General features: G+C 39.3%; 1 protein-coding gene across 1 annotated transcript; it reads right to left on the minus strand.

Annotated features, from left to right (window-relative positions):
• Nucleotides 1-31343: 31343 nt before the first annotated feature.
• CALM2 (calmodulin 2) lies at nt 31344-49232 on the minus strand. The gene is made up of 6 exons (XM_070734561.1): nt 48989-49232; nt 42776-42806; nt 35861-36004; nt 35654-35760; nt 34999-35134; nt 31344-31973 (listed from the first exon to the last, which is right to left on the minus strand). The coding sequence occupies exons 1-6, from the start codon at nt 48989-48991 to the stop codon at nt 31945-31947; spliced, it is 450 nt and encodes a 149-aa protein (XP_070590662.1). The 5' UTR covers nt 48992-49232; the 3' UTR covers nt 31344-31944.
• Nucleotides 49233-60948: the final 11716 nt, after the last annotated feature.

Genomic DNA, 60948 nt, shown 5'->3' on the forward strand with positions numbered 1-60948 from the left:
CCAGGATGCAAGGGGTCAGTCAATATTTTCCCTGCCCTTTTTTTGACTCGTGCAGTATACAGGTCCTCAATGGAACGCAGGTTGGCAGCAATTGCTTTTTATCCTGCAGTTCTGATTATCCTCTGAAGTCTGTGTCGGTCCTGTTGGGTTGCAGCACCAAACCAGACAGTTATAGAGGTGCAGATGACAGACTCAATGATTCCTCTGTAAAACTGTATCAGCAGCTCCTATAACCTATCATGATCCCTGACGCATACCTTCTGGGTACTCTCTGAAAATGGCTCCCCCACCACTCCAGATCCAGATGATCTTCATCCTGCCATTGCTTAGAAGAGCCATGGAGATCTGGTACTTCTACCAGACCTTTGATGAGAGAGAAAAGAGGCCCCCTTCCCGCACCCTGTCTTTTTATATTTTATATTTCATTGATTTTATTATAATTCCTTTGAACACCCCCCCCCCTCCCAGGTCACTAAACAGTCAGGTGGTATATTTAATTATTACGGTTGGTTGCATAATCAGCTAGATGCTTATACTGGATTTGGCATTTTTGTCCACCTATCAAGTCCTTCCCAAAACCTGGGAGAGGCAGACATTGTTATTTGATGATTTTAAAGATTTTGGCACAGAATATAAGTTGTCTATAACTATTATTATTATTTATTAGATTTGTATGCCGCCCCTCTCTGTAGACTCGGGGCGGCTCACAACAGTGATAAAAACAATACATGGTAACAAATCTAATAATTAAAATCTAAAATAACAGTTTTACATTAAAAAGTCTAAAAAGAAAAAAAACTCAGTAGATAAAATACATACAATGTTGATTGCGTTCAAGTAGTGATCCAGAGGTTTTGGATTAATTACATCCAAAGCAGCAGTGGGTTGCTCCCAGTTTGGCACAGTGTGGCGATCTTGTAGCAGTGGCAGGAGGCTCCGCCCACCCATTGGGACGCTTCTGCGCATGCGCACATGTGCATGAGCAAACGGTAGCAACGGGATTTACAACCCAAAGGCACCGATTACTATTCATATTATCCTTGCGGGTTTTATTGCTACATGATTTTTACTTCTATTTGCAGGTGTTTATATTGTCTTTTTATTGTGCTGCCTCCTTTTGCAGGTGTTTATATTGTCTTTTTATTGTGCTGCCTCCTTTTGCAGGTGTTTATATTGTCTTCTATTGTGCTGCCTCCTTTTCTATTTGAATTCTAGTCTCAGAGCAATTTAGCTTCTTTATTTTCTATTACGTTGCCTATTTTGCGGTCTCGCCAGTTCCTGCTTGAAGTAAATTGCATTCATTGCAGATATTCCAACACATCATAGCTGTTACTTTCTCAAGTCATTATTTGTAGTCAGTCTGTAGGATCGTCTTACAGCAATTAACTAAGCAATCCCTTATTTCTTTATCTTCTTTACAGGGATACATTTGTTGTCTGTTGTCTGTTGCCAACCTCTCAAATCTGGCTTTGTATGCATTTGCTCTTAAGACCTGGTCTTTGCAAACATAATTAGACTTTCGGTCTCTTTCTTAACTTTCCTGCTATGAGTCACTGTCAAGTCTTGCTGTTACCTGCTTTGCCTGCTAGTTTTCATGTTTTTGCTCATGTAACACTTTGTCTTGCTGTGCACCTCTTTTCTAATTTTCATTTGGTCTTTCTGATAGGCCAGCTTTGTCCCTCCACTCCAGTATTCAGTAAGTCTTCATGGCATACTATTTTCTTCATTGCTGTTCAAATGTTCTTGCAATATACCATTTTTCCTCTTCTTCAAATGTCTGATGTAGTTGCAACATTCCACACTAACTTTCTTTTTCTTGATAAATAGAGTTTGTCAACATCACTGCATGAAGGACATGATTCATAGTCTACACAGTCATACAAACTACACAGTCATACACACTCGGTCCAGCTGATCAATATAGAGGTCATAGAAAAGGGGGGGAGGTTAACCCTCCCTACGCCTGGTGGCAGAGATGGTCTTTAGCATTTTGCAGAAGGCAAGGAGGGTAGGGGCAGTTCAAATCTCCAGGGGGAGTTGATTCCAGAATATCTCCGGGACCGCCTTCTGCTGCACAAATCCCAGCGACCAGTTAGGTCCCACAGAGTTGGCCTTCTCCGGGTCCCGTCGACTAAACAATGTTATTTGTTGGGACCCAGGGGAAGAGCCTTCTCTGTGGTGGCCCCGACCCTCTGGAACCAGCTCCCCCCAGAGATCAGAATTGCCCCCACCCTCCTCGCCTTTCATAAGCTCCTTAAAACCCACCTCTGTCATCAGGCATGGGGGAATTGAGATATTCCTTTCCCCCTAGGCCTATACAATTTATGCATGGTATGCTTGTATGTTTGGTTTTAATAAGGCTTTTTAAATTATTTTAAATATTAGATTTGTCATATGCTGTTTTATTATTTTTGTTAGCCACCCCGAGTCTACAGTGGCATAAAAATCAAATAAATAGATAGATAGATAGATAGATAGATAGATAGATAGATAGATAGATAGATAGATAAAGCCACCACAGAGAAGGTTCTACCCCTGGGTCCCGCCAGACAGCATTGTTTAGTCGACAGGACCCGGAGAAGCCCAACTCTGTGGGACCTAATCGGCCGCTGGGATTCGTGCAGCAGCAGGCGGTCTCATAGGTATTCTGGTCCGATGCCATGTAGGGCTTTATAAGTCATTACCAACACTTTGAATTGTGACCGGAAACTGATCAGCAGCCAGCGGAGTGTTGACAACGACACATGGGCATATCTGGGGAAGCCCATGATAGTTCTCGCGGCCACATTCTGCACGATCTGAAATTGGAGATGCGTGTGCTGCTCTGCGTCCTTGACGCGTATGTTCCTGTGCCCATGTGAGATTTGGCTTCTGTACATGCGCAGGAAGCCACATGAATCCTGGAGACCGTTTAGGTCCCATAGAGTTGGCCTTCTCCAGATCCCGTCAACTAGACAATGCTGGTTGGTGGGGCCTAGGGGAAGAGCCTTCTCTGGAAGGGGCCCAGTCCTCTGGAATCAACTCCCCCTGGAAATCTGTATTGCCCCCACTCTCCTTGCCTTCCGCAAGAGTCTCAAGACTCACTTATGTCGCCAGGCTTGGAGCCATTAGATTCTTGCCCCCTGGCCGATGAATGGACTGAGACAAACGGATTGAATGAGAATTGTTGTATCCTTGTAAATAGTTTGTTCCTTTTGAAAACGCTGTCTGAGCTGGAAACAGGAAGTCACTCCTGATTGGCTCAGACGCGGGCTGCTCTCTTTTGGTGGGAGCCGCAAATGTATAAAAAGAGCGGTTTCTCCCCAGGTAGAGCAGACGTGTTCCGCTGATTGTCACTTCTCCTTTTATGAGCTGAATAAAGGAACCGTCTTTACTTAGCCTGCCTCTGGACTCTTCACTGGCGACGACGGACGGAAGAACCACGCGTGCAAAATGAACAACCTTCAAATTGACCGGGCTCCTGAGTTCTTCGATCTGGAGAAATCCTCCTGGGATGCCTACATAGCCAAGTTCGAGATCTTCCTCGAAGCCGTGGGAATAAGGGACGCCGAACGAAAGCGGGCAATCTTCCTGAACTACTGCGACCCAGAAATATTCTATCTCGCCCAGACTCTCACCGATCCGCTCCCAGCCAAATCCGTCGCTTGGGACGTCCTGCAAACCAAGCTCGCGAGCCATTTCAATCCTACGAAACCAGCCGTCGTTTTCCGGCACCAGTTTTCAAGAATGGCCCAGTTCGCTACGCGTCTTCGAACGGTGCTTTCAAAATGCAAGTTTGATAGCCCGGAAGCTCGCCTCACTGATGCCTTAATTTTCGGCATGAGAAATGCCATGGTCCGGAACAAGCTCCTCACCGAAGACGAGCCATCTCTCCAGGCAGTAATCAAGCTGGCACAAACCGCAGAGGTCGCCGACGCTGCTGCCAAAGAGCTGAAGGAGCACGACAAGCGAGAAGTCATTGCCAAGATCGACTCCACGTTTTCCCGTGCTGAGGCCCCAGACGACCTCAGCCCACCAGCCCTCAATGAGGACAGCTGTTTCCTGCTGCAACAGGACCAACCGAGACAACCCAGATACCCTTCCCCTGTCGCCCCCTGCGCCGGCTGCCGAGGAAACCATCCGCGCCAACGCTGCCCCTTCCGGGACGCCATTTGCCGCCGCTGCAACCGACGCGGCCATATCGCCGAAGCCTGCAGAGCACCTTTACTTGAGGAATCTTTCTCCACTCCTCGTCCTCCTCGTTTCCAGACTCAAACACCTCAACCGGTTTTCCGGCCGCAAGAACTACTCAACCGCTAACCGCGACTACTCAAGAGGTAACAATCAATTTTCCGTGAATAGCACGGCAACAAAAAATGGGGGCAAGATTGTAATCTCACTACTCCTAAACAACAAGCCATGCTCTATGGAACTTGATACGGGGTCTAAATACACCATTATGCCGTGGGGAAAGCTTATAATGTACATGCCTAGCCTCTCAAAGTCTGACCTTTTACAAACCTCATTGGTAATTAGAGATTTTCAAGGGGGAATAATACCTGTTCTAGGCCAAGTGAATGTACCTATTATGTTTAAGACTGTTAAATGTACCCTTCCTATGATTGTTGTTACAGGGGCTAGACACTCTCTCCTGGGTTTGGCTTGGATGGAACCATTGGGAATTGAAATTTCTGGTATATGTACTGTTAACTCTGATAGCATGCCTAACTTCTTACAGGAATTCCCAGAAGTGTTTAGCCCCACCTTGGGATCGTATAAAGGGCCCCCTATCTCCTTTTCTATTGACCCCAAGGTCCCTCCTGTCCGGCTCAAACCTCGCAGGGTACCCCTCCCGCTCCTTCCCAAGCTTGACCTACAGCTAGATAAGCTCATAAGCCAGGGCATTTTAGTTCCTGTAGAGCAGGGGCCATGGGAAACACCCATAGTTACGCCTCTTAAACCGGATGGCTCTTTGAGGGTTTGCGCTGACTATAAGTCTACGCTCAACAAAGCCCTCCAACATCACCCTTACCCCATTCCAGTGGTACAACAGCTCCTTCACTCCCTGGGGGAAGGGAAAGTGTTCGCAAACATCGATTTAGCCCAAGCTTACCAGCAACTCCCCGTCGATGAACCAACAGCACTCGCACAGACAATTGTCACCCACAGGGGTGCATTTAAATGTACCAGATTACAATTTGGGGTAAGCATAGCTCCCGGGATTTTTCAAAGCATAATGGAACGTTTGTTGTCAGGAATTAAAGGGACCATTCCCTATTTTGATGACATTTTAATTTCAGGAGAAAACCAATCTCAACTCAACAGAAGAATAAGAGAAGTATTACATAGACTACAAGATAAAGGGTTAAGAATCAAACCTGACAAATGTGTGTGGGGAACCAACAGTGTAGAATTCTTAGGATATAGAATCGATGGGGAAGGCATACACTCCACTACTGAAAAATTAAAAGCCATCAGGGAAGCCCCAGAGCCACAGAATAGAACAGAATTGCAGGCATTCTTAGGCCTTCTAAACTTTTACTCTGTCTTTTTAAAACAGAAGGCAACAGCAGCAGAGCCTCTACACCGGCTACTTCAGAAAGGAACCCTTTGGACATGGGGGAGAACTGAGCACGAAGCCTTCTTACAAATAAAGCAGTTATTAACTTCCGCAAGTGTAGTAGTCCAGTATAGCACTTTACTACCCGTCAGGCTTACGTGCGATGCGTTCCCATATGGCGTGGGAGGGGTCTTGGCACATGTGTTGCCAAATAATACAGAAGCCCCAATTGCTTTCTTTTCAAGGACAATGACCAATACGGAGAGAAATTACAGCCAACTAGATAAGGAGGCTCTAGCGTTAGTGGCCAGGGTGAAGAAGTTTCATAATTATCTCTTTGGCAGGAGTTTTGAATTGGTTACCGACCACAAGCCTTTACTAGGCCTCTTAGCCCCCAACAAACCAACTCCCCCATTTATGTCTCCAAGATTAATCAGGTGGGCCTTGTTCCTCTCAGGATACCAGTACGAGCTCATTCACAAAGGGGGTAAAACCATCAACCACGCAGATGGTCTCAGTAGGTGCCCAATGGCAGAGTTAGTAGAGGACCCTGCCCCATCTGCTGATGTTTTAATGATAGAGCTCGAAGATAACCCACTAACAACAGCAAGGGAGGTGGCTGCACACACGCAGCAAGACCCAATTTTGAAAAAGGTGGTAAACCGTGTACTTAAGGGGTGGCAGAATGACTCTGTAGAATCTGATTTAAGTGATTTTAAAACCAAAAGATTGGAATTGTCATATGCTAAAGGTTGCCTGTTGTGGGGTGATCGGGTAATCATTCCTGAGAGTCTAAAGACCAAAGTACTCACAATGTTACATGTGGGCCATCCTGGTATTGTCAGGATGAAGGGCCTAGCTAGGGGGCACTTATGGTGGCCAGGTCTGGATACCGATATTGAAAAGTGGGTAGCCAAGTGTGATCCATGACAAGAGTCTCGGCCTAACCCCCCCAAAACAACTCCAGCAGAGTGGGAACAACCTGCAGGGCCTTGGTCCAGGGTCCATATTGATTTTGCAGGGCCAGTGGGGTCACAATATTTCTTAATAGTGGTAGATGCATTTTCCAAGTGGGTGGAAATCATTGCAATGAATAATATAACCATGAGTGCCACAATTAAGGTTCTGCGCCATTTGTTTGCCACCCATGGCTGTCCTGACATCTTAGTGTCAGACAATGGACCCCAATTGACAGCCAGGCAATTTGAATTATTTTTAGATAACTTGGGGGTCAGACATGCTCTCATCTCGCCTTACTTGCCCTGGGCTAATGGTTTGGCAGAACGATACGTTCGGGTGGCAAAAGAGGCATTGCGCAGGTCAGGCCCTGGAGATGTACAACAGCATCTGGACCAATTTTTGTTAACACAACATATTACACCAAATTCCCACACACACATAAGCCCTGCTGAAATACTAATGGGAAGGAAACTTAGGTCCCCACTGGATAGGTTACACCCAAGGTTTTGTACTCATAATCCTATGTATGTGAACCCTGAAAGACAATTGTATTTGGGTCAAAGTGTTTTTGCAAAGAATTTTGATGGGGGTTTGAATTGGATGAAGGGAATAATTGTACAACAAACTGCTCCTAAAACATACATTGTAAAATTGGATGATGGTTGAATGTGGAAGCGGCACATTGACCATGTATGAAAGCGCATTGAAACCTCCCCTGAACAAACCGCTAAAACAGACTCTCCCACTCTAATAGACTGTAACGCGCAACCCGCATTAATGGACATTCAAATGGACTTATCCAGTCAGGAAGGGTCCTCCAGCGACGCCGAGCCGTCTTCATCCTCAGAGGTCGGTGTTGTGCCTGCCCAATCGACTCAGCGGGCCGGAGCTCAAACTAGGCCCCAGCCGCACTGGGGAAGTACAGGCGAACCGACCTCCACCGTTGGAAGCGAGGACTCAAATGAACTGCGCAGGTCGGAGCGAGCCGTGCGAAGACTGAGCAGATTGGAGGACTTCGTCACGTGGCTTTCTTGAGTGATGTATTCTGACTAAGGAGGGAGGGGTGTTGTATCCTTGTAAATAGTTTGTTCCTTTTGAAAACGCTGTCTGAGCTGGAAACAGGAAGTCACTCCTGATTGGCTCAGACGCGGGCTGCTCTCTTTTGGCGGGAGCCGCAAATGTATAAAAAGAGCGGTTTCTCCCCAGGTAGAGCAGACGTGTTCCGCTGATTGTCACTTCTCCTTTTATGAGCTGAATAAAGGAACCGTCTTTACTTAGCCTGTCTCTGGACTCTTCAAGAATGACTGGTTTTTTAGGGGTTTTAGTTTTAGATTATATATTTAATTAATTGGACCTGAAATGTTATGTATTCTTTTATTATATGTTGTGAGCTGCCCCAAGTCCTCAGAGAAGGGCGGCATAAAAGCCCAATAAATAAATAAATCTTTCAGGAGGGCATATGCGCATATGATATTTTTTATGAAAAAGAGATTCTGTCTGGTCTTCTTGATGAGAAGACTGTGGTTGAAGGATTGACTAAATGGTGGCAAAAGAGATACAAGTAGAGGTACAAGAGATGGAAAATATAGTAGAAAATATAAGGAAAATTAAAAATTCAAGAATCAGGGAAATGAGAAGGAAAATATTACATAAGTAGTATTTTACTCCCGTTCAACTTGCACACTTTCAGCAGAATGTCAGGGGGAATTGTTGGCATGGGTGTCAAGATAAAGGAGTGTTTATGCATATGTTTTGGGAATGCCCGATAGTGCAGGAATTTTGGCAAAAAGTGAAAGAGGATATCAATGGAATGCTAAATATACAGTGGACAATCACTAAGGAAATGGCAGTACTAGTTAAAAGTAATGCAATAGGAGAATTTAGAGAAATAAAAAAAGCAGCAATAGAAAGCTCTCAGGCAGTAATAGTTTTGGGTTGGAAGGATGCGACAAAATGGACAATGCAAAATTGGTACAGGTACATGGTGGATCATATTCAAATTGAAATTATGGATAAAAGGATAAATTCGGATAATGAAACTGAGTTGGGACAGCTGATGGGACGGTGGGACAAGGTAAGACGATATATGACGAGCAGAATCCGAGACCAAGCTACAAGAAATAAATTGGAATCACTCTATAATATGTAAATAGATATATTGCTCTTGGGTCAAGTGGACTATACAAGAAACACCCCCGATTTGGTGGTGGGGAATGTGTGTGTGTCTGGATGGTGGGCACATTTCACTATGCATTGTTTTATGTTGTGTGTAATATAAATTTGTTAAAAATTAATTTTAAATTTTTAAAAAAAATAAGACTGTGGTTGAATTTCTGGCATAGCTCTCATTCTCCTTAGAGCATACAAGCCCCATAACCATATATCAAGGTAATGCCTCAGTGGACATTATTATTATTATTATTATTTGTTTATCGGATTGTCAGCCAAATTAGACAATTATGGTTAGTTAGTTATTCTAAGGTGATAGTGATAACCTCTTTTGAGATTCTCCATTCCATTTTTAACTAACTCTGGTTTTCCATTCCCTGCTCCTTATTTGTTGGCCCTTAAACCCACTCAGAAGGACTTGCCATTGTGATATAAGTAGGGGTGGGCTACTGCCTGGATGGGGGAGGAACACAGTGGGGTAGCAAAAATGGAGCTCAACCCCCGATCACTCAATTTGTACTGAAATATGTTTTTTTTTAATATTTTTATTGATTTTTATAATATAAGAAAAACACACACACAACATATAACAAGTGCTCAGTGATTCTGCCCACCACCAGACAAACATTCATACCCACCACCAATCCGGGGTGTTTCTTATATAAATCGTTTTAACCCAAGAGCGAAATATTTATTTACATTTATTTTATTTTATTTAGTTACTTATTAGATTTGTATGCCGCCCCTCTCCGAAGACTCGGGGCGGCTCACAATAGCAATAAGAACCAATATAGCAGTGGAACAAATCTAATATTAAAAACATATAAAACCCTATCATTATTTAAAAAACCAAACAGCACATTCGTACCAAACATAAAACAAAGTATATTTTTAAAAAAAGCCTGGGGGAAAAGTGTCTCAACTCCCCCATGCCTGGTGGTATAAGTGAGTTTTAAGTAGTTTATGAAAGACAGGAAGGGTGGGGGCAGTTCTAATCTCCGGGGGGAGTTGGTTCCAGAGGGCCAGGGCCGCCACAGAGAAGGCTCTTCCCCTGGGGCCCGCCAAATGACATTGTTTAGTTGACAGGACCCGGAGAAGGCCAACTCTGTGGGACCTTATCGGTCACTGGGATTCGTGCGGTAGCAGACAGTTCTGGAGGTACTCTGGTCCAATGCCATGTACGGCTTTAAAGGTCATGACCAACACTTTGAATTGTGACCGGAAACTGATCGGCAGCCAATGTAAGCCACATATTATAAAGTGATTCCAACTTGCTTCTTATAGCTTGGTCTCGGATCCTACTCGCCATATACTGTCTTACCTTGTCCCATCGCCTGCACTGAAAGATATTGAAAGAAAATGCAGGGCGTCCTTGCATAAGCCACACCCACAGTGTGGTAGTAAAAAATTTAGTAGCCCTTCACTGTTATAAGACAGGATCAGGATATTAATGGTAGGTACTGAGATATCCAAAACCATATTCCACAGTAACTGAACTTAAACATGCCTGGGATAAACATATTTATTTGTTTGTTTTGTCCAATACACAATAATACGCAATGAAGGTTATAGAGGATATATACGAATAGAATGTATCAAAGAAAGAAGAGAAAATATAGGAGTAAAATATAACTAGAGAGAATAGCAGAAAAGATAGAAGAGATAGAAGAGAAGATATAGGAGATATAGGAGAGACTATAGGACAGGGGACGGTAGATAAAATACAGGAAATAGTATAAGGGCAGACTAGATCAGTGTTTCCCAACCTTGGCAACTTGAAGATATTTGGACTTCAACTCACAGAACGCTGGCTGGGGAATTCTGGGAGTTGAAGTCCAAATATCTTCAAGTTGCCAAGGTTGGGAAACACTGGGCTAGATGGACCATGAGGTTTTTTTCTGCCGTCAACTACTTCAGTTTCAACCACAACAACACAAGAGCACACAACAGATTTAAACTTAATATTAACCGCTCCAAACTTGACTGTAAAAAATATGACTTCAGTAACCGAGTTGTCGAAGCGTGGAACTCATTACCGGACTCCATAGTGTCATCCCCAAACCCCCAACACTTTACCCTTAGATTATCTACGGTTGACCTATCCAGATTCCTAAGAGGTCAGTAAGGGGCGAGTATAAGTGCACTAGAGTGCCTTCTGTCTCCTGTCCTATTGCTCTCCTATATCTCCTATACCTTTCTTCTATTCCTATGTCTCTTCTTCTATTCTTTCATTGATATGTTTTATTCCTATATCTTCTCTTCTCTTCTTTCTTAGATATATTTTACTATGAGTATCTCCTCTATAACCTTCATCATGTATTTTACTATGTGTATATAGATATATACCCACTAAAACCCTCATTGTGTATTAGACAAAATAAATAAATAAAATAAATATTTCTGTGTTTCTGTATTATAGTTATATACCTTTTCTTTTAAAATAGAAGTTATTGTTATTCCTAACTTCATTTTACCTTATCTCTGCTGAATGGATAGTTGCTTTGCCTCGAGGTACTCTTAAAGGAATAGGTAGCCGGTTTTTTCTCTGCCAGTTCCACAAACGAAGGGGGGCAGTACAAGAAAGGATTTGGCAAAGTCATATCAGGCAGTTGCTGATAGATGGAGGCTCTCTTTCTCCCTTCACCTTTAAAATTATAGGTTGGCTTCACTGGATTCAACTGAGCGTCTTCAATAAAATCTCGTACCGGATAAGCCCCTGGGATTGGGGTCGGCTAGTAGAAAGAAACGAAGCATGTATAACATGTTTTGCATATCTGAAAATCTAAATATGGATTTCAGCAGTGTCTAGATTGTGATATACAGTTATACCTTGTCTTACAAACTTAATTGGTTCCAGGACGAGGTTCTTAAGGTGAAAGGTTTGTAAGACGAAACAATGTTTCCCATAGGAATCAATGGAAAAGCAATTAATGCGTGCAAGCCCCAAATCCACCCCTTTTGCCAGCCGAAGCGCCCGTTTTTGCGCTGCTGGGATTCCCCTGAGGCTCCCCTCCATGGGAAACCCCACCTCCGGACTTCTGTGTTTTTGCAATGCTCCAGGGGAATCCCAGCAGGGGAATCCCAGCATCGCAAAAACGAGCACTTTGCTGGCAATGGAAGTTTGGAGGTGAGGTTTCCCAGCGAAGGGAGCATCAGAGAAATTGCAGCATCGCAAAAACACTTAAGTCCTCGAAACCCCACCTCCGGACCTCTGTGTTTTTGCAATGCTTCAATTTCACTGAAGCTCCCCTCCACCCCCAGACTTCCATTGCCAGCGAAGCGCCCGTTTTTGTGCTACTGGGATTCTCCTGCAGCATCATAAAAACACAGAAGTCCAGAAGTGGGGTTTCCCATGGAGGGGAGCCTCAGGGGAATCCCAGCAGCGCAAAAACGGATGCTCCACTGGCAACGGAAGTCCAAAGGTGGGGCATCCCAGGGGCGGCGATGGGTTTGTAAGGTGAAAATAGTTTGTAAGAAGAGGCAAAAAAATCTTAAACCCTGGGTTTGTATCTCGAAAAGTTTGTATGACTGAGGTGTTTGTAAGACGAGGTATTACTGTACATCACTATTTTTTTTGCTGAAGTTGATCAGCAAATTTAAGATGTGTGAATTTTAACTTCCAAATTTCCTCAACTCATCTGAGACTGTGAAACACTGAGATAGACTGACCATTCTTTGTACCCCAGGGAAATCAATGTAACTTACAGTGTAGGTAATGGTCTTCTTGCAAAAAAATAATAGCAAATCATCTAAAGGACAGTTTAGTTGGGGATATATTTCACTTACAGGCTAATAATTCATTTGGATAGCTCACCACTTATTTCATTCAATTTCCTTTAATAATTCAAGGGCTTAACAACACAGAATCCAGTATCCAAATGCAGGGCCGCCGATAGACGGGTACTACAGGGAGCGCCGTACCGGGCCCCGGGCAAATTGGGGCCCGCAGTCAGCGGCTCCTTGCACATGCCCAGTCTGTACCCTCCCTCTTTTGCCGGCTGCCTGCCTTTACCAGCAGCAGAGAGAGGTAGACATCGGGCGCGTTACCGGGTGGTGGAGGCGGTGTGGGGCCAGACGCTGGGTGCCGGGGACGCGGGGGGAGGGCGAAGGGGTGGACGTGGCTGCTGCTTCTCAGCTGCAGAGCCGAACGGGGGCGGAGATCATCCGGCGCTGGGGCCATGCGGGACCGCTTATCAAGGTGGGCGTGGACCGGCAAGCCGCCCTACGCTCTCTCTCTCTTTCTCTCTCTGTTGCTGGTGTGGTGTATGAGAGAGAAAGAGAGAGAGCGGACCCTGGGGTGCGGGCGTGGGGGGAGGGCCTGGAGTGGGAAGTGGCGACCCGGCCAGCGCGGAGAAAGCGAAAGAGAATCTCTAGTTTTCAGGCCCAAAACATCCACGCAGGCTCAGGAACGCGGGCGAGACGCGCCTCGGTTTCCCGCATTTGCCAGAATGTAAAAAAGGAAAGAAAGAAAAAGAAAAACTTTTGGGTGAGAAAAGCAGGAAAAGCCGATTAACAAAACCGAAGTGATTTTTCGGGAGATCAAAGGATTCAGTCTCGATCTCGGGGTGTCGCAGGCGGAGGGCTGGGAGGGAAAGTGCCTTTTTGCTGCCCAAACAGAAATTCGCTTTGCTCGCCTGCACCGAGAGAGTGGGGAACTGTTCGGAAAGAGGCCCTTAAAGTGGGACAGAAGCGAGGCCCCCCTTTCTTGCCCTTCGAAGCCCTCGGCGGGACACTTCGGGCGGCCTGAGCCCCCCTGGCCGGTTTTGAAGCCCCCTCGGCCCCGCGCGGCGCCTGTCAGAGGAAGCTGCCCTGTCCCGGCCAGGATCCGGGGGCGGCGGAGGGCCCCGGGTGCGAGGTCGTCGGGGTTTGAGGGGCCCTAAAGCGCCTGGCAGATTGCCCAGCGGGTCTCGGACGCCACTCGGGAGCCACGGAGCCCCTTTTCTGCTCAGGGTCTGGGCCGCACGCTCTTCGCCCACAGCAGAAAAACAGAAAAAATAAGGGAGAGAGAAAGAGAAAGAAAGAGAAAGAGAGAAAGGAAGAGGAGAGATAGAAAGGGGGAGAGAGAAAGAGGGAGAGATAGAGAAGGAGAGAGAGAAAGAGAAAGATACAAAGAGAGTGAGTGAGAGGAGAGATAAGAGAGAGAAAGAAAGAGGGACAGAGAGAAAGAAAGAGAGGGACAGAGAGAAAGAAAGAGAGAGACAGAGAGAAAGAAAGAGAGGGACAGAGAGAAAGAAAGAGGGACAGAGATAAAGAAAGAGAGGGACAGAGAGAAAGAAAGAGAGGGACAGAGAGAAAGAAAGAGGGACAGAGAGAAAGAAAGAGAAGAACAGAGAGAAAGAAAGAGAGGGACAGAGAAAGGGAGAGAGAGAAAGAGAAAGAAAGGTAGAGAGAAAGAGGGAGAGATAAAGAGTGAGTGAGAGAAAGAGAAGAGAGAAAGAAAGAAAGAGAGGGGGGAGAGAAAGAGGGAAAGATAGAGAGGGAGAGAGAAAGGAAGAAGAGAGATAGAAAGGGAGAGAGAGAGAAAGGAGGAGACAGAGAGAGAGAGGGAGAGATAGAAAGAGAGTGAGTGAGAGAAAGAAGAGAGAAAGAGAGAGAGAGAATTAGAAAGACAGAAGGACAGAGAGAAAGGGAGAGAGAGAGAAAGAGGAAGAATAAATATTAAATATTGTATTTGTTCCCATTTTGTTTTTTACTTTAAATAAGGTATGTGCAGTGTGCATAGGGATTTGTTCACACGTTTTTTTAATAGTCCGGCCCTCCAACAGTCTGAGGGACAGTGAACTGACCCCCTGAGTAAAAAGTTTGGGGACCCCTGATCTACACTGTTCAAAAAAATAAAGGAAACACTTAAACAACACAATATAACTCCAAGTAAATCAAACTTCTGTGAAATCAAACTGTCCACTTAGGAAGCAACGCTGATTGACAACTTGGAGTTTATATTGTGTTGTTTAAGTGTTCCCTTCACCTTTTTTTTGAGCACTGTACTTTGAAATTAACTTGGATACCACGGGCTCGTTCAGACCTGCGTTCACCGATGGGCGTAAAAACTAGATCGAAAAGGATATTGAGATGTGAAGCAATATGAAATTGTATTTGGTTTTTTTTTAACAGCTCCTATTTTAATACCACTGATAACTACACCCCCCCCCCCGGATAATTAGAATAGAATAACAGTGGGAAGGCACCTTGGAGGTCTTCTAGTCCAACCCCCTGCTTAGACAGGAATCCTATACTACTTCAGACAGATGATTTTTTTTTAAAGTAGTTATTACGTAAACATTAAAAAAATAAGATAGTACATAATCTATCATTTTACAATATACTTATTTGTTTGTTTAAATTTTGTATTTGCATTTTATAAGACAAGCAACAAAACAACACAACATAACAAACACCACCCACGTCCCTTTTGAACTGTTATCCTCACAGTTCCTTCTTTATATAGTTATACGGCCTGTAACATCAGCGGTTATTATATGATTATTCTATAGTTCCAGTAAAACTAAGGTCAAGTTGTTGCTATCATAATCTTATGAATAAAGTTAATTCTGGGAACATCGGGTTTTATTTACAGCTATTTTCAGATGATTATCTAACATCTTCTTAAAAACTTTAAAAAAGTAGTTTTAAAATGGCGGGGGGGGGGGGCAGACACTTAGGCTGTATGGGGCCCCAAAATTCCTGATGGCGGCCCTGTCCAAATGTTAATGTGAAATATCCAGGCATCTTACAGTATCTGTGGCTCAATTCAAACATATGGCTTGGAAGACAAGGAAAATAATTTAATTCAGTTATTTTCGGAAAGATCAGATCAATCGTCACCAGGTCAACAAGGAATTAGAAATAACAGAACATAAGAGGCTAGTAGATCAATGTTGATTTATAATGTAAAATAAAATATTCACAGAAGTAAAATTGGAGGAACGGCAAAGGTCTATCCAGGGCAAAATAATCAAAAGCTTATAAGAAGTAGCTCAGACCTTTGAAGGGAAACCCGGGGAAGCTTACTCTAACATTAATTATTTTTTATTGTTGGGCCACAGGCTGTAGACTGAACAATCCCGAGTCAATATAGACACCTCAGTGTAAAGTGTTCTGCAAAGGATGGGATGGAGAATCCTTTTTTTCAATGATTTATAGGAGTAACTAAATTATAGGACAGTGATGGCAAATCTTTTTTTCCCCTCGGGTGCCAAAAGAGCGTGCACATGTACTATCACACATACGCAAGTGCCCACACCCATAATTCAATGACTGGGGAGAGCAAAAATAGCTTCCCCCGCCCCATGGATTCCCTCTGAAGGCCTGAAATGGCCTGTTTCCCAAATTCTGGTGGGCCCAGTAGGCTCGTATTTCGCCCTCCCCAGGCTCCAAAGTCTTCCCTGAAGCCGAGGGGAGGGTAAAAACACCCCACCACCACCTTGGCGGCTCTCTGGAAGACAAAAACACCCTCCCAGAGCCTCTGTGCAAACCAAAAATCAGCTGGCTGGCATACACATGCACATTGGAGTTTAGCTAGGGCAACAACACGCGTGCCAGCAGATACGGCTTCACATGCCATCTCTGGCACCCATGCCATAGGTTTGCCCCATCACTGTTATAGGAGGAGCCAAACTGGTGCATCTCAAGGACTAATTCGTACAACATTCTGAGCTTACAGAATGAGATACCTCCAGGAATATAACTGCAATAGCATTTATGAGTATAATAATATTTTCAATAGGCGAAGAATAATTCACAATTGGCTTGTTTTAATCTCATGCCTTTCATATATATATTAGGCTGCAATTATCAACATTCCAAACTAACTTGACCGGTTTTGGAAATTGTAGCATGTCAGGTTGGAGAAGGCTGTTCTAAAGTATCACGTGATGTCCGTAAATTCTACTTTATTCAAGAATGGGAATGCAGAACTATTAAATAAGTTCACTTGTCTTAATTGCACCGGTTCCCAAATTGGAATATAATTCAGTAATGTGCAATATTTCGGTAGCTATACAAAGTTGATAAACAAATGTTTATGCTTGTAAATTAAGAACACAAGAATAAATGGATATCATATTACATACCTTTAGTGAATCTCTCCACCATGAATCCCTTCTTTGGCGTGATATTTTCTCATGTTCTACTATCTATTGGGGGGAAATCAGGATTGTCAAAGAATGACTTTAAGTGTAAGTGAGAATCTTAATATTTTTCCAGGGAAAAAATGGTTTCATATTTAGAATAGCAATAAGTTTAGCACCTAACCAAAGAAGGGTTGATTACTGAAACAAGGTGCCAATCTGATTGGAACTTAAATAAAAGTCAAACGAGAAGTCTAGGGCTTTAGGGCTAGATGAAGAATTTGAAAAACAGCCTGAAGAAGACATTAGCAGAATGCTTCCATGCTTCCGCCAAGAAAATGTTAAGTAAAACTTCCAGGAAGTCACTAGGAGTCTCACTTGACGACATGTTTAGTTTTACCATACATTTAAAATGTTTGATCTTGCAAGATAAAATATAATAAGAGCTACAATCGCAATAAGATAGCCATAGAACATTTACTGTAGTATGTTTGCTTGCTTTGCTGGCCAAAGCGTTGCTAATCATGCTCTCCCTCTGGGTTTTTTTTTAGTGGATTATTGCATCTGATCAGCAATAGTTTTCTATGACATCACAATCCATGTGCTAAGAATTTGAGCATTCTTACTTGGAAGAAATTACAAGCATCTGGGAACAAAACGTAGCTTCCGATAAGGAACTGAGAGAAGATTTTAAGAATGGGTTTCTGCTTTCAAATTGAGAAATATGGACTTGGGTTAAGGACCTGCCTCAGCTACCCTGTTTCCCCGAAAATAAGTCACCCCCGAAAGTAAGACATAGGTTTCATAGAATTGCCTAGTATAAGGCATCCCGCGAAAGTAAGACGTAGGTGACGTTTCGTTTCGCAGCATTCCCGAACAGAACATATATAACATATATTTGAAGAAAGTATAATTGTGGTGCATGGAAATAATGGTACGGTAGTAGCAAGAAATTCTTGATAGGATTCAGAGTTTGTCTGGTTATGCTTGTTTGTGATGACAACTACTGTACAGTAATATAATAAATGTTCATTTTTTTGTTCAGCAATAAATTTGAATTCTTCATTGAAAAAAAATAAGACATCCCCTGAAAATAAGACATAGTATAATTAATATAAGACGCTGTCTTATTGTCGGAGAAACAGGGTATCTTCTCAGGAAAGCATGACTCTTGAAAGAATCGGTATTTCAAAATGAACTTTTACCGAGAGAAAATTCCTGCGTGAAATGTTAAGTTATTCTCCTGTTCAACCCCCATCCAGTGACCCAGGCCCACCAGTGGCCAACACAATGCGGCAAAGGTGTTATGAAAACTACGTCCATGCTGGAACTGGCTGGGAGGGAGTCCATCCTGGTGGCTCAACCCCTCCTCCCTAATCCCCATGCGGTAACAGCAAAAGGGAAAGCATTTCAAAGTGCTCAACCCCAAGAAGTATCCCCTTCCCCTTTGGAAAGGCAGCGTTCCAGCAGGGACCTGACAATTTGTCAACTCCCTAAAATAAATTTGTGCCAGTTTTCTTCTCCCCCCCCCCCCATAAACCTGTGAAAAGCCTGGGTGGCACAGTGGTTAGAGTGCAGCACTGCAGGCTACTTCAGCTAACTGCTAGCTGAGGGTTTATTTATTTATTTATTTTTATTTATTTTGTCCAATACACAATGAGGGTTTTAGTGGGTATATTCGGGTTTCTTCCCATGTAGGATTTGGAAATTTCTGGCGACGTTTCGATGAGGTCCCACTCATCATCTTCAGGCTGGTGTTTCTGTCCTTGTTCTAAGGCGAACACTGCGAGACCTAAGCTGCCTTCCTTCTATAAATACTGGTGGCTGGGTGTGGTTTGATGGCTCAGCAATTGCCTGCTGTGTAGAAACTTCCTGGTGAGTCAATGGGGTAACATCTGGGGTCATTGATGTAGCTGAAGTATGCTGATTAGTTAATGGTTGTTGATTAGGCGTGATATCCTGAGTAGTTGGAGCTTGCAGGCTACTTGATTGTTTTGCAATATGTGTTCTGAGTCTAGTTTCTGTTTTTATGGCTGGGTTACGTTTGAGGGCTGGTTTCCAGATGTCTGGTAGGCGGGAGGTATCATTGTTCATATTTTGGGGATGTTTTTCTATCTCGATGGTTTCCATCATTATTCTTTTGCTGTAGTGTTCTGTTTTGGAAATTAATTTAGTACTGTCAAAATCAATTTCATGTCCTGTAGTTTTGAAGTGTTGGAAAAGGGAGGAGGTTTTTTCTTTTTTCCTTAATGCATTCTTATGTTCTGCAACAGGTGCATTTACTCTCCTGTTAGTTTGTCCAATATATGTGGCTGGGCAGATTTTACACGGTATTTGATAAACTCCCTGGTTTTCTAGCTGGATATTGTCTTTCGGGTTTCTTAGGATGTTGGCTATTTTCTTATCTGTACCAAAGGCTGTCCTGATGTTGTGTTTGCAGAGAATTTTACTGATTTTATCTGTGGTGCCTTTGATGTAAGGGAGGAGGGCGATGCCATTGTCCTGTTCTGTGTCTTGGTTCTTGGGGGGTGTCTCTTTTTGGATTAAGTTGTTGATTGCCTCTCTTTGGAATCCATTGGAAATTAATACATTTGTGAGACTGTGTAATTCAGGTTCCAGGTGGTGTTTGTCGGCTAGGCGTTTGGTTCTGGAAATGAGGGTCTTGGCTACGGAATTGATCTGTGCAGGGTGGTGGTGGGATTTTGCGTTTAAGTAGCGGTTGGTGTGTGTCTTCTTTTGGTAGACGGTATGTCCTAGGGAGCCATTGGGGTTTTTGTAGATTAGGACATCCAGGAAGGGAAGTTTGTTGTTGGTTTCTATTTCCATGGTGAATTGTATTTTGGGGTGTAGGCTGTTGAGATGTGTGAGAAAGCTGTCCAGTTTTTCTTTCCCATGTGGCCAAATTACGAAGGTATCATCTACATATCTAAGCCAGAGTTTGGGTTTGTGTTCAGATTTGTCCAAGGCGTTGATTTCAAAATATTCCATGTATAAGTTTGCGATGACGGGTGACAGGGGTGATCCCATGGGGGCTCCTTCTATCTGTTTGTATCTTTGTCCATTGTGGATGAAATATGTGTTCATCAGGCAGTGGTTGGTCAGATCTAAGATGTGCTTCGGGGGGTTGTATTTGTTTTGGATGGCTGTCAGGGCTTCTTTGATAGGCACTTGGGTGAAGAGAGATATGACATCGAAGCTTACGAGAAGGTCACTGGGTTGTAGGTTTTGTTCCTTTATGATTTCTATGAAGTGGAATGAGTTTTGTACATGAGACATGATGGATTCTGCATAGGGCTGGAGTTGTTTGGCAAGAAATTTGGCAAGATTCTGTAGGGGTGAGCCTATAGAGCTGACTATAGGTCTGAGTGGTGTTCCTTCTTTGTGTATCTTGGGGAGGCCATAGAGCTTGGGGCATCTGGATGATTTTTCTCTGGGGATGATTCTTTGCTGGATTTCTTCACTGATGGGAGAAGCTTTTATTTTGGATTTGGTGTTTTTTTCCAGGTAGGTGGTAGGATCTGTGCTTAGAGATTTGTAAGCGGGGTCTTGGAGTAGGTTGGATAGCTTGTCTTGGTAGTCAGATGTGTTCATCACCACAGTGGCATTGCCTTTGGCTGCTGGGAGGATGATTATGTTATTGTCTTTCCTCAAGTTGGTGAGTGCTTTTTGTTCATCTTTATGTAAGTTGCTTCTGGGTGGAATGCTGGAGCAGAGGACATTGGTGACTTCGAGTCTGATTTTGTTGGCTTCATCTTGGTTGATTTTGGTTAGGGTGGCTTCAACTCCACATATGATGTTTTCAGTGGGGATGCATTTGGGGGCGACTGCAAAGTTGAATCCTTTGGAGAAGACGTTGGTTTCTGCTGTGGTGAGGGTCCTGTCCGATATATTATGTACTGTATTCTTCATGAGTTGCTGTGGAAAGGGTTTGGGCTTCTGGTGTTTTTCCTGCAAGCTCTTTAATTGTTACTCTCTCAGAATAAAGTGTTTTTAAAGCCCTAACCAGGGGATAAAATAATGTGCTGGCTAAGGATGCTAGCCAGATGAATACCTGATAAGCAGATTCTTTTCCCTATTTTCCTCCCCCAAAACTAAGGTGCATATTATATTCCGGTGCATCTTATACTCTGAAAAATATGGTAGATAGGTAGAATATTTGGATGAATCTTATTGGGTCTGATTAACAAACTCTTTAAAAAGAAATAATGACAATGGGAGATTTCACTCTGCCAAAAGTCAGAGATTCCCGAAATGTTATCCTTTCTTGGCAATGTAATTTGTTAGAAGCTCAAAGGTGGTAGGCAGCCGGTACAGACTGATTTGCCTGAATCAGTAGCAAAAATTGCAGGTGACCCTGCCCTGGCTCTATGACATCCTATGTAGGGACGTTTTTGAGGCTGGGCATATGTGCAGAAGGCACGCATGTGCAAAAAGTGCATGCATGGAAGGCTGGGTACAGGTGTGGAATGCAGGCACATACTGTATGTGAACTGGGGGTACATGTGTAAAAAGTGAGCATGTGCATGGATAAGGTGAGCGTTCATGTGCGGGGTAAATCGGTAGTGCCAAAATGGGAAGCCCATCCCTGTATAAATGAAGGGCTGGAAAATTTTTTACTGCCACACTGTGGGAGTGGCTTGATGACCATGTGACCAGGTGGGAGTGGCTTGACAATCATGTGACCAGGAAGTGGCTTAAAGGTCATGTGACTAGCTTAAAGGTGGTCCAACTTGACGTCACTCATGTCAAGGGTTTGTGTTAGGGTGCCTGGCCTCTCCTCGACTCAAAGTGATACAATTTCCCTATCTATTTACTATTACTGAACATCCAAAATACACTATTTAATTCTATGTATATATTCCATATGCGTACATACTTATTATACACAGGCACACACAAAAATTTGTTATCTACTATATAAACTGTATGTGTATGTACGCACACACGCACACGTATGCACAGCTCTTCTAAAATTATACATATTCAACTCATTTACTGTGATAGGAAAAACATGTCCAGAGCCCAGAAGGGGAAAAAATGAAAAAAAATGAAATTTTTCTACTGGTTCTGCATACCTGATGAAATGTTTTCTACCAGTTCTGCGTACCTGACCGTACCCATAGGAGTCCATACTGTATATCACCCATAAACTTTATCAACAGGAAGTAATTGCTGTGAGCCGCCCCAAGTCTACGGAGAGGGCAGCTTACAAATTTAATAAATAGATAGATAGATAGATAGATAGATAGATAGATAGATAGATAGATAGATAGATAGATAGATAAATAAATAAATAAATAAATAAAATTATTTGAAGAAGTGAAGGTGACCAGAATTGAGAGAAAGCATTCTTGTTATCCTTGAACATGTGCTATCAAAGATAGGGAAAATACTTGCATACTAGATTCAAGGAAAGTGGATTTTGGTGAAGTCATCCAATGGCTTGACATTCTGAATGGGAAAACTTTCTGCAAAGGGTGAAAAATTCTGAAAAAAAATGGGCTATTAAAGCTGTAATTGCAAAGTGGAAATTAAAATGGGAGAGATCTAAAGACACCAGCATAGATAAACACAGGGTTTTCAAAATGCTGAAACGAAAAAACAGAAAATAGCAGGGATGTATAACCAAAGAAGGAAACAAGAAGTTGGCAGAAACTAAAGCACAGAATGAGTTGAGCCTTAACATACCATTACATAATCATGCAAATACCCCAATTATATGCTTGTGTCAGAACATTTGACACATGTATGTAAATTCCAGCATTTCAGTGATTATCTAATTATACAGGGCATTATTGCCTTTGCCCAACCCTTCAGATGTAATAGAATGTGAGAATGACCTTGGGAGTTGGGAGGGAGAGAGGTGGATGGGACAACTGGCATGGAGAAGACCCGTTTCTGGAGAATGGGAGAAGATGGGAAAAGATGGGAAAAGATGGGAGAAATTCAGGATTCTGTTTAATGTAACTTTACAATAAATATAGTGCTAGTACTCTCCTTGTGCTTCTGGTCTGGACTACCTTAAAAGGTTTATAGATGCCCATTCTGGCTGAGGCTTGTCACAAGTAAGTTCACTAATCCTATCTTCTTTTTTGACAGTTACCAGGGAAATACAGTGAAGTATTTTGACCTCTGCAAAACATTTAGGTTAAGTCACTGCCTCTTTTAACTCTAGCAAGAGGTCAATAGGAAAACAGTTCCGAAGCCTTTGCAACTAACTGCATGTACTAACTAGAAATGAAGATTAACTCTGACATACGAGCAAGAGAGGGGAGGAGGGAGGATTAAATGATATAATTGTATTGGCTAAATGACTCCACCCAGAGCGTAATCATAAATTACATCATTTCAAAAGTTGTATTAAATGACCAAATCCTGGGACTAGTGCTGTTTAACATTTCTTTTTCTTTCTTTTTTTGCATTTTTTAAATTTTTTCTCCACAATAAAAACATGCTTATAACATCATACACCTTCAATACAGCTCAAACATATATCTTCGTTTCAAATATAATTTTGTAAACAAAATCACATATCCATATCTTGATCTTTGGAATATGTTGCTTAACTTATGCTACCTCCTTTTCTAATTTCGTCATCCCGATAACCAAATTATTTCCCAATTAACTTTACCACTAATGTTCCTTTCACTTATTAATATATCTTTAACTTCTTAAATCTAAGCTGTAGTTCCTCCTATTTTATTTATTTTCCTAATAACTAAATAAATAAATAAATAATTTCTACATTTACTTCTAAGTAATATTGAACAACAAATTCAATATAAATTCTATGTCCATAAATTTCTAATTAATAACCTAAATAATATTTTTAAAATATATCCTTCATTTTCATCATAATTTATCTTTTCCCTGGTAGTACCGTATATATTCATTAATTCAAAATTTCATCCAAATCCAATTGATCTTCATTGAAATTACATACATGTATATAGATTATTACCATTAGTTAACCTTGGTCAATTAGTCAAATTTATAACAATTTATACCCCATTAATATATTCCATTCATGTAACATAACAATGAAAATTCAAACGCAAAAAGAATTATATAATATAATTATATAATTATATAATAATCAAAACCCACTCATTCATTTCTTTTAAACCACCTGTTTATATATAACATAACATTTACTTTACCTGTCTAACTTTCTTCTGATAATATATAAATATTTAGCAACTAAAGGTATAATAAAAGAGTAAAAAGAGATTATTGTCTGATATGCCATTTTCCTCTAACTTCAATTTTCCCTTTCCATCCTTCCCCAATTTCTTTCTTGTCACCTTGTACCCCCACTTTCTTTCCCTTTTCTTTTTCCTTCTCCCCTTTATATATACTGTATATCATTTGTTTAAGTTCTCTTCCTATTCTTCTCAATCTCTTCCCTCTATTTCTTTCCTCTTTTTAAATTTGCTATATCCAATACTCCTGTCCATTCCCTATCCTTATCACTTTTTATCCCAATGTAATAATCATTAGCCTGTCCATTTTCAAAATCTTCTTTCCTTTCATCCCCATAGTCTATTCCTCTCTCTCTCCCCCTCTATTTCCTTCCTCCCTTCAATTTGCCATATCCAATACTTCTGTCTACACCCTGTCTTTTTCTTATCATTGTATATCCCAGTGTAATCATAAATATAATCATTAGCCTGTCCATTTTCAAAATCCTCTTTCCTTTCATCTCTATAGTTCACTTCCTCTTCTTGCACATCGTCGATAATCCAAATATTGTTGTAATATATAGTATGCCCATTGCTATATCCATTTTCGAAGTCTTCATTTCTTTCGCTTATCACTGTATTATTAGTAATATCCTCCATATTTTCTTCCATCTGATCATTGTCCTCTATTTTTTCTTCTTCTCCAACTCTTTGCTTTATATCTGCCATCTTATTTTCAGTATCTTCATAATTGTCCTTGTCAAAATCATTATTTAAAACCTCATTTTTGCCCATAACTTCCTGTATTTCCTTCTTGATTCCGTCTTCAAATTCTTTCCTCTCCTTAGATACACAAGCCTTTATAATTCCAGCTGCCTAAAAAGATTTTTCCAACAGCTTAATACAAATTGCTTTCCTCTGTGGCAAATAGAATAACCATTTTCAAGATTTTCAAAGTTCATTCAAAGGGCAGATGGGAATTCTTATTCACAACAATTTGAGACAAAATAACCAGTGTTTTGTATTAAGATAAGTTTTCATTTCAAGGCCAGCAGCTAAGTAAAAAGCTACTAATAAATCCTTAGTATAAATTCTCTTGCCAGCAGATGGCACTGCCAAACAGCCCCATAGATCTTCTCCTTTTGTTTGATAAATTTGTATGTATTTTTTTAAAAGAAAGAATAAAAATCAATATCAATTAAATCCAATAATTTATTGATCCACAGACCATATTTAAATTAAACAATTATTCAACGATGGGTTTTAGTTGTAACCTTCCAAATTGTTCAATAATTTTAACTAAAGCGCTTCTGTTTGTTAGCTGCTTCCCAAACTTTCCAATAGACTGTCTCTTTTAAATGGAAAAAAAGAAGAGTCACAAATTTCTTCTCCCCCAAAATAACTCACCAATTTGGTCAATTTTTCTTCTCTACCTCCAGCCTTCACTTAGGTTTCATTCCTTCCCAGATGATTACCAAACTTCTGAATCAATTGATCCTTTCATTCATGGTCACCACGGCTTGGACGGCTTTTGCAAACCATTTTTCCAAGCCACCAGTCTGGGCTCTTTATCAACTCCCTAGGAGGGTTGCAGCCCCCAGCAGCTTGCTGACAATGTCCCCTTGATTCCTGCCCTTCCAGGGCAGTTCCAGCTGGTTCTGATTGAACCAGACTGCCAGGTGACTGGGATATCGGGATTCCCCTACTGATCGAGGGGAATTCCGTGTCGCCACAGCACCATAGCCATGCTCCCTTTTGTTGTTTAACATTTCTATTGATGACCTGGATGAACAGACTGATGAGATGGTTATCTAAATGGCAAGATAAAATTCATAAACATCTAGACAGACTTAAGCAGTGAGAGAAATGAATAAAATGATACTTAACAAGGAAAAATACATAAGTTCTACATCTGGGGCAGTGGGATGGGAAAATGAAAGGCACAGGTATATGGGAGGGACCTGGTCTAGCAGAAAAACTTGGAAAAGAATCTACGTTCAGTAACAGATAATAATTGAATTGGATGGACAGCGTTCGCATCAACTCCATGTTGTAATTGTCTCATTTGGTTCTGCTTGGAATAATGTTTGGAATAGTGTTTCTAGTTCTTGGCACTGCAGTTCTTAACAGTGTGGGGGGGGACCCTGGCATTAGAGGACAATACCAAGATAGTAAGGGGACTGGAAACCAAGTCCTATGAAGAACTAGAAATATTGGCCTGAAGGAAAGATTGAGAAGAGATTGAGAAGAGATGCAATGGCAATCTTTAGGTGTCCAGATGTCTGTGAAAAGGAGAGAAGGCAGAATCAGAAAGCATCAGAACCAGTGAACTGAAACAACAGGGAAGTAGATTTCATGTTAACTATTAGAGTAACTTTCCTAGTGGTAATAGATGTCAATCAATGGAATTGTTTAGCAACTACAAATGGCCACTTGTCCAAAATGCTTTAGGTGGTTCCCCACTGAACGGGGAATTTCACTGGATGACTTAAGTTCTTTCCAATTCTTGATTCTAGGAGTAGACATATGAGTGCCTATGCTAGGTGTTCCCAAGGTGTTACTATATGGAGCTAGCTTAACCCTGTTTGTGGCTGGATGTGCTGGAGTTACATTTTGTTACTGGAGAGAGGGGAAATGATTGGAGCATTTCACCTATTTTGGTACCTCCCCAGTTAGTTAAGTGGATTGTGAGCTCATGGTCATAGTCACACATCAGATACACATACAAAGAATTATGTATTCTAGGTCAAAAAAAATTACAACATACTATATTTGAATGATCCCTTCTATTATTAATTGTATTCGCATCCATCTTCCATTAATAACTCTCTCATTTACGTGGATAGTTTACTAGCTGATGCTATTAATCCCCCTTTCCAGATCCAGACTGATGAAATGGATCAAAGGGAAATGTATAATGAATTAAGGGCTCTGCATTTTTAGTTATCAAATTTTAGTTATCAAGGGAAAAGCAGCATGTAATACTGAGTTGATGCTTCCTAAAACGGTTGCATTTTTCATGAGTAGGCATTTTGCTTAAGTGCCCATTTGTTCTTACAATTCTATTTCAACAAATATCCTTAGCCTTTGTCACCTGGTAAGATAAAAAAATCAGATTTCTGATATGGTGCCAAAGGTGTTCTTACAAAATAAAAATATTACAACCAACTAACATTTTAATTTACCTTCCTGTCCATTAAACAAGGATAGGAATAGAAAGTACTGGAGCCCGTATTTTTGCTTACCTGTGCTCTCTACTTAGCAATAGATAGTTTAACTATTTTCTGAGACAAATGACACATTTTGAAGAAACCATGTACCAATTGATCCAGAAAAATTTAAAGTAATTTCCTTTGAAACACAGTCCAAGTGAAAAGAAAATGCATCACTCACACTCAGCCTTTCCTCAGAACTTATTATCATTGGTTTACTCTTTCGACCTACGAAGCGGCCACCAATCATTTTTACCAGCAGATTTTTGTTGTGTTCTGCTCCCAACATTTGGCATGACTAACAAAATTGATGTGCTGGTCAATCTTTTGAAGAAAGGGCACACAAGTACACAAGTGCCCTTGGCTCATTTTTAAGCTATTAGCAATATCACAATCACAACTGTGATGCAATGTAAACTTCCAATCAGCTTTAATGAATAACCCATATCAGTTTGTTTGCATTACACAACTGTGAATCAAGATTACAGAATTTGCTTGGATCTCACCTGACTTTTCTGAAGAGTCTGATAACCTGGTTCTATCAGTTGTTGTGAGGTGTCAATGAAAGAATATTGCACTGGAGGTGGTTGATCATCTAATAGAGGTTGCCCTCTGCCCCCTGTATATTCTACTTCCTTCCCATCTTTAGTTATGATTTGTATTTTATTGCAACTTTAATGTGATTTTATACTAGTCTTCCCTCGTTTATCGCAGGTGTTACGTTCCAGGACCACCCGTGATAAATGAAAATCCGTGAAGTAGCGACAATAAAGCAACAAAATCTCTCCCCCCCCCCCCCAAATTTATGGGTAATTATGAGTAACCACCCTTTTCACGGTCTTGCTGTAAGTCAAATTTGCCATAGCCCTGATATTCTTCTCCTCCTCCTTTATGTAGCAAAGTGATGATTCGTTGACCCCATAATGGCAGCCAACTGTGGCGTACAATCTCCCTTCCTTCAGCAGCGTGACTTTCTCTTTTATTGTAAGCATCTTACGCTTAGGCTCGATGCCAGAAGCCACAGAAATTGCAGAACAATCACAACACCGCAACTACTGTACTGAGCCAATCAGGCTCTAGGATACAAGGCAGCACTCTCTGGTTGGTCACTTCCCCATCAATCAACCAATCGTGTGTTGTTTACAATTTCATGTAGGCAAGTAGAAAACCCATGAAGTAGCGAAAATCCGCAATATATTTTTTACATTAATATTTTATAAAAACCCGCGGTGCACCGTGTCTGCAAAAGGTGAACCGCAAAGTGGCGAGGGATCACTGTACTTTTAATGTTCTAAACCACCTGTCACTTTGTGGTGAGATGGACAGCAAACTAATTTAATAAATATTTATTTATTTATCTATAATAAATTATGTAATTTATTCTCATTTAATTTCACCAATTCCAATATGAGATGTACAATACTGTGTAAGTGTTAAGCAGCTGTCTAAAAATGCTGTAAATTAAGAACTTTCAGAAATATAACGTTAATAATTCTATCAATTAACAAAATAGAAAGTAAATGAACAGAAGAAAAATCCAAATCAAATCAAAATTTTGTGACCACCCTTTACCTTCAAAACAGCATCAATTCTAGGTTCATTTATAGTTTTTGAAGATTATTATTATTATTATTATATTTGTATCAGCCAGATTCCCTCAAGGTTGCTCCAAATAAAGTGGTACCTTGTCTTATGAACTTACATTGTTCCGTGATCAGGTTCGTAAGTAGAAAAGTTTGTAAGAAGCAACAATTTTCTCCATGGGAATCAATGTAAAAGCAAATGATGTGTGCAACCCCATCCCAAAAGTCACCCCTTTTGCCTTGGGAACCCCCACCTCTGGACTTCCTTTGCCATCCAAAGTGCCTGTTCTTGCGTTGCTGGGATTTCCCTGAGCCTCCCCTCGCTGGGATTCAAAGCAGCGCTGGCGAAAATGAAAAGAATCCCACTGAGGGGAGCCTCGGCGGCGGCTCGGGTTTATAAGGTGAAAATAGTTTGGAAGAAGAGGCAAAAAAACCGGGTTCGTATCTCGAAACGTTCATATGAAGAGGCGTTTGTAAAATGAGGTACCACTGTATCTTGGAGAACCACAAATCCTGCCTCAAATCTTTTGGTGTCTTCAAATATTCAGATTAGGTCTCTGTGGGGGCCAAACACATCCAGAATTTCTTGTTCTTTACATTGGCTCCGTTGCGCTGCTGCAGAATAAATTTGGTGCCAATCATATGCCTCCCTAATGGTATGGCATGATGAATCTGCCTACCGTATTTTTCGGACTATAAAACGCACCTAGATTTTAGAGATGGAAAACAGAAAAAAGTATTCTGAACGAAATGGTGTAGTAATATTATTTAATAAAATGCCAGTGTAGAATACTTTTTACAAACGTACACATTTTACAACCATGTACACTTTTTACAAACTTCAAACTTGACAGCTTTAAGACTTGTGGATTTCAACTCCCAGAATTCCTCCTCGTCATGCTGGATGGGATTAGAAGGCAAACACACACCCATTTTTGCAAAAAAATGAACAAACCCGAACCAGTTGGTTTTTAGCAAAAATGGGGTAGGCAAGGGGTCTAAGAAACCTGCAGAGAGCTCCTGGGTGCTGGGACAAGGCAAAAATGCCCCAATGTTTCTGAAAAATGGACCATTTTCCACCTGTTTTTTTCACCCAGGTCTCTGCAGGCTTCCCAACCCTGTCCACCTCATTTTTGCAAAAAAGGGGCCCATTTTTCACAAAAATGGGATGTAGGGGCAAGGCTTTGGAACAGCAAAAAAATGATGTATTCGGTGTATAAGACACACCAACATTTTCACCCTCTTTTAGGAGGGAAAAAGGTGTCTTATATTCTAAAAAAATACAATATACAGTATTTCTCAACTTTGACACCATCAATCCTGAGTAAATCCACAACTCCGTTTGCAGAAATGCAGCTTCAAATGTGCAAGGAACTGCAACATCCTTCATTGTTGCCTGCCGATTTATTGTGCTGCTCTCAAGCTCTTCAGTGAATAGCCTCCTGTTACGGCAACATCTTTCAAATTTTAACTCCAATCCAGAGAACCTGCTGCTATTTTTATGCATTCTGATTTCCCTTCGGAGTTCAGTTGTTTTAGTCGCATTTCTACTTTGGACGCATGGCTTTTTTCTAACAATTCTTCTACAAAGACTTCTGGCCAGATGGGTGTCCCATTTGATTTCTGCAGTTCTATGCTGATGGCACTGTGGACATCTTCCAATGTCAAAGGGAAGTAAGCCTGTTGTTATCTTTCATCTGCTGCATTGTTTTCTTGGCTGACCACTGCATCTATGGTCAGTGCTGTCCGATTCTTTGTGCTTCTTCAAAAGACCTTGAAACTTTGTTTTGCAGTCTTTGCCTGGCAGATACAACTACCGTGTCTCTCGTTTCTGTGCTCAAATTTGTCATGACTGTCCTCCACAACCTCAGTAGAATTTGGCTGTTCCTCATCCACTTTTAAGCCTCTTACAGTTTTTTGTTTAAGGTAATGGCTATGTTTCAATCTACAAATGGAATTGTTGATCATTAGCACCTGCTTGGTATAATTGGTTAATCTGCTAATCCTCCCCAAATCCCTGATTTTGGGATGTGTGCAAGTGTAAAAATTGATGCTGGTTTGAACCAAAAGATAGTCACTTCAAATATTCCTTTAATTTATATTTTTCTTCAATTTGCTCACTTTTTGCATTTTGTAAATTGATCAAAATAAACCAATTAAAATACACTTTTGAAAGCATTCTTATTTACAGCATTTTTACACAACTGCCTAAAATGTTTGCACAGTACTGTTGATATTATCTGTATTCACTGTGCAGATTTCTAAATTTGAAAGGGAAATAGGTGATTCAGGGGCCCCATTACCTGCCTGAAATTCCTATCTTTCATGCATTTAAGGGAATGATAATAGTTGCAACATGTATGCTCACGCACACTTCAAATTATCTTTCACCTTCAAATCTCATTCCTGCACAGCCCATGTCTCCCACATATTTTGTTTTGAAACCCTGTCATGCCTTGCTATATGCCATGCTAAATAGAATTTAACAAAGTTCAAGCTAGAAGGCAAAAGTTGCTACTTTTGCTATGCCTAAACACAGCCTTCATTTAGAGTCTAAAAGATACAAGGACTAATTTCAGAGATATATTAAAAAACAATGTATAAGAATTCAAAAAAAGATTTAGACAATGTGAGTTAATTATTTTTTTATTGGAAAACAAATATACAACTTGGAATGGATTTGAGGCAAGTTGTGCCATAAGCGGATTCTTTTTAAAATAAGTGGCTGAACAAAAGTTTTTAAAAGCATAGTAACTATAGAAGAAAAATGTCTTCTGGTACATGACCAGGAGTACAAAAAATAGTGTACGAGTACCTGGATAATACACCCGTTTTGCAATAGTGCAAACTTTTTAAAGTTCCATATTGTTGACTGTCCATAGTCCACAGAATTAAGACTACATTTCAACAACATGCTAAATTTCCTAAAATAACTAATTTCAACAGGCATAACCTAGATGATCCCTCATTTAACCAACACCATCTAACTTTAGAAGTGTGGAAGGGCTTAAATATCCAGAGTAAGCCACATGCAAACATTTGTTACTTTGATCATTTTCCCAAAATATCAGGATGACAGATAAAGAGGAAAACATGGAGGAATGAGTTTGTTACTATACATGCATCTCTCTCAACAGAAGGGGAAAACCTTTTACAGATAAGTTACAAACAGAGAAAAAAAGGCAAATAAACAATTTGTACAAGAAATTTAACACGTTCTGTGCAGTGTCTTCACTTTGCTGTCATCATTTGTACAAACTCTGTAGAAGAAAAAAGATAATGTCATTCAAGTATCTCTGTAAATCTTCAAATAAAAAGCAGGCGATCTGCCATTTTAGCCAATAAATTTATGTCAGTTTTAGACTACCATCTTGTTTCCTGTATAATATTTGTACAATGATTCTCATCATTTATAGATTTTAAGAGTAGGTTATCTTTAGAAAGCTATTATTTCTAAATAATTTTTAATAATGTTTCATTCATTTAATTAGTATTAGTCATTCTTTCTAATGAAGAATTCACACAAAAAGCAACAAGTCAGTTGTTCAACAATATTGTGATGCAATAACTGCAGCTAGAATTGTATTTGCACAAAATTGGAAAAGTGAAGAGGTTCCTACAGAGAGAATGTGATTAGGAAAATATTACAATGTGTAGAAATGAATAGGTTAAGACTGGCAATTAAAGAGAAAGAGCAAACCGAATATTGAGTGAAATATGGAAAATTTGTTAATAGAGTTAAATAAATTAAGAGGATTGTCATAGTATCAGATAAACTGCAGCACTACAAATGTTTTAATTTAAATAAGAAAGTATTAGATAGACCACCTTCATGGTTGCGATCTATTTTCTACAGATCTATAACCAATTTAACAAAAACTGCTACAAAATGAGCAGTTTTGCTTGAGCAAAGACCTAAATACAATTTAGCCCCTCAGTATAAAACCTATAATTTACCTCAAATGTCTTTGTTCAAGCATTAATTGTAAGCAGAGAAAGAAACCAACCTCTTTAATAGTGCTAATAACTGGCTGCCAGAATCCTTGCTGATACACTGCAAGCCCTGGTGGTATACCTTGTGTCTCATATCAAATAAAAACTAATACTTTTGATCAGATCAAAGTTGTAATGTTATTTCTTGTCAAATAAACATGCACTTCAATATTTATAACAAGGTTTTTGAAAGATCATAAGCAAGTAAAAAAGAACTATAAGGCCTACAAATAGCACTTTTCTGGTTTAGTTCCAGTTAAAACTTTACATTGACCCTTGCAGATATATTTGGCACAAAGACATGATTTACTCCAACTATTATTGTTGAAGATAATCCGTTTGTAGCTGTTTCTAAAGAGAAAATAATATGGTGTCAATCTTGTGATATCACATTGGGGGCATGAGAATACTAACATTTTTATTTGATTAGCCAGATGCTAGAAAAAGACATTTTACCTGATTGGCAACTAATTTATTGCTACTTTGAAATTATGTGTTATGAGAAAAAAGTTAGATTAGTTGGATTCTTAATAATGCTATTCCTTTGTATTCCCCTCTCCATTTTTAATGCGAGCTCTCAAAAGGAGAAACTGCACATTGCAAATAGTTTTACTGCGTTTTTTAGACTGGCAAATGCAAAAAATAAATAAATACAAAATGCACATCCTCTAGCCCAGTGTTTCCCAACCGGTGTGCCGCGGCACACTGGTGTGCCGCGAGACATGGTCAGGTGTGCCGCGAAGAAAGAAGCTCAGCTTCTGGTCTTGCAACTTTTTGCGAAGAGCAAAAAGTTGTGAGACCAGAAGCTGAGCTTCCTTCTTTGCGCCTTCCACGTTTTCAAGCAGCTGCAGCGCCCCGCCCGGCTGGAGCTTCCCTGGCGACGGCAGCAGGTGAGCTTTGGGGCCTGGTGGGAGGGCAGCGGCAGCAGGGCGCACAGCGGGAGGGTGATGGCGGTGACAGTGGCAGCCGGCAGTAGCTGTGGGGCGGCGCCAGGGTGGTCAGCTGTGAGGCGGAGCTCCGCAACGGAGGCACCGACCGCCGGGGGCTGGACATGTTGCTGTAGCCGTGGGGCGGTGGCAGGGTGGTCCCTCTCTCTCTCCCTCTCTTGCTATCTTTTTCTCTCCCCCCTCTCTCCCTCTCTCTTTCTCTCAGCAGCGGCATTGGGCAGTAGCCGTGGGGCGACGGCAGGGTGATCAGCTGTGAGGCGGAGCTCCGGAACAGAGGCACCGATGGCGGCGGCTGGACATGCTGGAATTGCGTGGCTGGCACTTGCCTGCTGGCGGGGCTGGGACGGAGGCTGCAGCCCCACGTCCATGCCCAGCGCAACGCCAGCATGTACGGTGTCTAGCAACATGTCTAGCCCCCGCCGTCGGTGCCTCCGTTCTGGAGCTCCGCCTCACAGCTGATCACCCTGCCGTCGCCCCATGGCTACTGCCCAATGCCTCTGCTGAGAGAAAGAGAGAAGGGAGAAAAAAAGATAGCAAGAGAGGGAGAGAAAGAGAGAGGGGGGAGAGAAAGAGAGAGGGGGGAGAGAAGGAGAGGGAGAGAGGGGGCAGAGAGAGAAAGAGAGAGGGAGAGAGGGAAGAGAGGAAGAGACAGAAAGAGATAGCAAGAGAGGGAGAGAAAGAGAGAGGGATAGAGAGAGAAAGACAGCAAGAGAGAGAGAGAAAGCAAGAGAGAGAGAAAGAGGGGGAAGGAGGGTGAGGGAAAGAGAAAGAAAGAGATAGCAAGAGAGGGAGAGAAAGAGAGGGAGAGGGGGGGAGAAAGAGAGGGAGAGAAAGAGAGAAAGCAAAAAAGAGAGAGGGAGAAAGAGGGGGAGAGAGAGAAAGACAGCAAGAGAGAGAGAGAAAGCAAGAGAGAGAGAAAGAGGGGGAAGGAGGGTGAGGGAAAGACAGAGGGAGGGAAGGAGGGAGAGAGAAGGAGGGCAAAAAAGAGAGGAAGGAAGGGAGAAACAAAGAGAGATGGAGAGAGGGGGAAAGAAAGAGGAAGGAAGGGAGAGAGAGAGAAATAGAGCGAAAGGGAGGAAGAGAGAGATTTTTTTTGTCCAAACTTCCCCCCCCACCCGCTCAACGTTCCCCAGGATTTTGTAAATGTGAATAATGTGCCGCGGCTCAAAAAAGGTTGGGAAACACTGCTCTAGCCAACAGAAAAGAAAGTGTTTTTACTGCTTTTAAACAGAAGCCTTTTTTCACTTATTTGAACTTAATTATGCAGGTGTGTTTTAGGACAGTGGTTTTGACTGTTTGCTAGCAGATTCAAGACAATTTATGCTACAAAAAACTATAATTTTACCTTCATAGTTTACTTGACCATCTCCATCAATATCTGCTTCTCTAATCATCTCATCAACTTCTTCATCTGTTAACTTCTCTCCAAGATTTGTCATCACATGGCGAAGTTCTGCAGCACTAATATAACCATTACCATCCTGGAAAATATTTGATGGTCACTTTTATTATATTATTGTTTTAAACTCATATTTTAACAATCACTCAGAAATAACTTGCTTCTACTAAAGGAGGTTAAAAATTAGGTACAGACGAGGACAATTAGCACTGCAAAGAACAGTGGAGAAAGTTAATAAGACAGTTAATTATTGTTCAATGTACAGTATTTTGTACATATGCATACCTGGAAAATCTTTTGTTTTTAGACTATATTACAGACCAAACTATTTAACTGACATTATCTGACATGAGTTACAAACTTTAATTGGATGGTAGGAATGAAAAAAAAGTTCATTATTGGTAGCACCAACTCTTCTAAAATGTTATAGAACAGATTCCCAGCAAATTAGGAAGGCTTGCATTAAAAGTCAAATGTAATTCCCTGAAAATTATGCATCGTTGCTCACTGGTGAGTACATTACTTGTTCTTATCAAAGTGGAAGTTTCCCTTGGTTTAAAGCACACAGTACTTTGAAAACTTATCAAAATATCTGGAATACCTTATCAAATACACGGAATGCTTCTCTAATTTCTTCCTCACTGTCTGTGTCCTTCATTTTTCTTGCCATCATTGTCAAAAATTCTGGGAAGTCAATTGTGCCATTACCTGGAAAATAATATATATATTAATAAAATTTCTTTCAGTTATATCTAGATATTAATGGTGATTTAATTTTAACTACTGAATTATTTTAAATAAAACTTACCATCAGCATCTACTTCATTGATCATATCCTGTAATTCTGCTTCTGTGGGATTCTGACCAAGTGACCTCATCACTGTCCCCAATTCTTTTGTTGTTATTGTGCCATCTCCATCTTTGTCAAATAGTGAAAAGGCTTCCTTGAATTCTGTAACATAAAACAGCAGACAATTTATATATGCAAACCATTCAACTTATTTTTATTTAAATTTTAATTCAATTGCTCAAAAGCCAATGTAAAAGATAAGACAATGAATAAGTTCAAGCACATTACATCAGAGTAAAACACATACTTTCAATAGGATACTGTGTGCCTAATATTTTCAAAATTTATATAATTAATCTCCATAACAAAACTCTGATACATCAACTAACCAACTTTTTAAAAAATTTTGAAAGTAATTAAACAATCTTGGCTAAACTTGAAAACATCCTGGATAGTATGGAAACAAAAACCACCATGCAATATCAAATTGAAATTAAACATAACAAAATAATTGAGAAGAGGTTATTTTTGTACTTTTGCCAAGAAAGCTATATGGCTAAGACCACAAAACCATCATTAAGATTAATGTGATTCTAAGAATTACATGAGTGTTTTCCTACCTTTTCTCAACCAGTTGCAGGAAAAGAAAAGGTATTAAAAAAACATGCACCAGTTCCAAAGGAAAGTACTTTTCTTTTGGAAATGTGAAATCCCTTCATCACCATTAGTTGAAAAAATCCTTGTCATTTGATATGGAAGCTACTTCCACAATGGAGATTAGTATATCACTTCTCTTTCTTTTGAAGTTCCCAGATATCGTTTATACTCTTATCTAACTTCTCATGTTCCCTCCTTTGGACCTTTTTGTTTTAGGGCACTGAGAAAAAAATTGATGCTAAAATAGAATCTACTGTAGTGTCGCCTACGTGTGATTACGCTGGAATCTCCTATTCTAATAAATATCTAATAAATAAAATTATTTATTAGATTTCTGAGCTGCCCCAAGTGTCTGGAGAAGGGCGGCATACAAATCTAATAATAATAATAATAATAATAATAATAATAATAATAATAATAATAATAATAATAAGAAGAAGAAGAAGAAGAAGAAGAAGAAGAAGAAGAAGAAGCAGCAGCAGCAGCAGCAACTAGGCAGGTACATAAATTTGTTTATTATTTAATAAATACATAAAAATCTTCTAAATCTCACAACACACAACATAAAAAAGTCAAATCCTTAAAAAAAATATGGTGGTGATTCTCAAAGTTAGCAACTTTTAAGGTATCTGGACCAATTCCCAGAATTTCCCTGCCAGCATGGCATACGGGAGAGTTTTGGATGTTGACATCCAGAAAACTAAAAAGTTGCCAAGGCTGAAGAATACGGATTTATTTTAATAAAGTTTCAGCTTGTTTCAAAAAAAATTTCATCATGGAAAGTGGAAGCAACGAAATAAGATTCTGCAATTATTTATGGTTTTTTAGTCATTGAATTCTTGAGTCAATTCAAACCACAAGTTTCACAGAATTTTGTTTTCTCCATCCTGACTATCCCTTTTAACTTAAGTTTTTAAATTCTAACTTAGGAAATATCTTTGGAATAGCCTCATATTTCCCCATTCAAAGTACAGTATTGTGGTTACTGTTCAAGTGCTTTACAACATTTCTAAAGCTTACTAGTTGGATGAACACGTTCTAATATTAATCCAATTAATACACCTCTTATTGGATCAATTACATTTAAGCCTTATTTAGCTTTAGGACATATTATAATACCTAGCCAAAATTGGTACAGTGAATTATTGCCTAATTGGTTTTAAGTTACCACTAATACCATTTGTCTGTTACACTGTTGTCAGGGAAAAACAATATGTAACCAAAATTGATTTTTGTAGTTAAATTATCTATATATAGCAGTGGTTCTCAACCTTTCTAATGCCACGACTCTTTCATACAGTTCCTCACGTTGTGATGATCAACCATAACCAGCACCAATTCTCCCAAAAGAGTTTTAAGCTGATTGGCAGGAAGGTCAGAGGGACAACCCCACTATAAAAGTTTGATTGTAAAAATATGTTCCAAGGAGCTAGAATAGAAGCTTTAGTTCCTAACACCATGAGAAATTTGTCTTTTTCATGGTCTTAGGCCTGTGAAATAGTTGTTCGGCCCAAAAGAGGTCCCAATCCCCAAGTTGAGAACCACTGATATATAGGATCATAGTTCCTCCTGCTCTGAAAGTGAAATTTACTTCCTTGATTACCACTTATCCACACATTCCCTTTTTAATATTTCCAAACATTAGTTAATTTATCATGGCATGGAGGCTTAACTCTTTGTGTCTGATGTTTGTATTATTATAATTCTCTCTCCAGAACATAAAATGTCCCCATTTTCAATAGGAATTATTTAAAACTATAGAATGTCTCAACAATCTGATTAAAGCAAGGACAAAAGCTATAGGACACAAAGCCCAGGGGCCGGATCCGGCCTGCAAGTTGCTTAGATCTGGCCTGCGGGGCTACCCTGGAAACATTGAAGGACTGGCCTACGGTACCTCTGCCAGTGAAAACTGAGCTTGGAAGGATTGCGGGTGGCCCCCCAAGACCGTTTTCGTTGGCAGAGGGTTGCAGGAGGTTGTCAAGGACAGCTCTGTGAGCCACCCTGAGTTTTCGGAGAATGGCAGCATACAAATCTAATAAATAAATAATAAATAAAAACAGAGCTTAGGAGTCTGTTTTCGCTGGCAGAATGTTCAGGCCACCACAGGAGCCTCTGACACAAATGCCGTTGAGCTGGCCACGTCTACCCCAGCTCCCTGATATAAACACAACCCTAATGTTGCCCTCAACGAAATCGAGTTTGACAACCCTGCTATAAAACAAACTATTTTGAGTAAACCAATGAAGTTCCAGGAAGCCAGTGAAATGTATGAATGTGAAAAAAGTTGTTGTTATATTTACTCATGTAAGAAAATTAAGAGTTTAGAAGATTTAGAACTGTGATGAAATATATACTGGACCAGAAGTTGAACCAGAAGTGAATCCACTAAAATATATATGATATAAATTGTTATGCATAAATGCAAGCTGCTATTTATTGTATTGAAGGAAGAGCTGACTGCAGGTAGTCCTCGACTTAAACTTAGTTGTAACTGTATAAAGTTACAATGGCACTGAAAAAAATGAGTTATAATGCTTTTTCACACTTGGTACAAACTTTTCAGCACCCCCAGGATCACATGACCAAAACTTGGGAGCTTGGTAAGTGACAAATACTTATGACACTTGAAGGGTCGCAGGATTATCTGGTCACCTTTTGCAACATTCTGACAAGGAAAGTCAATGGGGATGCCAGATTCACTTAACAATCATATTACTAACTTAACAACTGCAGTAATTAACTGCAACCTTGATAAAAAAAAAAGGTTAAAAATGGGGTAAAACTCACTTAACTTAGCAATGGAAATTTTGGCTCAACTGTTCTTAAATCGAGAACTTGCCTAATATCCCTGTAAAGTGAACACAGTGGGAAAGCAAAAGGTGCTCTAGAGATTCAAAAAGAAACATAAGAACCTTTAGATATTAAAAAATAAAAAGATGGGAAAGTTTGTTAATGGTTTATCTAGTAAATAGTAGCTCAGTCTGGATAGCAGAAGGCCTAGGAAGAAGAGATTCAAATTTTCAAATAGACTTTTCTTTGGAAAAATTCACTCATAATAGAGGACTTTATCTTCTTATTTATTTATTTATTTATTATTTATTAGTTGGACTTGTATGCCGCCCCTCTCCGAAGACTCGGGGCGGCTCACAACAAGTTTTAACTTTTAACTTTTGCTTTAAAACATATGAAATTTATCTAATGGTTGCTTCTTCAATTATGCTCTACAGTACAGAGTTTAACAAGGAACTGGTTAACCATCAAGTAATAGGGTCAATACATATGGAATGAATGTACATAGAATACATTCTAGTTTTGAAAGTATTCACATGAAATGAATAAGATTCAAATAGCAAAACAAATATATGAAGAGTAGATGTGTTGAGGGAGAGTTGGTTAGAGATGTGTCCTTTAAAAGAGGAGAAAAATATAAAATAGAAAGCTAACTATCAATATAGGAGAGCAAAAATAGAAAAGCAGAAACAAACCCAAGAGGAATAGAATAAATTAGACATTTGTTTGTTTTTTCTTGTATCACACCTTTCATTACTTTAGTTTTCTATTTCTAATTCCTTTTTGGGCTTTGCATGTTATTCCAAAAAGGCAATAATATATTATAATATAAATGTATGTATATATGTAGGCAAGATTCCAAAATGGGGCCTCAAAGAACACACACGTGTGCGCGCGCGCACACACGCACACAAACTAGAACTACATTTAGACAAAGAAAGATACCAGAGTAATTTAAAGTCTTTTTAAAGTTGAATCAATGGTAATCCTTTCCTATAACTTCAACATTGTTTAACTCTCCAAAATATCATATAGATGTGGATATAACCAGTTTTGGTATATTACTACAATTTGTTCAATGTTTAAATATTACTTTTTCATTTACATAAAAAACTATACATAAAGAACAGAATAGTGAAAAAAATTCCCTGAGAAAAAAATATTTTCAAGGAAGGAACTGGTAACAATAAGCTAACTTTAAATATATCCATTAAAAATACTAGAAGCAATTTTATATTGCATCATCAATCTCTCTGTAAAGGATGCATCAAAAGATTGCTTTATTAGCTGAATATTACTTCCCCAACTTACCTTGGGTTTGTATATATTATTGCTATGCTGTTACTTATTCCTGCATGATCCTATAATTCTGTATACAGGTAATCCTTATCATTTGTTTAGTGACCATTGAAAAAAGAGACTTATGATCAGTTTTCACGTTTATAATGGTTGCCTATCTCCATGGTCATGTGATCAAAATTTGAGTGGTTGGCAAATGGCATGTATTTGTGACAGTTGCATTGTCCTGGGCCATGTGATCACCATTTGTAACCTTCCCAGCTGGCTTCTGACAAAGTCAATGGGGAAAGTCAGATTCACTTAATTATCACATGGTTCATTTAACAATTGTGGTGAACAGTTCGTAAAATGGTCAGAATTCACTTAATAATTGCCTTATTTAGCAGTGGAAATTTTGACCTCTCACATGATTGCAAGTCGACAACCACCTGTAAAAGATTATTGCTTCAATATGTAAGCCAAAATTTGAGTAAATGAAAACGATTCCTATGTCATGTTGTATATCTACAAAAGCTTCAACAAGACTAGTTTTTAAAATAAAATAAAAATCCTAATGAAATGAAAAGAGCATCATCACACTTGTTTCCATGACAATGGAATCTGATATTGACTTTTACTTGGCTGCTATGCAATCTGAAGCATAAATCTGGAGTATGGTGAGAATGCAGGCTATTCCACCATTTTGCATATCTCACAGGCTATCTTCTAATTGGACTCTGCCTCTTTGAGATAAAAAAGCAGAGCCTTGTTACAGGATTGGAACTTTTATCAGGTAATCTTTCATTATTGCCTATGAATTAAACAGATGTCAGAATAAGACCTTCCTATGATGTGCCAACAAAAACTATGGGTTTCTGAAAAGACTAGTAGAAAATATTTCTATGGAGGAAATGTCTAATATTCTACACAACTAGGTAGGATGTCAAATGTGAATATAACTCTCAGAACCTGATCATCTTTTTATGTCAAATAGTTTTCCTAGTTCAGAGCTACTCTGGAATAAGAAAGCAAGCACATTTTACCTGGTGAGAGAAAACTAGGACAATAGCAGTTTTACTCAACATCTTATAAACTTTATTTAATACACAGCTGGGTAGTTTTTTTAATCTAAATTAATATTATTTATACACAATTTTAATGTCTATCTACTTAGGTTTGCACTATCTTGGGATATTTGTAAGAAGTTTTAACATGTGATAATTTATTGATTTTAATGCCATAACTCTGGTTAGGGTCTAGCTATCCATCAAATTTCTGTCAGCCTACCTAAGAAAATCAGAAAATATAACTAGACCAGCTAAATCTACTAAATTAAGACGACATTACAAGAATCACTTTTAACCATTTGGTCAATTAGGGCAGATCCTTCCTAATTTTCTTTCTTTAATGTTGATTCCATTTCAGCTACATAGAGGACCAAACTAAATGCTTAATTGGATTGCAATAGATTAATGTTATCTCTTTGATATAATAAACATTCTAACAGAAAATATAATATGCTTTGAAAGCGCATTATTCTGTTTTATTATTTTAGCAATTCCTTTAAAATGTTAAACTAAGGAACAAATATAAGATGAGGTGTAAATATGGAATTACACATAACTGTGATCCATAAATATATTTCTGGATAAACCTTCTGAGATTTGCAAACAGGAAGATCTTATTCCTGCCTATTTCTCTTCTCTCTAGCATATCAAACATCCACATTAAAATTTGTTTAAAGAGAGTAGATTTATGGTCACTCTGAGCAAATTGAATAAGAATCTATAGAAATGGCATTTGCAAAATACTGTTTTTCTTCTCAAGGAATATAACCCAGACATACACATCCAAATACAAAATTTTATGCACCTTATTTAACTGAAAGTAACAAAGAATATATGCTCCTTCAAAAGTTCTGTGTAAGGAGTATAGGTATATATTGTTATCATATAAAAAATTGATATAATCCATGCATTTCACACTTTAAGCATACAGGTAATGTAATATTTCAAGTTTAAGCATTTCCTGCAATTAAATTATAGCTATATGGTAGAATTATAAACATAGTAGCTGAAGTTGACAGTTATGAATAAAAATGACCCAATTACTAGACAAAATATTCAAGTTCTAGCATTATACTTTTAATGAAATCTATGGAAATTACACATTGACACCATAAGTAATATAAATCTGACATCTCACCTGCGATCTGTTCTTCTGTCAGTTGATCAGCCTGGAATATGTAAACATAATGATATTAATATATCTTAGCAAACTAGTTTTATATTTACCATTCTCCCTTTTTTTTTTTTGAAGAATATACACAAGGCTCTACATTCAGGCTTATAATTCAGAAAACAAAGCAAACACTCCAAGAGGAAATGAAAAAGTAAAGAAACTTAAAGAATAGAGAGCCAGAATCAAACTGTAGGCATTTAAAGGTAGTTGTATTTGATCTGTACTGTTCCTTGAAAGGAGGGAATAGGCAATAATTGCTCTATATCTTTTTCAGCACAATATTGAAAACCAAATGCAAACTACTAGAGTATTGTGGTGCTATTTTCTGCTGATTTAGTTGCTAAGTAAGACAAGTAAATGTCTTAGGGAAGCTTCACCGTGACAAAAAGCCGCAGCTTCAAGCCACAAAGACAGCCCAACACCTTTGACATAGGTCTTCTAATTACTGCAAATTAAAAAAAATAGTTCTAGTCAACTGATGGCTCCAGCTGAATTCTTTATATAGAGAAAAGGAAACAAGTTCTATACAGCCAGTGCCCTCAGATCAACAGTAAACTGAGACTTACTAACTACCTCTATTACCTTTTCCATTAAATAGCTTTAAATTACAAAAGCTAATTCAATGGGTATTAATTAATTTAATTTCATTCTATTCAACCAGTGGCCCCCAACCTTTGAGCACCACGAACCAGTTCCACAGAAAGGGTTTTTTTCACAGACTGGAGGGGGTGTGGTTTTGCATACTGCCTCCATCCAGTGGATGGGGCTTCACTTGTTTGCATGGCCTACTTTCTGTCATGCCACAGACCTGCGCCAGTCCATAGACCAGGTCTTGGGGACCCCTGCTCTAAATAGAGCTCCCAGATTTCCAGACTACACAATTTGACAAAATGCATGAGCTAAATGCATATGAAATCAGAAAAAAATGATTTTGCAACAAGTCAATCCGCCTGAAATAATGAGGAAACTATTCACTTTCACCACCTAGGAACAAACAAATAAGCAAGCTGGTCAAATAAGGTAACTTTAATTACCAGATAGCACTCTGCTGTACATTAGTCAATGTACACTGACTTTTAAAGAACTCCACCTTCTGAATCAAGAAAGTAACTTTAACTTAACATCTTTAGAGATTATCAATTTACACAACTTTTCAGCATACTAAAATAAAACCCTGCAGCAAATTTGTCAGCTCAAGTTAAAAAAATCTAAACATTTGGGGGCTTGTTTGGAAACAAATGGTTGTAAACAAGAGTCTGGATGTAATTTATCTTTATAAACAGTTCAGTATATTCCAATCCTACTTAAAATGACCAATAACATGCCTAACATACAAGGACTGAAATGTACGTTCCAAATGTTCTCTAATGGGCAAATCAATGTGGAAAATTTAAAACATTACGCCTAGAAAAGCAAGTAGAAAATAGCTCTTAGGATTCTCACAATGTCTTCTGCATCACATGGAGATGAAAAATAATGTGTGAGGCTGGAACATCAATGAAATGTGATTGTTTTAATCACATCTACTTGAATCGAAGATCAATCTTATCTTTAAGGACTATCAACTTTTTTTTTTTTTACAAACTTCAACTGAAGTTGAGAAAATTTAATTACATGTTCATTCTGTCTTGATAATGCAGAATAAAGATAACTCCTAAAAGCCCATATTTTGAGTCTTCCAACAAATATTTATAGAATCTGAACAAGTTTTACTTTATTAAAAGGCTTTAGAAGAAAGTTCTTCTGAGTTACAGGGTGTGCATAACAAAAGAAAATATGGAAATCATAACTAGGAAGGGAAAATGATGCAGAAACTTTCTTCATGAATTAAAAGTCATGCTTTAATATTATTGTGTTTACAATATATTTTACTCAGAATACATTTTATTTTTATTTTGTGTAATCAATTATTATAATTAAACAGTAAGTTAATAGTTACATCCTTTTAGATTTAATAATTAGGTATTCCAGTGACATAAAATAGAAGCAGCTTTTTTTCAAATCTTGGAGCACTATATATAGCTGACTACACTGATCATTTTATCCACTCCCTAATTCAGCTCAGATTGGAGCTGAAATCATGCAAAGTTAGTCAATTGGATATATTTCTGAAGTTTTCAACTACAACTCCCATAAATACACAATTATTACACATATTAAGGCTTTATAAACTGCAATATAAACCATTAAGTAAAGTTAAACAAGGACTGTGAAAAGAGTTCTTCCTCAAAACAAATAGCAGCATTCTCTGGATGGCTCAATCACTTTTAAAGGACTTTATAAGGTACTTTCCACTTACATGTGCATACACTGCAACTCTGTCAGAAGTACCAGTAGAAGCTCTGAACAAGGATAAATGCAGACTCACTTAAGTTGGAGCTTTTAAAAAACAGCTATTCAGAAGTTTTGGAAAGATACAGCTGCTGCAAACCTTCAAAAAGGTTTCCAGGGCCATGTCAGATATCAAACTACCCATTTACCCATACCTATTGAATTAAAGGGGGCAGACAAGCAAATGAAGTTATGCTAGTAAGTAAAACATCTGGGGGGAAAACTGTTAAGTACTATACAACATCATCACCACTATCACCTCAATAACATAGCTTTAGGTCATTTCCTGAAGGCCACTAAAATTGATAGTTGATATCCAGCTTTGGCTGTCAGCTGATAGAACTACCCAGTAGAAGATTTTTACATCCCCCAACCACCCATAAATGCATTCTATGAGTTAGAAGACTCACCCAAAGAGATTTGAGGATACAAAAATTAAAGAAAAATAAAATCTTGTGTAATTTAAAATATTCTGCCCTTCATTTCTACAATAGGAAAGTGCCTTTTAGGAAACTTAAATCTAATGAAAGCAGCTACAATTTATCAGTGGTGAGGAATTAAAACTTGTTTCCCTTTCCTAAAGAATTTCTCGTTTACCAGTTTTTGAATTCTAGAAAACAGAAAATTCTAGATGCACAATTAGAATGAGTCTATTCTTTGACTCTTGTCACTCTTTTCATTAAAAAAAGATTATAATAAAGCAATGGAAGGATGAAAGGAAATTAAATGTTTACTGTTTTGAATTACTCCTAAAAGCTTTAATTAAACTAAGATATCTAAATGCAGTATGTAAAAATAATGCAACTGCATGGTATCAAATATCACAGGCTATGTAAAAATGTGTAACTGAAAAATATGCATTCTGACAGTGGGCTTTTCAATAAAGTATAATTGCTATTACAAAGCCTGAGCACATGAAAAAGAATACAAATAGTAAAACTGATGTTAGATAAATGACCCATCTATTCAAGAATAGCTCTATCAAATATATAACAAGCAAAAAACTGATAATAGACATTAGAAGTGAATTAGCTATTGCTATCAATTACTCAAATTGGCTTTTTACACCATGTACTTCATTCTTTTTTGCTGGAAAAGAAATCACTTGTGGCCTGCTATAGAGGCATAACCGAACTATGGCCTACAGATAAATGTTCATGACAGATTCTAGATTCCCAGGTGAAACTGTTGAGATCTTGATTTCCCCCTAGAACACAAAGCAACAATCTGAAATTTCATCCAAAAATCTACAAACTGTAATAGAAAACACTTAAGAAATATTTCAAAAATTCTAAAAAGGTGAAAAACAGGCTAAAACCTCTTAAATTCAAAGTCCCATGGGGAAAGAACGTATCTTACAACTATTATGGAAAATGAAATAATGTATCCCTGTAATATAAATAATGTTATGCTTCCAAAAAGTCTAGTATCCATGAATATATATAATACAAGTATATATTATATAAAAATATCTCTACTTAGTAATAGTTCTAATTTGAATGCAATTTTAAGAATTATTCAATATGGAGTCTTCAATTGGCCATTTAACTCATTTAAATTAAGATGCAAAGTGTCATGAATATGGAATCACTACAGAATGGATTTAATATTTCTAATCTCTAGAAATAAACCCTGCTACAGATAAGGAAGTTAAATTCCTACATGTTACCATAACATGCTTTTAGTCTATGTGATCTGGTAGCTGGGATTTTTCCAAACTCCAACCAAGTATTTATATTCTAAGCATTGTTTTAAGCAATCTATCACATCTTATGGGGCTATTCTGAAGAGCAGTTATCATTGAGGTCATGAAGCAAAAGTAGAAATCTGTATATAGGTTACTTGAACAAATGTTTGCAAGTTGGTTAGAAAATCTGCATTCCTGAGATTCTTCAGTTTCTTCATACTCCATTATTTCAGTGGAAAAAATTATACAGTACAAAGATTTACATTCAGATTGTTTTACATTCATAATATTTGTAACTCAACTTGAAATGTTCTGCAGGGTAATAGAAAATGAAGCGATTGGCTGTCTAGCTGCTGAGGATGTAGAAATTAGAATCCTGATACTGTTAAGAACATCTAAATTTATCCCTGTGGTCTGAGGTTCTATACTTTTTATGGCCACTGAGAAGTTTGTTGTCCTGGATAAACTTTCATTCAGCTTTAATATGAAAACAAATCATTTAGTATCATTAATATTAAAAAAAAGTCATCTCAACTACTTCCACTCAAGAGAAAATTCACTTTGAAAGGTGAAGTAAGGAAAAAACCCACATTTATTTCAACATCTAGAACTCAAATTTAGCGCTAGGACTTCCTTGCTCAATTCCCAGTCTTTTGAATTTCAAGCATTTCTTTATAGGTATAAAACTACATTACCAGTTAAGCATATTACTTGTTAAAGTATATTAAGCACAATATTTTGTTGTTTTGTTGTTGTGAGCCACTCCTTGGAGCTGCATACAAATCTAATAAATAATATGTTTTTGGAATGGAAGGCACAGTAAAATTGCAGCAACTTAGCATTATGATTTTAAGGGTATTCCCTTAGATTATGGTATTTTTTTCCTGATGAAGCGCCCCTATCCAAACCATACAACATTCTGATGAATAATTTCTCCTCATACTTAACATTCCTCAAACTTCCTTAATATGGTTTCACTTGCCTAGAAACCTCAGAGCATAATTGCACCTTTTACTCAATCATCCTATCCCCCCCAAAAAAAGGTCTGGCCCAGAAACGTTACATTTTTTTTGCTGACGTATTTACTGAGATTCTTGTTTTAGCTTCTAATTCCTACAAGTAGGGAAGAAAACAGTCCCTTTCACACAGGCACAAATATTTCAACGTAACTCCACGCTTTAACCCATTAATTTTTGGCCGCGACGAGGACTGCATCTTTTTTACGTTATGAAAGTCTTACTTTTCAGGGAAAGCAGAAAACTTTGCACCTTAAAAATAAATAAATAAATCGCCAAGCGGTTTAAGCTTCAGGTGTGATTTACTTTTTTGGCAAAGCCGATCCCCGCTTAACTATCCCCCAAACTGCTCCCGATTTCCACCCTGCGCCAATTAAAACAAAAAACAAAACCCAAGCCGGGGCACCTAGTCACATTTCTGATCACTCCCGCCTCCCACCCGCCAAGCCTCAAACGTTTGCACGAGCAGCGGCGACAACTCGGTTGCTACGGCAACGGAATTTTACCCGCGCGCCCCCCCTCCCTACCGCAAACGGCGTTCTCAGGACACCCCCTTCCTTAATAAACCAGTGTTTCCCAACCGTGGCAACTTGAAGAGCTGGACTTCAACTCCCAGAATTCCCCAGCCAGCGAATTCTGGGAGTTGAAGTCCAGATCTCTTCAAGTTGCCAAGGTTGGGTAACACTGCCTTAAACGAACCTCACAAGGAAAGAGTTTTTACCACAGACCTTCTGTTTCTTTCCCTCCTCCCACCGCACACACATGCTCCGCTCCCAGCATGGCGCCGAGGAAAGGAGCCCAGCGTCCGTTTGAATTCTGAAGCCCGAAGTAGGGACGTTGACACGAGCGCGCGCGAGAAAAATCGGACCTCAGCGCGCGCGCTCGCTCGCTTTCCCCACCGGTCCCTATGTATCCCGTGTCCTCCCAGAGGATCGACCCACACACACACACAATCCAAATACACACACACGGATGCTTACCCGGGTCCCCGCATCGCCTCATCGGTTTTAAAAAGCGACATTTTTCAAAGCAATCCGTTCCTCCTCCTGTTTCTAACCACCGCGGTCACGCCAAATCACCCCCCCCCCCGGTTGCCCACCCTCCTCCCCGACCGATTCTCGCCCTCCAAATCCATTTGCTAACCATTTTTGGCTTTTGCCGGGCCTGGCGGCGATTACTGCAAGGTTAAGGATCACGACTGGCGCCGCCTCGTTCGGCAACAGAAGACAGGAGTGGCGCGCCGTCTGCTGCCTCTTCGAGCTCCTAAAACCCCAAACGCCTCGGCGATTCACCTCACACTGAACGAAGCACGCCTGCCGGCAGCGCCTCATAAACCACCTCACTGAGCTTTCGGATCCATCCGCGCCTTTTCCTCTCCCCCCTCCCCCCCGCCATATAGTGAAAATGAAAAGCGCGCAATAAAGGAGATCCGGTTCCGCAACCGTCGCTCCCGCTAATGTATTCCGTTCCTTCGCCACAAATTAATTTCTTTCTCTTTTTTTGGTCTCATGCATACGAACAGGCTCTTTTTCCCTAAAGATTTTTTTTTTAAAAAGAAACGTGAAAAGACTAACTCTTTTAAAGTAAAATGGTCGAGGAGGGTTTATTTATTTATTTATTTATTAACGAGGGACTTTTTAGCTCGGCGAAGGGAGATGGACGAAGGAAAAAACGTGTGAGTGAGTGAACAACGAACAGGCTGTTCCGATTGGTGGCTTCGTACCTGCAATGCGTCACTCGGGCATGCACAGTCTGGCTCGGGAGCCGTGCGCCCTCTATTGAGGAGTCCATGCGGATGCGGGAGGGCGGGCGGGCACGGGCGGTGGCGAGTGGGAGTGTTAAGCGGTAGGCGGTTGGAGGCCGCCTTTTGAGTCTTGACGGAAAAAACGGCGCTGGCGCAGTAAAGCGCGCCGCGAATGGAGGGCTTCTCGCGGTGAATGGAAAGTTCTCGGGCCGGAGCTTTGCCTCTGAGGAAAGAGGAGTGAGCCTTCCTTGGAAAAGAGGAAAAGGGGGGTTTTGCTGGATAGAAGATTGTGAGCGGCCATAAAGTCCCGGAGGGCAACATGTAAAAAGCAGACCCTCTTGTTTGAGGATCGGGCTGGAGGTGGAGCCGAAATGCGTAGTGCGCCGTATCGTCGTCCAATATTGGAAGCTGTGCAACCTAAAAATACGCTTTTCAGGAGAATCCAGCCCCGTATTAAGCATAATGGGATTTACTCAACATTCAGAGCCAGCTGTTACTGCACCAACTCGCTCTTAAGCGGCTAACAATGCCATCAACATCCAACGGGGCTTCTTTTAATAAAACCCCAACAACTGTCAATCCCAACCGCCCAAATGTAGGTTGCAGTCGAGCCTCGGGTGGAAAATAAAAAAAGTTCGGAAGAGGTGAATAGATTTGCTGAGGACTTGGGTCGTCGGAACGAACACGGGTCGTCTTCGTTCTTGGGGTGGGATGACAGGCGGTGGAGGGTCCCATTAGAAATGACCGAACGGAGGTACGAAAAAAAAAGACCTTGACCAAGATTTTAATAGAAAGCAAGGGCGCTGCGTTTTCCTGTCACTGGAACTCGGCTCTCCCTTAAAGCTTGGAGGGTCAGAAGGGTGGCGGTGGAGACCACATAGACTCTTTCCCCTGTCCGTTTCATGTCAAAAGTTTGGATACACACGTACCTGCTGTTACTGCAGTATGTAGCAGACGTGTGCGATGTGGGAAATGTGGTGGCTCACGTGCTTTTGTGCAATGCGAAGAGACAGAGGGAGCGAGCTGGATGCAGTAGCGATAGTAAAATATCGCTTGAACTGCCAACTTGTTTTTTCTAGTGGAAAACAAGGCTGGGAAAGAGAGAGGGCAAAGGCTGAGGAGAATCAAGAAGGTTGCCCCCGGGGTTTCCGATAGGAAGGGGAAAACAATGAATAATCTGTTCAAAGGACTTAAAAATAATTTTACACATTTTCCCCCTGTCAAAAAAACCTTGAATATTAGGATTAGGAGCAGTTTGTAAAGTAGGTGTTGGCCAGTCTTTCTTTAAATATTAATTCAATGTAGAAATTGTAAGGGGGGCAGGGGAGGACTGAATGCTGTATGATGTATGCATGTTTAGTAGTATGTGGACAAGAGTTGAGTATACATTCTTTGTCAGTTAAATCCATATTGCCTCTACTTGGGAATTACGGCTGGTGAAAGTTGTCTTTTTTAAATTATGAGATATTGCAGCCAATAAAGACAAAGAGTGGGATATATTCATTTTTAGATTTTTATATAAAATATATATATATATATATTCAAATTCAGCTTAAACATGTGACATATATATATATATATATATATATATATATATATATATATATATATATATATATGTAGATTGTTCTGAGTTCGGGTTTTGCGCCGAAACGTCGCATAGACATGCAAAATATTACACAGGGCAAAACCCGAACTCAGAACAATCTACATACATATACCCGTGAAAATTTACGAAAACAAATATATATATATATGTGTATATATATGTGTATATATATATATATATATATATATATATATATATATATATCTCACATGTTTTTTTGCTGAATTTGAAAATTAAGGGAGACTAGAATAGATCTATTTCGGCCTTATTTTGGCCTTATCAGCTAGCCATACCCACTGAGACTTGAACCTGCAACCTTTGCCTTGTAAGGCAGAGAATTTCCTCTAGGCTACAGTATCCAATATTCGTTATACTGTATATATATATTCATTTTTAGATTTTTTTTATACATATATAAATAGCCTTGTGATTTGGTGGGTTAAAACAGTGAAGGTAAATAGAAATGTTGAAATCAGGATTAATTTGCAGACAGCTGAATAGATTTGATTTCTTTGGCCCCGTCAATACTGTTTTTGTCAATGTCCTATTAACCCAATAGAAAATCATTGCCCCTCTGGAGCCAGTGAAATTTTGGCTATGTGTTACAGATAGCGCAAAATGGCTGCAGTGGAAGAGCTGCTCCATTCATAAATACTGGGACTGAAATCAAAACATATTTTCTGGAGGATAAACATGAAGTAATATAATCAAATTTTAAGGATAAAACTGAGATGGAAATCTGAGGCCTAATCCAATAAAATGCTCTTTGTCTTACTTTTTAACTCTATTCCACAGAAAACAAATGAGCCTTGAGGTCCTAGACCTCAGTACAGTGCTGGTCTGAGCTCCTGGTGCCAAATCCTACAACATAACAATACCTCTGCCAGAAAACATTTGCATGATATTCTAAGGAATGTACAATCCCAAGAAGAAGGAAGAGAATTTATTAATAGAAAAAAAGTCAAGTATGCCAAAATAAACCAGTTAATATAGAATAATATTTGTCATGCAGAAAATATTTGATTGAAACAATTATTTTTAATTTTTAGAAAGAATTTGGAGCCCTTAGTGAACGCAGAGTTGTTCTTGGAAATAAAGATGTTTCTGAAATTGTGCACTTCATTTTCAACATGACAGCATCCCAGTTAAAAATAATGTCTTTAAAAATCCAAATAAAAGGAGGAAATAAGTATGCTATCTCCTAAAGAAAATATAGTAGCCACTGAAATGTCCATGGATGCCATGCTGAAGACTTCAAGGTTTCAACAAAGTAATTCTTGTGAACAAGCATTTTAAATATTTGAAAATCTGACTTATTTCTGTTGTGGTTAGCTCTGGCCCAGCTCCTGCCCCAAGGAATGTGCAGGTGGGTGTGGGGGAAACATCCACATGCCGCAGGCCTGTTTTGCTCCCGATGGAATCTGCCGATGAAGCCTCCTCTGATCAAGGAAGTGTGAGTGACAGGGAAGAGGGGAGTTTGGCAGACAGCCCAGGAGGAGATCAATCATCTGTATCATCCTTGGATTCTGAACAAGAATTAATGACACATCCACGCATGCGTAGAGTGATGCATAGGAGACAACAACTGAAGGATTATTACAAGAGAAAATGAGGCCACTTGTGGTTGAGTGGGGCTGGGCTGCTGTAATTAGTGGTACAGATAAAAGTGCAACCTGATGTTTTAGTCTCATGGCAGTTTATCTGATTCATTGTTTCATCAAGATCGTGGTTTTTGTGCTGTTCAAGATTGTGTGTGGACTCTCTGGACTTTAGAATTGGACTCAATTTCCCAGTTATTGGGTGAGCAATTGGACTGCATTTAACCTGTGCCTTGTGTGTACCAGAATATCCCTTTGACATTTAAAAAGGGAGCTGTTTCTGTTTTTCTGTTTATAAAAACTTTTGGGTTTTCCTTTTATCCTGTGGTGTGTGTCTTCCTGGTCTAATTACCCTGTAATTACAGGTTGTTGAAACACACCGGCAGAACAATTTCTAATGAACTCACACAATGTTTCATGTGGGAAGATGGTTTTTTTATGTAATGTTCACAAAATCTATAAATTATATTTTTATTTTCAAAACTAAAATATGTTAAAAAGATAGAAATAAGGATTAAGTTACTATCTTTCCTAGAATAGATATTAGAAATTTTATTTTGATGTTAGATAATATTAATTGCATTAATTTTAATTAGATAACAGATGTTAGAAATATTAGGAATTAAAGTTGAGTAGGTATTCCAGATACACCACATAGAGATTTAATTACAAATGCATTAGAAATTTTATTTAACTATATATTGTTATCAAGAGCATGGGTCTTCAAACTATGGCCCATGGGCAGCATGTGGCCCTCCGAAGCCATTAATCCAGCCCATGCAGGACCACAAGGCTGCCCTGCCCACATCGCCCCACCTACCATTTGGCCAAGCACAGGACTTACATTCGCGAGTGCCGTGGGCTGGAACTGAAAGGCAAGGCCAACAGGTTTGGCCTGCAGAATGCTGCTGGAGGTGGGAGAAGTGAAAAATGGGGCGCACAGATGACCCAGGAGGCCAAAAACTGGGCAAAAATGGATCATTTTTGCCCTAAAAATGGACCATTAGTCCCTCAAAACAGACCATTTTTGCCAGTTTTTTGGCCTGTAGAATGATGCTGGGGGTGGAGGAGGTGAAAATGGGGTGCACAGATGCCCCAGGAGGCCAAACAATGGATGAAAACTGCCTGTTTTTCACTTCCCCTGCATCAGCTCCTTATGGATGAGAAGAGTTGCTGCAGAACTGAGTTTCCTGAAGTGGCCAAAAACCAGACCATTTTTGCCTGTTTTTGCCTTGCAGAATGCTGCTGGGGGTGGGGGAAGTAAAAAATGGGGTGCACAGATGCGCCAGGAGGCCTAGCAATGGGAGAAAACTGCCTGTTTTTCACCTCCCCTGTCTCCAGAAGAGAGAGAGATTTCTCAAGTGCCTTTGGACTGAGAAGAATTGGTGCAAAACAGTTTCCTGAAGTGGACCAGTAGACTCCTAAACAACTGAAAAAATTATCTAAAAAGAGCAACATGCAAACAAAAGCAAATAAAACATCGGGAGCAAAACAAATTAAAGTTTAATTTATGTGCATTGTTTAATGGACTGTTACATTGGCCATGCTCACCTAATTACATGACCTAGCCACATACACCCATCACATGACCTCTTAGCCATGCCCACCCAGCCAGTACCACCACCATCCCAACAGTCTGAGGGACCATGAATTGAGGGGCCATGATCAAGGGAAACAAAGGTGCTTTTTAAAGAATGAGTGAGATCTCAACGTATAGCAGCTTAGCATGTTTTGCTGAATCATTAATTCTTCATCAAGAGAAAAATTCTATATACTGTACTATATACCAGTGTTTCCCAACCTTGGCAATTTGAAGATATTTGGACTTCAACTGCCAGAATTCCTCAGCCAGCGAATGCTGGCTGGGGAATTCTGGGAGTTGAAGTCCAGATATCTTCAAGTTGCCATGGTTGGGAAACACTGCTATATACCATTTATATTTCAAACATGTACATCTAGAATGCTATTAAATTTAGCTACAGAGTTTAGCTATTAGCTACACAAATAATTGTGTGGCGAATATTTAAAAATCAAAATGATAAGGGGTTTCTGAAAATTTCTGAAAAATCTCTAAACATTAGGCATTTTAAGTAATACAGTACATCTGTTTTCAAATGAAGCATTCATAAGTTATTAAAGGCAAGGTATTCTCCTACCATGAATTGTATGCCTCATAATTTATGTATTAAATCAGCTTCATTTCATAATTTAGTGCGTATTCTTCATATTTTAAATATGCTTTGAAGTGCATCAAGATATTGTACAGGCAAATTGCAAAAAAGGCAGAAGAATTATAAACAAAAATTGTAAACAAACACTTATTTTTAAACATTTCTTTAACTATATTTAAATCTTACAAATTTAAGAGTCCCAAGTACTCAAAACATCCAGTAAACCCTCTATAATTGAGGTGGATTTGAATCAGTGTTTCCACATCTGACACTAACCACTATACCACACTGTTCTCAATGTGCAAAATAAATGTACAAATAGCATTAGCAGTGTCATGATGATCCATCTAGCTTCCTGGGGGGAAATGGTCTATTCTAAAAAAAAAAAAATCAGTTTACTTTCAATACTCTGCTCCTTTTATCAAAATTGTTCCCCAAATTATTTGTTTGATTTGAAAGATGCTATTCTTTTTACATATAAATCCTTACAGAACAGTAAAAATACTGTGTGGGTCTATCTTAATGTTACTGCATTCTTGCAGAAATGACATTTCTATTTGCAAAGTATCCACAAATTCTATTGCTGCAGAGTTGTATTCAAGGTAAGTACCTTATTAGCTGTCAATCACTTAGTTGGATTTCTGTTATATGTGAATGCATCCATAATAGCTTCACCATTTCGGGTCTCTTGAAAGAAATGTCGATATCTAAACAAGGAGCTGTTCAGATAAACATAGCATAATCACAGTTAACTGTAGCACATGCAAATAAAATGGTTTCTGTTCCTTTAATACTTCCACTAGATTTGGGATGCAAAACTCTTGACAACCCCTGGCTGGCAGCAAAATCATACAGGAAATTTAACTCCTTGAGGTCATCTGGATATTCGTAACCAAGATCTATAACCAGATGTGGAAGCAGAATAGCTTGCCTGACCTTTTATCTCCCTGAAAAGCAACCAGCATCAGTCCTTCTATGGCAGTATTGCTAATCCTCAGCAACTTTTAAGCCGTGTGGACTTCAGTTCCCAGAATTCCCCAGACAGCATGCTGGCTGGTGAATTCTGGATGTTGACATCCTCACATCTTAAAATTGCTGCAGCTGATAAACACTGAACTATGGTATTTTCTCAGCCCCAGGAATTGCCAATAATCAATCTCTTCTCCTGGAAGCATAACTTACAGAAGAACAACAACCTATCAAAGAAACTATAAAATGATCAAACTAAGAATCCCAAATTAAATACCACCTCAGACCCAGGCTGGATAGAGAAAAATAAATGAATATCCCTGGATTTCCTTCCTACCAAATCAATAAACAAAGGAAGAATACAACTGAAAGCTATCAGCAAAATTGGAGAAGTACACTGCCAATGGTAGCTTATGGCACCTCTCTTAAAATATTTATGAGTTGTGTGAACATAGCCAGTGCCAATAATATTTCATAGACCAATATGGGGATTTGTCTTTACCAATTGGCAATTTGCAACCCATCAAGGAACTAGGGAAATAAAAGTACCCATAAGCCTATTATACGTACCCATAAGGTTTGGCCTAGGATTTTTTTAAATTCCAGAAGCACCGTTGTCAGTGATTCCCCAACTTCCCATACAAATCCAGCTTTATTTTTGAACTTGAGGCAAAAATAGTCCACTACTTTCCAGCCTTTTTGACAGAAATAAAATCAACAAATTAATGCCAGACAATTTACAAGTTGTGACACCCCAAATTTGTTCCAGGAACCAGCTTTCATTACATGCAGAAAGTGCTAAGTTGTTCTCTATATCTTTCAATCTTTAAATAATATACCGCATCATATGTATCATATGAAACACAATAATAAAAAGCTAAAAGTGCAAAAAATTGAAAAAAATTGAAAAAGAAAAACATATAAAGAAATGGCTTCTGGTATTCTTTACAGCAGTTATTAATATAATTATAAATTTATCTTTTACTCTAAGGTCTAGGCTGTTCTTTAGTAAGTGATTGCCTGGTTCACACTGTGACTAATGCAGAGCAAATCAGTGCTATATTCCCTTAAATATATTCTCCACACTGAAAAGTTAAGAACTAAAAACCCTCAAAAACGCATTTCTGAAAAATTGAACATGAATGTACTGCTGAATCAAGTAGTAAGGAGATTGCCCATAATTCTTATTTAGAACCCCAGAAATACTGTAGAATTTGCTAATAGAATTCTGCCTCTGCAGCGTGCCAGTTACAGTAGCTGAATTATCTCTGATGGGGGTTAGGAGTTGATAGGTCATTAAGCAAATCTTTGACTCCAGTAAACAGACAAATTTAATATTCAGCCTTACTGTTTTGTATAATGTCAATATATTATTATTTTTCTTTTACCTTATTCTCTCCCACTCCCCTTTTATGAAAATAGAACACCACTGTTAAGATAATATTTTTTTAAAGCTGCAGTTAAAAGATCTGGCCTCTTAATTCTTGTTTGTCATTCTTCTGTTCAACCTGAATGGAAAATGAATTTGTCCTCATTAAATTGAATTTTTTTCAAATGAAGTTACAGCTGACATCTTCTGCCATTTGGGTCGTAGGTTATTATAGTGGAGAGTCAGATAACATGAGGATTATGATGGATGGAAAGGCAGCGCATAAATGTTTTAAATAAATGACTGCTAGAAAATGACGCACAAAATTCATTCCCAGACTTTACAGGAAAACCATTGCAGACAATTTACACTAGCTGCTGTATATACATCTGTTTTCAACTTGTAAAGGCTTTTCTCTTTGCATGAACCAAAATAATATTAATAGATGGAATTTTAAAGTACACATGAGGAGTTCACAGGGCAATCTTTTCATGCAAACTGTTACACGGGTCTACAAAAAATATTTTTTTATAATCATTGCAGTTGACCTTGTACTTTTCTGAATCATTTTTTGTTCTGATTTCAAAAATGTACAGTATATAGTTTTCCTTAAGCAGGTATTGTTTCCACAGAGCAGCATCATTATTATAAGGTATAGGAAGTATACTAGTGGCATTAAGAAAACAGTAATTGCCACATACATTGAAAGTGTAGAAATAACGTAATAACAAAAATGCGTGTACAGTATATCAGAAACTTAATGTGATAGAGCAAAATTAAACATATTTTTGGAATCGGCACATCAAACTCAATAAAACGGACATATTACCTTTGCTGGTGATTTTTTGGTGTTGACCAGTGTTATCAGTGGAGGGGAAATTCTACAGGTGCCTAATTTCAAGTTCTCCTCTTGGAAAGACATCCCTATAGAGCAGCAGAATTATAAAGGTAGAGCAGGGAGAATTTTCCAAGTATGTAATTGTAGAGAAAAACTATGACCAATTTCCATGTATCTGGGGCCACTTGATACTCTGATATTAATCATGCAAATTAGTTTATCAGTTACATATTTAAATTATATATAATCATGCAAATTAGCCTGTAACTTACATATTACAATTATATAGGTTGACATGGAAGAAACAAACCAATTTAGCTTCAAACGATGTGATATTTAAATTTAACAAAATGAATTGTCAAACCAAAAATTAGCAAAATGAACAGTCATAGAAGGGCACATCATAACTGCTTCTTCTTCGTTGATTTGATTTCCGCCTGTAAATGATCTCCCAGATACTTAAACTTTTCAGTGATAGGAATTGGACAGATTTTCATACAGTGTATTTCCCCAATGAAACATAGGCGGCAAGCATGTGTGTTGTTGGAGAAGTGAGATTTTGAGGTTTAAAAACAAAGTGGAAGAATTGATATTCCTCACCCGATGCTAGTTCCCTATTGGAAATTGTGGCCTAAGAAACTGATCTCATTAAGAATAACACTGGGAAGAGCAAACTATATTGACTGATATAATTACTGTAGTTTCAGTCATGGAGGTCAACAGTGATTTTTTTTCCTCATTAATTATTTTTAACAGCAATGGATGGATATCAAGAAAAAAATCAAGGAAAACAGCAACCTGGAATTAAGGAGAAACTTCTTAACAGTGAGAACAGTTAATCAATGGAATAGCTTGCCTTGAGAAGTTGTGGGTGCTTCATCACTAAAGGTTTTTAAGAAAAGACTGGACAGCCACCTGTCTGAAGTAGTATAGAGTGTCCTGCTTGAGGTTGGACTAGAAGATTTCCATAGTCCCTTCCAGCTCTATTCTGATAGATAATAGAACCACGTTTTTGCTTGTGTAGGTAGAACATCTGACCCAGTGATGACAATCTTTGTTCTTCTCTAATATTCTGTTGGCTGCTATTTTGTGATACAGTTTAGGAGAAATTTCTCCTATATTAATTTTTTTTAATAGAAGAACCCTTGTCAACAGAGGTTGGTGGGGAGAGGAGAAGACAGTTGCAATTTGAGTGGCCATTTTTAGCTTCCATCTTGCACAAAGGTATCGGTATGGAACAGAGTTGGGTTCTAACTTGCTTTGCTGCCAGTTTGCTGCTTCCTCCCATGTGTATGGGTGTGCGCACGCATAGTGCCAAAAAACCCCTAACAACAATAATAATAATAAAGCTGAAAACAAGATGGCAACCACGTGCCCAGTGCCAGAAACTCATCTTCTGCACATGCTCAGAAGTGTTTTTTTTTTAAAAAAATTCAAAAAAATAAAATTCAAAAAAAATATTTTAAAAAAAGGAAAGCCAAAAATAAGATGGTGACTGCATGCACAGTGCTGGAAACTCAATTTCTACACATGCTCAGAAGGAAAACAAAATTAAAAGTTGGTGGCTCCCATGGACCGTCACTGACCGATCCAGTTCAGTGACATCATTGTGACGTCACCTGCTAATCGCTACCAGTTCGGGCAAAATGGTATGAATGCTTTGTTGTGAGCCGCCCCAAGTCTTCGAAGATGGGCGGCATACAAATCTAATAAATTCAATTCAATTCAATTCAATTGGGAAGAACCCACCCCTAGTACAGAAGGAAGAATCACACCACAAAGCCCCCTTGATGAAACCCTGAGTTGAAGCTGTCTCCCCTGAAGCCATTTTTGGGAACATCTTCAGGGCTGCCACCCTGCTTGAAATGTTCATCTAAAAACTCAGCAGGTGGATCTGGGTTCAATTTTAGAGCTCTGATGATAAGTCTAGGACACAAAAAGTCCTGGTGGAGATGAAGCCAAATTCATGTATTGAGGCAGAACCTGGCTTCAAGAGTTGTAAACCTAATCCTATGTAGCTTCTGCTCTTGCAATCTCACACTACTTACCAGAGTTAACAAAACTTTCGTCAGACCCATCCTCAACTACAGTTCATCCATTTGGAACCCATATCGCATATCAGACATTAACACCCTTGAAAATGTCCAAAGATACTTCACCAGAAGAGCCCTTCACTCCTCCACTCAAAAGAGAATAAATACCCTACGAGACTAGACTTTCAATCCTGGGCCTAGAAAGCCTAGAACTAAGACGCCTTAAACAAGATCTAAGTATTGCCCACAAGATCATATGCTGCAACGTCCTGCCTGTCGGCGACTACTTCAGCTTCAACCACAACAATACAAGAGCACACAACAGATTTAAACTTAATATTAACCGCTCCAAATTTGACTGTAAAAAATATGACTTCAGTAACTGAGTTGTTGAAGCATGGAATTCATTACTGGACTCCATAGTGTCATCCCCAAACCTCAACACTTTACCCTTGGATTATCCACGGTTGACCTATCAAGATTCCCAAGAGGTCAGTAAGGGGAGAGTACAAGTGCACTAGAGTGCCTTCCGTCCCCTGTCCTATTGCTCTCCTATATCTCCTATTCCTTTCTTCTATTCCTATATCTCTTCTATTCTTTCATCAATATGTTCTATTCCTATAACTTCTCTTCTATTCTTTCTTAGATATATATTTTACTATGAGTATCTCCTCTATAACTTTCATGTATTTTACTACGTGTATACCCACTAAAGCCCTCATTGTGTATTGGACAAAATCAATCAATCAATCAATAAAATAAATATTTACAT

The sequence above is a fragment of the Erythrolamprus reginae genome, chromosome 1 (genome assembly GCF_031021105.1).
Source record: "Erythrolamprus reginae isolate rEryReg1 chromosome 1, rEryReg1.hap1, whole genome shotgun sequence".
Lineage (NCBI taxonomy): Eukaryota > Metazoa > Chordata > Lepidosauria > Squamata > Dipsadidae > Erythrolamprus > Erythrolamprus reginae.

Coding starts and splice junctions, on each gene's coding strand:
- CALM2 (XM_070734561.1), bottom strand. Junction 36,005..42,775: donor GACAGAAGAACAGATCGCAG/GTGAGATGTCAG, acceptor TTTATGTTACAG/AATTCAAGGAAGCCTTTTCA. Junction 35,135..35,653: donor CATTCCGTGTATTTGATAAG/GTATTCCAGATA, acceptor AATATTTTCCAG/GATGGTAATGGTTATATTAG.